This window comes from Triticum aestivum, chromosome 3B (genome assembly GCF_018294505.1).
Source record: "Triticum aestivum cultivar Chinese Spring chromosome 3B, IWGSC CS RefSeq v2.1, whole genome shotgun sequence".
In the NCBI taxonomy this organism is placed as follows: domain Eukaryota; kingdom Viridiplantae; phylum Streptophyta; class Magnoliopsida; order Poales; family Poaceae; genus Triticum; species Triticum aestivum.
In genome coordinates this window covers 758,925,822-758,997,910 of record NC_057801.1, presented here as the reverse complement: position 1 = coordinate 758,997,910, position 72,089 = coordinate 758,925,822, and the positions used below count along the sequence as shown (strand labels likewise).

Sequence of the window (72,089 nt, the reverse complement as noted above, 5' to 3'; positions counted from 1 at the left end):
TAAAGGGTTGGTCCTCGTTGCGGCCAAAGTTTAGTCCCACCTCGCCAACCGAAGGGGAATCAGACCGGTTTATAAGCCACTCCCTCTCTGCTTTATTGAGCTCCTATGAAAATGAAAATAGATGCCCTTATATAGGGAATTTAGGCTAAATTCATACGAATTTCTCTTGAAATTTGTTATGAATTTAATTTGAATTTTCTCTATAAGCGCATCTATGCTCATTTCTGAGTAGCTTTTTATATAGTTTTTTTTTCTTTTATGCTATATTTATTTTTTTTCTTTTTATTTCTGAGTTGTAATAAGTCATTAAAAATAAGCATATATGCTCATTTTTTAGTAAAGTTAATCATAACTATTTTTTCTTCTATTTATTTTTGAATTGTAATAAGTCATTAAAAATAAGCATCTATGCTCATATTTTAGTAAAGTTAATCATAACTATTTTTTCTTCTTTTTATTTTTGAGTTGTAATAAGTCATTAAAAATAAGCATCTATGCTCCTTTTTTAGTACAGTTAATCACAACTATTTTTCCTTCAATTCATTTCTGAATAGTTTTCTATATAGTTTTTTCTTCTTTTCTACTATATTTATTTTTTTATTTCTGAGTTGTAATAAGTCATTAAAAATAAGCATCTATGCTCATTATTTAGTACAGTTAATCACAACTATTTTTTACTTCAATTCATTTCTAAGTAGTTTTCTATATAGTTTTTTTCTTTTCTGGTATATTTATTTTTTTTCTTTTTATTTCTGAGTTGTAATAAGTCATTAAAAATAAGCATATCTGCTCATTTTTTAGTAAAGTTAATCATAACTATTTTTTCTTCTATTTATTTTTGAATTGTAATAAGTCATTAAAAATAAGCATCTATGCTAATATTTTTGTAAAGTTAATCACAACTATTTTTTCTTCTTTTTATTTCTGAGTTGTAATAAGTCATTAAAAATAAGCATCTATGCTCCTTTTTTAGTACAGTTAATCACAACTATTTTTTCCTTCAATTCATTTCTGAGTAGTTTTCTATATAGTTTTTTTTCTTTTCTGCTATATTAATTTTTTTCTTTTTATTTCTGAGTTGTAATAAATCATTAAAAATAAAAAAGAGGTGCAATACTTGTTAATTTGCTTCAAGCCTTTCGGAATAGTGTCAACTGCACTGCACACAGCTCTGTGCAGTCTACCGTATTCATCAAGGCTTGAAGCTAACCAACGTGCAGGAGCATTGAGCCTCTTCGTCATCGTCTCTGCACTCAGGGCTTATAAACAGCTGCGAGTCCCTCTCGCCTGAATACGACTAGAAACCCAACAATGGGCCATGATTCAGGCCCGCAATAGGCCCAATAGGCCCACAGGCACATATAGTGCGTTTAGGCCCGTAAGTCTGCATTTGAGAGGAGCTCAAGAGGGCAGCGGGACTGGGGCTTATAAACCACTCTCGAGCTCTCTCAGCTAGCGAGGTGGGACTAAATTTTCATGTCGTGACGCGGGCAGCACAAGGCCTTTAGTCCCGGTTAGTGGCACAAACCGGGACTAAAGTGGTGCATTGGTACCAGTTCGTGGCACCAACTGGTACCAATGCCCCCCCTTTAGTCCCGGTTGGAGCCACCAACCGGGACCAAAGGTCTTCGTTTCCCGCCCTTTGGACTGCTGAAAAGAGGCCTTTGGTCCCGGTTGGTGGCATCAACCGGAACTAAAGGGGGGCATTGGTCCCGATTTGTGCCACGAACCGGGATCAAAGGCTTTGCTATATATACAGCACTTAGCGCGACATCGATCTCTCCTGCTCCACTCCCGTCACCGTGCGTCTCCCTGCCGCCACCTCGCCGTCGCCTCCCCGCCCCGACGCCGTCGCTGCCACGCCCCGCCATACCCCGACGTCGTCGCCGCCCCGCCCAGCCCCGCCCCGCGTCGTCGCCGCCCGCGCGCCCCGATCGACGTCGCCACCCCGGCCCGCGCCGTCGCCGCCCCGCTCCGCACCTCGCCGTCGCCGTCGCCGGCTGTACGTGAGCACCTCACCGTCGCCTTCGTCAGCCGTACGCCGGCCACCGTCATTTTTTTGTTAGATTAATTAGATTTTTTTTGTTAGGTTTAGATGTGTAGGAATTTAGATATGTAGTTCATAGATTTTTTTTGTTAGATTAGATTTTTTTTGTTAGATTAGATGTGTAGTAATTAATTTGGTTATATTATGTTAGATTTTTTTGTTAGATTAATTAGATTTTTTTGTTAGGTTAGATGTGTAGTAATTTAGATATATGTAGTTCATAGATTTTTTTTGTTAGATTAGATTTTTTTTTTGTTAGATTAGATGTGTAGTAATTAATTTGTTTATATTATGTTAGATTTTTTTGTTAGATTAATTAGATTTTTTTTGTTAGGTTAGACGTGTAGTAATTTAGATATATGTAGTTCATAGATTTTTTTTGTTAGATTAGATTTTTTTGTTAGGTTAGATGTGTAGTAATTAATTTGTTTATATTATGTTAGATTTTTTTGTTAGATTAATTAGATTTTTTGTTAGGTTAGATGTGTAGTAATTTAGATATATGTAGTTCATAGATTTTTTTTGTTAGATTAGATTTTTTTGTTAGATTAGATGTGTAGTAATTAATTTGTTTATATTATGTTAGATTTTTTTGTTAGATTAATTAGATTTTTTTGTTAGGTTAGATGTGTAGTAATTTAGATACATGTAGTTCATAGATTTTTTTGTTAGATTAGATTTTTTTGTTAGATTAGATTTTTTGTTAGATTAGATGTGTAGTAATTAATTTTGTTCATAGAATTTTAATGATTTTTTTGTTCATAGTAGTTAGAAAAAGGAAAAAAATAAGAAGTAGTTTATATATAGTTGATCTAGCTAGTTGATTTAATAAACTAATTTATTTTACTATATATAGAAGTAGTTTATTTTTAGTAAGTACTACTTATTTATTTATAGTAAGTGCTTAGTAGTTGAACCAGATAGTTGATTTAATTAATAAAACTACTTTTATTTAACTATATATAGAAGTAGTTCCCGCATCGACGTTGGCGATGCCTATCCCGCATCCTCGTCGTCGTCGACTCGACGGTGGAGGCCTGCTTGATCGGGGCCATGTTCGGGACTGGGCTCCGCCGGGCTAGTATTGGGAGGTGCTATCTTTCGGGGGACGTAGGTTGGTGAGGAGGCAGCCCGTTGTTGACCCGATCCTTGTTTGGTGGCGGTCGCGTGGGCCAGTGACAGTGGTGAGGCATCCGGACACCGCGGAGGTGGTACGTCACCGTGTCAGCGAGGAGGACGAGCACGTCCATCGCTACATGGTTGCATTGGAGGGCAGGTTTGACAATACCTGGCAGGTTCTTCAGGGATCTCACTAGAGCTATGATCCTGTGATGGTTCCTTATCTTTGGGTGTCCACCGCCCGCGTCGATACCCGTCGGGCGCTACGGTTCTAGTTGTATTAGTGATAATATTCGACGATGTACGGACGCCAAGAGATGATGTACTTTTGCTTATAATTATTGAATGCATGTTAATTTGAATACTATACTTTATTTTATGATTTGGTTTTGCTTATTTTATGATTTGGTTTTGCTTATTGAATGCTCATATTGGATAAGTTCTCCTTCATTCCCGTGTGCTAGACAATTTGATATAATAATGCATTCGGGAATGAAAGGAGGAGCTACGTACATCGATCATCGATAGTCAACCCGTGATTAATAATAATGATCTAGCTTAATATTTGAATTATGAACGTAGGCCGGAAATGTCGTACTCATCGGACGACGAAAACCGCCCGGGGGAGTGCGACTGGTGCCACGACGACCGAGGTATCTGCGACAGGTTCATTGAGCTGGACGAAGATCGTCGGTTCAGCATTAAGCTCGAGGAGACCTTCTATGTTCATACGGTACGCAACCGACGATAATAGTTTTTTTTCGTAATTACTCATGACTTCAACTATTTTAATCATGACAATATTTTTCATCTTTTCCAATTCGACTAGCTTATCCCATGCTTTGCAAGACGCTATGTCTTGGAGAGGATGGGTTTTGAAGACCATGAAAGTTTCGAAACCAAAAAAATTATCCTAAGTACCCATCATGGTGTGAATTTTCAAGTAAAGCTATACAATGCTCAGAGTGTAACCCATTTTGGTTGCAAAAATTGGGAAGCACTTTGCAAGATGTATGGTTTTGATGAGGGTATGCTTGTTACCATGGATCTTGGTGATCCTACAATCGAGCAAGAGAGACCTACGATTTACGTTCTTGTGGATACACCTCCAATTCTTCCCCCATGTGAGCTTAACATAGTTATTAAGTAATTTATATTGTTTATTTCAAAATAGTTGACAACTTATTCTCCATTGACAGCTTATTTTCATTCTTCAAAGAATGTGCGGAAGATGGTAGACAGAACCTACTACACCAAAGGCTCCGAACTAACTTATCAGGAGAAAAATCATCTGGTCGCATTTTGTACTGATCTTGAGAATTACAATGTCTACAATCGAACTCCTCAACATTATGGTCAATACGTGCCACTAGTGCACGTGTTGAACTACGGTAACTACCATGGAGATACCCTGGTAAGATTTTTTACTATTATGACATTCGTGCATCTTTTTGCACACTTCTAAAACTAGTACTTAATATCATTGCTAACTACGAAGTTATTACTATGTTTTTCAATAGATAATCCCGAATGATTGTGTGCCTCATCTGATGTATACACACGGCAGCCTTCGTGTTTTGAACATACAACTAGGTCGTCCTACGAATCTCAACTGTCCATACCGGCTTTCTAAAAAAAGTGGAGACATGACAATCAAAGAATGGAAAAAATGTATAGACAGTCGTAAGGAGCTTTTTGGAAGCAACATTCAGCGAAGGGCAAAAATTGAAGACAGGATGATCGCCATTCTTCATAATGGAGAGTCAGGGTCTATATTGTTTTATGTTATTTTACCTTAAGGGTGTTTAGGTCCTACCTGATACTGATGATCATGTGTTAAGAACAATTATGTAGGGTTGGGTTCGATGACTATGAGGATGATGATCGTATGACTTATTATTAATAACGAGTAGAAGTTGTATGATGATGCATGATTAGTAGGACGAGTACTTATTATATATGCTGATGTATGCGAGCATGAGTTATTATATCAGCGGGTAAAATGAACATATATATATAGCAGCAGCGTTGGTAAACCAAGGACGAAGATATAAGAGAGGACACTTCTCTCTATTAGCTAGCTAATATAACAACCTAAAAATAACCCCCAAAACCCCTAAAGCAGCCACTTTCCAAAAAAAACATGGACTTTTGGTCCCGGTTGGTGCCACCAACCGGGACCAAAGGCCCCCTGACTGGGCTCGGCGCACAGAGCCACGTGGAGGCACATTAGTCCCGGTTCTTGTTTGAACCGGGACTAATGGGTGGAGGTATTAGTAACGGCCCATTAGTCCCGGTTCATGAACCGGGACTATTAGGTGTTTTTCTACTAGTGGTAGCCTCCTGCCTCCGGGGCGCGAAGCTTTGTTGTTTGTTCTTCAGCCTCCACTTCAATCATTGATTCTCTTGATTGGCTGTCAACTCCTGTTAAATTCTCAACATCACGTTCTTCTGCTGCTTTCAACATATGCTTGCAGGTCATCACTGCCCGGCCGGTTCGGCCAACATCTTTTTCTTTTGGCAAACACCAGCAGTGTACGTGGTTGAGTGTATGCGAGAAGGGCCAGCTCATATAGATGGCGGATGGGGCTTGGATGTGGCTGGAGGCGCATAAAAAGCATGATGATCAGGAGGATTAGTAACAGTAAGGTGCTTGCTGCTGGCCGATTCTACCGTTCAATTTTAAAATTTTATTAGCTCTTAATTTATTTGTTTTCCTTTGGATATCCCTGAGTTGATCAAATGGAATTTCGTCCAGTTTGTAAAGTAATTAGTGCAGTCTTTTGTTTATTGAATTGGTATGCTTGGAAAACTACCACTCTAAGGCTCCAAGTACAGATCCAATAAATCGAATAGCCATGGATTAATATATAAATGGCACAACATTAATCAGTGTCTTATACACGTTAATGTCATGGTTGTGTCTTCTCCCTCATGTCGTGCACACTGACACCAAAACAATGCAGAAAGTAGGGAACCAATGAAACATGCAAAGGCAAAGAGTAAATCCTTATCGACCAAGACCATGAATCCTCTAAACATGTTTGACAATTCCTGCAAGAAACAAAATCTTCATCGTAACCGAAGATGAACGCCCAGCAATTATAGCTGCTAGATGTTACTAGACTAAGCATCAATGGCTGTCTTCGGCAGCACGTGCAACATATATTATGTATGCATCCCTTTTCTGAGTTAAATTGTTAACCTTCTATTGTGTTACTTTTCCTGTATTTTGACTTCGCCGTAATGAAATCTCACATGTCCTTTTGATCTATTTATTCATATTCTCTTTGCAATATGCATGGTCTGCGGGACAACGTATCAACCCATGATTTACTTCGACTTTTGACAAATTCACCAGTGTCTATGAGTCAATGACCTTAAAGATACACAATTAGCAGTTGTGTGCATTACACTTCACAGAGGAGGGGCCGGATGTGTTAAGGTTGTTAATCCCATATGGCCATTAATTATAACCACAACCTCAATTAAGACTACACCAATATTTTGTAAACACGGGGGTAATTATAATCTTCCCTGGAAATAACTGTTGAGTTAAAAGGTGTATTTTATGGCTCTAACAACAACTCATTGATTGGTGGCTTCCTGAAGTTGTCTTACTAACTGAAACGCCCCTCCAACAAAAAAACTGGACTCAGGAACGCCATGGTCTATTGTGGCATGGCGATTGGTAGAGGCATGGAGCAAGGCTTCCTGTCTAAAGTTGTCTGTTAATGTACGAGCATATAATCTGGAATTAGTTAGACTTCTGTGGTGACTTGGCGAGTGTTTAGTTAGTTAACGTAGTTATAGCACCCTAATTCCCTCTTTCAATTGTCGCGCACTAAACCTTTATAGCTCCATAAACACGTATTGATGCTTTATACTTATTACAGTTTCAGGCATAGCCGCATAGGCAACGATTACAGGCAAGATCCAACCCCTCAGCTACGATTATTGCATGGCACCTCCAATTTCTAGAGTATGTTGGCTGGATTATTTTCTGGTGTCTATTTGCATGCCACCGATGAAGTGTTAAGAGGTCAAATTTGAGATAGATGGCTACATGGTTTACTATATACGGTAAATCCATATGTTGTTCTATGCTGATGGTGCTTAGTGTGTTATATTGAGTTTCAACCATCTAAAGTATCTCCCTCCATTCTAAAATTGTTGATTTGTCCTTTCCTGCAAATAACAACATCAAATATAGCTCCTTCGATCAAATAACTAATGGTATTATTCACGCAAATAAGAATTCATGACATAGTTATTTCAGACTAAACCCAATGACTTTTTATTCGAACGATGTTCCGTTAGAAGTTTCTTTCTTAATTTACTTTGATTTTCTTTGTAATAATATGAACTCTAGCACTCAATTATTTTTATTTGCAAGATAAAGATTGGACTGCTGCTGCATGTTGACCATGCTATTTTCAATGTTTTCATAGGGTAGGCTTTCTGCAGCTATACATGTATGATGCATGCTGATCAATGCCTAGGTCGTTTTGTTTTTGGATTGTATATAGTTACATTAAAATATAGCATTTGGGGTTTTCGAAAAAAAATTGTTCGTTTTCTTCATTGAGAACCCAACAACCTAAATTGCTCGACTGTTGAAGCCTTTGTTCTTGAGATAGCCATGAATAACAAAAATTATTCACTTTTTCAACATGAAATGAATTCTTTGTTTAAAAATGAAACATGATGTAAGATATGCAGAAAAATGGGATGCATATATCTATTTACAGGCCACCTCAAGTTTAGGCCATACGATGAACAGTTGGAGGCAAGAAAAGTACTAGAGATTAATTTATGCACTCAAACATTACATAGGTAAGAATTTTCTTAGTACATCATCATTGATGATTCTGTTAAAGCAAGTAGACTTCAAATCAATTTCAGAAATTACAATCGGTGATTGTTGAATAATTTTCTAGATTTTCTTCCAACAAGCATAGAATTTCATATAACTCATGCTTGAAGTGAAAATAAATGATTGGCTAGGACAAACATTAATGTCATGCAACATCTTTTTTTAGGGAAAGTCCGGCGATAATGTTATGCAACATCTTAAAGACTAGCCCGTGCGAATGCACGGGTCGACGACTAGTTGGATCTAACTAAGTATATGCCATATCCATATTATACTTGATCACCTAATTAGGTGATCAAGTATAATATATATGGATATGGCATATATATACTTTATCACTTAGATAGAATCCATCCAGCTGAAACCAATCTGCGGTTTCTTTCATTAAATGATATAATAACTCATCATCACCATCATATTAATATAAAAACTCTTGCATCATATCATCAACATGAGTATATATACTCTAGCTAGCTAGCTAAAAATCATCGTAGTCGTCATTATCACTATTTAATCATCATAGTCATTACCGCTATCTAATCACCACCAACACTAGTTTAAAGAAGAAACATTCACTTGTACCAGAAGCAAAAATATCATCGAGTTCAACATGATTGTCATGATATTATAAGCGTTCATATATAACACCACAAAAGCAAATCACTCTTTGATATTAAGTTCAGTACGAAGAACACGGACATGAAAGGACAAGTACTAAGAGCATGAACTAGCTAAATCACTCCTTCTGCTCTCTCTCAGGTAAAATAGCATAGAACATGTATAGCTCTCCTGATTCATCATACTGGAGCATGCAGATGAACCTGTCTCCTAATCGTGGGCTGTGCTTCTCATTACTGCCCCCTAGTACTTCTCTGCGATCGTTAACAATTTTCCTCCAATCTTTCACTATTAAGCATTCATCGCTTCTAGAAATCCTGAATGCACTCATGTGCAATGCAGGATATCTTGGCCGTAAGCTAACAATTGACATGCGACCTTTAGTCTCGATCCCCTAAGGCACAACTATCATCGGGAGTCCCTGTTGAAGAACATCGTATAGTACTTAATTAATATACTTAGCAATGAAAGTTTAGCAAAAAAATTATGTATGCAAAAGATGCACTAAGGACAACTAGTAAAAATCTTATCATCATTCCTAAATAGATGTGACCGTAGTTCAATACGATCACTATTGGTCGCACGTTTTGAGTACTAACATTTCTAAGTGCAGGAAGAAAATTTGTCTTGACAGTATGAAGATCCTCAAGCCATGCAATATAATGACTTATCTCCTCGCAGTTTAGTTTAGCTCCGGAACAGTAGTAGGTCATGTCTACCAAGCGTCGGACATGTTTGCTTGAATGGAAATAAGCTATCAATAGAAATTAGTTGACAATTATTTTTGAATAAGCAATATCAAAGACAAAAATAGAGTTGAGAAGAACTCACATAATGGTAGAACTGGAGGTGTCTGCACATCGACCCATATGTCTCTATTACCTTCAATATCATTTTCCGGACGAATATCAAAGGTGATAACCATATCAGGCTCAAATGCACAAGCCTTGCATAGTGCTTGCCAAGTTTTGCATTCAAAATAGGTGTACGTGTTTGCATTGTATACTTTGACGTTGAAAGTATAACCATGCTCAGTTTTTAGGTAAACTCTCTTTACCTCCATAGTTTCCATAACATTGAAACCTATCTTATCCAAGACAAAAAATCTTGCATGGCAGGGGATGCGCTAGTAGAATAATGAAAATTAAAAATTATAAGTCAGGCAAATGAAGCATATATAAGTCATGCTTAATTACGAAAACAGACTTATCTTTGTGACTTACTGTATCGAATTCGAAGGTCTCATCCAGCTTGATGTTGAATCGCCTATCATCAACAAGGAAATTTCTGTCGCACAGGCCGCGCTGGTCTTCACAGTATTCGCACATAATAAAAAAAATCCGTCGTCAAACGACATTTCCTATGTTCATATAGGTGAAACATTAAACACTTACTAATTCAATTAATTCAACTAATTGAACTAATCATTTACTAAAAATAAACTAGTTATATTAATTCAACTAGTTCAAATAATCTCATATACCTAAATTTTAATTAGTTCAAATAATCTCATATACCTAAATTTTCTTACTAAAAATAAATTAGTTCTATTAATTCAACTAGTTCAACTAAGCATTTACTAAAAATAAACTAGTTATATTAATTCAACTAGTTCAAATAATCTCATATACCTAAATTTTCTTACTAAAAATAAACTAGTTATATTAATTCAACTAGTTCAAATAATCTCATATACCTAAATTTTCTTATTAAAAATAAACTAGTTATATTAATTCAACTAGTTCAACTAATCTCATATACCTAAATTTTCTTACTAAAAATAAACTAGTTCTATTAATTCAACTAGTCCAAATAATCTCATATACCTAAATTTTCTTACTAAAAATAAATTAGTTCTATTAATTCAACTAGTTCAACTAAGCATTTATTAAAAATAAACTAGTAATATTAATTCAACTAGTTCAAATAATCTCATATACCTAAATTTTCTTATTAAAAATAAACTAGTTATATTAATTCAATTAGTTCAAATAATCTCATATACCTAAATTTTCTTACTAAAAATAAACTAGTTGTACTAATTCAACTTGTTCAAATAATCTCATATACCTAATTTTTTTACTGAAAATAAACTAGTTCTATTAATTCAACTAGTTCAAATAATCTCATATACCTAAATTTTCTTACTAAAAATACAAAAAATAAGTAAATATATATATGTGTGTGTACGTACATGTGTGTGTAGTGTGTGTGTGTATGTGTGTGTGTGTATGCGTGTGTGTATGTGTGTGTGTGTGTGTGTGGGTACGATCGAGCGGGCGTACGGGCGGCGGGGGCGCGACGACGGGCGGCGAGGGCGGCGGGGACGGCGATGACGGGCGGCGGGGGCGGCGACGACGACAGGCGGCGAGGTCGCGCGGCGACGACGGGCGGCAGGGGCGGCGAGGGCGGCGGGGACGGCGATCGAGGGCGGCGGGGGCGACGGCGCGGCGGCGCGTCGGCGTCGGCGATAGATCGATGTCGCGCGAGAAGTGGAGAAGTGGTCGACGATGGAACTATTTTTTCGTAAGTGCCATATATATGGGAGGGGCCTTTAGTACCGGTTGGAGCCTCCAACCGGTACTAAAGGCCAATTTTGGCCAGCCCAAGCGGCGAGAAACGAGGGCCTTTAGTACCGGTTGGTGGCTCCAATCGGTACTAAAGGGCAACACATTAGTACCGGTTGGAGCCACCAACCGGTACTAATGGTTGTGCGCTGCCATCCGTAGTGCGCTATTTTTAGTCCCACCTCGCCAAGCGATGGGCAGCCGCACTGGTTTATAAACCCAGCCGCGGCTGCCCTTTCGAACTCCTCTATATAGCAGGCTTCTGGGCCTAACTAGGGAGCGCTGCCCTGTGAGCCTGCTGGCCCTTCTGGGCCTGAATTTGCACCCCCTAGGTCTGGCAGGCCCACCGGGCAGCGCCCCAACAATTTTTTATATTTTTTTTCTTTTCTGCATTATTTATTTTCTTCAATTTATTTTTGAGTAATTTTTTATCTAGTTTTTTCTTTTCTGCTTTATATTTTTTCTTCTATTTATTTTTGAGTAGTTTTTTTTGCTGTATTTAGTTTCTTTGTGAATATTTTTGCTTTATATAATTTTTTCTTTTTTGCATTATTTATTTTCTTCTATTTATTTTTGGCTAATTTTTTGTATAGTTTTTTCTTTCTGCTTTATTTTTCTTCTTCTATTCATTTCTGAGTAGTTATTTTTGCTGTATTTAGTTTCTTTGTGAATATTTTTGCTTTATATACTTTTTTTCTTTTCTGCATTATTTATTTTCTTCTATTTATTTTTGAGTAAATTTTTTTTATAATTTTTTCTTTTCTGCTTTTTCAGAGTTCGTTTTGTTGTGATTTACTGTTTCACGGTTATTTAGCTCTCTAAACAAAAATGTTAAAAAAATGAAGTGCCCGTGTAACTGACGAGTTCTGGTCCGAAACCCTGATACTCCGAAAGTTTGAGAAGTAACATATTTAAATTGTGCATCTGAACGCAGGAAAAATACATTGATCAGTACCGCCTTTCAGCCAAAACGTGCTACTGCTACATAGGAGTACATAAAAAATACAATTTAGATTCTATACAAAAAGATCTAAATTGTCAATAGGAATCTACCACCGATTAAAGAACCGGCAAAGACTCCTATTGCAGCCACAGATCCTACACATAGAGTTCAATGAAGACCAAATGCTTGTGATAGTTTGAGAAGTAACATATTTAAGATGGTCAAAATCTTGCTAGGGGAGCAAGGTGGGAATAAAAATGGCCCTGCCACAACCTCTTTAGTACCAGTTCGTGCCACGAACCGGTACTAAAGATGCTGGTGCCCGGCCAGCACCTTCAGTACCGGTTCGTGGCACGAACCGGTACTAAAGATTCACATTGAACCGGTACTAAAGATCTCCTCCCGCCTAGTCATTTGAACCGGCACTAATGGACACATTAGTGCCGGCTCATATGCAAACCGGTACTAATGTTTCTCAGATTTGACCCTTTTTCTACTAGTGTACCCGCATAGCGGGAAAAGATGATTATGGTAAAACCCGCATGGCGGGAAAAGTCTGGGAAAATACCTGCGTAACGGGGTAAAGTTGACATAGTATTATGTCAAAAATCCTGTATGGCGGGAGAAATTTTGGCAAAGGACTTATCCTGTATGATCGGAGAAAGATACGATGACTCATGTGCTTTTAATGTGTCCCACTCTGGGAGAAAAGTATGGAGTAGCTATTACGCTTTCCTAGTATCGATCGTACACCTTGTGTGTAACAGTCATTAAGCACTCAATAAATCCAAAGAGAACAAAAGTTATAGACGAACCTAAAGATAAGAATGATATGCAAGTGTGACTTGCAAAAGTACTAATGATAAAGAAATCTGTTGAGTTTCTGAAATGGAATAAGAAAAAAGTACCCCCATACCAGTTAACAGATAACTTCATTACATATGAAGTAATCAGATAAACGAAGTGGACAATCGAAGTTTCCTCAATTCACAAGAGTTGTGAATGGTTTTTTGAAATTGTGGCAGAAAAGTTCTTGCCACATTTCGAGGGGGAGAAGAGATATCCATTAATGAAGAATGTGATCGTCTGCGGGAGTACGACGGTTATAATAATACCCCTAAAGAAAAAAATAGTTGTATTTCCTGGATCTTTCACAGTTTTGAAAGGAGACTAAGGAATACTAAGACGGTGCTTAAAAGTACCATGAAGAAGAAAGTTTTAGCAGAATAAACCCAAACAATAAAGTTTAAAGATGCGACATTTTTAGTGAAGATGGAGTAATCTGGGGGAGCATGGTATGAAAATACCTAAGACTCGAATAGATTGTATTTGGGTGAGTATGTTGTATGACCTATACAACACATGTTGTTAGCTCTATAAAGGAGGAATGAGTAAACATGGATCTTTTGATAAAGGTCCCTGTAAAACCTATTGCCTCTTGGAAATGAAAGACTATACAAATAATTTGCCTCTTGGCAATGATAGAGCAACAACAGCCCCATATGAAGGAAGTGCCAGTACATGAGACACAGATGGTCTCAAGGAATAGTAAAATCAGATACTTCTGATTACTATAAAGTCTATGTTAACGGAGGTTGATCCTACCTCAGTTAAAGCACTCAATCGAGCTTTGAGTAGTGTCTGTTTTGTCTAAATGATCAGAGACTATATGAAAGGAAATATGTAAAGGTGTAAATGAGAATGAATAGAATACACCGAGTGTTAGTGGCACATCATGATCGACATCATGATCTGAGTTACATCATATGAAAGTAAAGAACATCATGATCGACATCATGATCTGAGTTACATCATATGAAAGTAAAGAACACAAGGGATACTGCTTCAAGAAGTTATTTATGGACTAGAGCAAGTCTCTAGACAGTGGCATTTAAAGTTAAAAGAAGCAGATGTTATTTTGGGTTAAAGAAAATGAGAGGACAATTGTATTCATGCAAAGTTATAGAATGGGAAATTCATTTCCTAATCCTGTGCATGTGGATGACGTCCTACTTGCTAGTGTTCATGTCAATCTACTGCAGGAGAAGAAAAGAAGTTCTTGTTCTCAAAGTTCAAAAGAATGTTCTCGGTAGAGTGTCTCTCAGTATAATTATCGAGATTCACCAAGAAAAGAATAAAAGGGGTATTAGGAATGTTGCATGGACATGCTAAGAAAGGTCCATAAAGTATGCATGTGAGAAAACCTACGCCTGTTCTTATAGTCAAGGGTAATAGAACTGGAAACTATGGTGTTCCAAAAGTTGACGAGAAAAGACTGAAAAACGGCTTCAGTTGTTGGAAGCTCAGTATATTACCTTGACACAGTTTATGTGTCTGGGTTGTTTTGGCAATGTCCAGTCCATATATAGATCACTGGAATGGAGTCAAAGATATCGGCCTCATGCTGAAAGAAATAAGTGCTCTCAAAAGAATGTGAGTACATAGACATGACTTGTGAAATGTATAGCGAAATCCACAATTGTCGCTAACTTTCACACTTGGAGTTTTGGTGTAGAAAAGCTCCAAAGAATGAAATAATTACCATCAAATATGTTATAGCTTGATATGAGGCTGAGGGACAGGCAAAATGGTTAAGTATACCTGTACCCGGAGTTGATAATGGTTGACAACAGGGATAACCATTTTAAGTTTTTCGCTCCTATGACAACGAGTCAAGTGTTGACGCCAAACACACTGACATAGAGTTATGCATTGTAAAGGAGAAAGTCTGGAATTATGTAGAAATGCTTGAAGTATAAAAGCAACAGACAAGTGTTTGCAGATCTGCTTATTAAAGGCTTACAGCCCAATGTGTTCGAAGAACACACAGTCGACATGGGTTTTATGGTATAGTCTAAGATTTTCGGACAATAAAAGGGCCCAAGGTTAAAGAATCTGTTTCAAAACAGAGGAGTGTGTTGTAGGTGTTGATTCTGTCGAGAATGAACCGTGATGATGAGACATGCTCTACATCCAAATCTGTGATGGAACGAGTACTTTGAAAAGAGTTATTTCAAAGTATAAAGTTAAAAGTATAATGATGAGATCAAGGGGGAGAATGTTAGGTTGATCTCTCCACCAATGGGCCCAACGGCTCATTGAGCCCTTGACCCACGCCCTGATCGGGGGCGTCCAGCCCAAGCAAGGTTGGTGGGCCCTTGTCGCGAAGTGCTATAAAGAGGAGGTGGGGACCAGGGGCACGGGGTACGAGGTTCGTCACCGTCACTATTCCCCACTCCTAACCCTATCCGATCCAGAGGGAGGCACTAAAGCGATGGGAAGCTCCACCATTGCCACCATCGCCCTCTCCACGATGGCCTCCGGCTCGAGTTCATCAACCGCTGGAGAAGGTAGGTTTACCAGATCTAGTAGCCTACTCCGATCCAAGGTCTATCAGCTTCAGGTTGGACATCAAGCTCATCCTCTGGATCAAGTTGAACTACAACGAGCCCAAGGCGCCGCTCTTTGCTTACAAAGAGACAGAGACCTAGGCTGTCTGGTGTTTGGCACTTGCCAAAAGCGCCGCCATGAGCCAGGCGATATGTGCGCCGTCTATTTGTCGGAGGAGGGGACCGAAGAGGAGGAGGAGACCGTCATGCTACCGTACTCCCACTCTTTCCACAACCCATTCATATTGTCATGGTTCCACCTCACGTCAACATGCCCCGGCTGGCTGACGGCGTGATATTTTGTAGTGCTTCTAAGATTCGCGCGTTGCTAGTTCGATGTCACCTGTGGATCGTGTAGCCAGAGACGAGCAGAGCACGCCCCTATACCTCTTGTCGCCGCCATCCTCAGCCCTACGATCCAACACCCCCGCCCACCTCAACCGTGGCCGGCCATGGCCTCCACCACCGCAACCTCCTACAACCGCCGGCACGTCTCCACGCCACGGGCTCTGTTGCAAAAAAAAGGGTTTCTGCAACATGAGCTTTACCAATATGACCTCTGTTGCAACATGGAAGGGCAACACTCAGCCACTCGAGATGACGCCAGATGTGATGGCTTGCGACCAGACCGGTCATGACTATTGATGCTTAGAGCATCTCCAGCCGTTGACCCCTAGGAGGCGCTAAAAATCGTCCCTTGGGAGCGCACCGACGCAAACCGCGTGCTGGGGGCGTGATGCCCCCCCAGTCGCATATCCGTGAACATTTCTAAATTCACGAACTTTTTTCAAATGCATGAATGTTTTTCAAATCCACAGATTCTTTTCAATTTTTATGAACTTGCTTCAAATTTTTTAACAATTTTGAAAAGCAGAAACATTTTTTTTTAAATTTTGAACAAAATTTGGAAAAGTGAACCTTTTTATATCTTTGAACAATTTTTTTCCAAATTCATGTATTTTTTTATTCAAAATTGATGAACTTTTTTCAAATCCGCGAGCGCTTGGGCTTGCGCAACAGGTACCTGGCGGGAGCAATGTCGTCACCTAGTTGGAACATTTTCTTATGTCCCAACTATTTCTTGAATTTGTCACCAATTCTGGCGTTTAAAATTTTGTATGAGAATTTTATAAATTTGAAACTTCTTCCAAAATTTTCACAAATTCCCAACAATTAATAAAAATTTTGAACACATATTCCAAACCCTTTTTTTGAAACGCAAACATTCCTCATATTTGTGAACAAAAGGCTGAAAAACGATAACATTTTTTTCAAATTGTAAACAATATTTAAAAACAAGAACACTTTTGGGTATTCCAAAAAATATTTTAAACATTTCAACAGGTTTAAGAAAGACTAATAAAGTTCAAAAATATAACATTGAATTAACAAAAAAATAGAAGAAAAATAGAAAAATGCACTTAGGCTTTGACCAAACTAGGCGAATATAACGTTCTCATCAGGCGCCTATTGGTCCGGCGCGTGTAGCTAGTTGTTTCTTTGGCGCAGATTATTCCTGCTCCTTTTGTCTCCTTCAGGCTCTATAGTTGATCAGATCATCACCACCACACGACATTACATCTAATTACAAAATAAAAAATGTTCTTTTTTTCAAAATTTGTTCGCAAATTCAAAAAATGTTTAGGGTGTTTCAAATAATATTTGCGCTCTCAAAAATTGTTCAGAATTTTAAAAATATTCCAGTTTCAAAAAAGAAAACTACACAAATACCAAAAATGTTTGGGGACACTATTTTGTTTTCAAAATTTTGCTCGTATTTTCAGTTTTTTAACTCTAAATTTTCTTATTGTTTTTCATAAAAATGTTTGAGAATTTCAAAAAAATTGTTGGGTTCAAACTTCACTTCTCTCCTTTTAAAAAGTATTCGTTTTGGGGCATTCTAAATAATTTGGAATGCATGAACATATTTTTTGAAATTTATGTACAACCTGCCAGACGGTAACAGAAAAATGGGAAAAAAGAAGTAAACCAGGGACCTCGTTGGCCAAACGGAACCAGGAGAAAAGAAGAAAAAGAGTGAACCCTTGACCTCCTGATTCAGTGGGTCCCGAACAGAAGAAAGTAGAATGGAAGAAAAAAAGATGCAAGTATTCGTATCAGGTGAGTTGTCTGGCCGACTATGGCGGCGGACACTTAACGAGGAGGTCACGGGTTCAAATCAAGTCCTCCACACTTTTTTGCGGGTTAACATAAAATGATAAAATGGGCCGGCCCAGCGTGGAGGGGGATTCCGTACATCCACATTCCATCGGGCAAACTACTTTTGAAAAAGACGAACCTACCCTTTATTATGAAGCGGTATGGAGTGATCTTCTCCATTGATATGTTTACGGGGTTGCACATCATAGATTCAATATTTTTTTCACGGATTTGAGAAAAGTTCAGCAATTTTATAAAAAGTTTATAAATTTCACGTCTACATTCCGGTGGCGACGTACTTTTGAAAAAGACAATTCTACCATTTATTATGAAGGGGTTGGAACTTTTTCAAATTCTTTGCAATTTCTAAACCCTGTTTTGAATGTTTTCAGAGCATTTTAGCTCAAGTGTCGAACTCTGCGGTCGGTGTAAATTCCTTCAATCAATTTCCTACAACCTGGTATGAAAAAATATATAGAGCACGTCGCGTTTTGTTGAAACACATGGATATGAAATGGATCAATTCGAAAAGAAAATGTGCAATCTTTGGATGATCCCCTCCCATTTTCCTTATAGGTTGAGTGCAGCGGCATATGCATCGTGCCCTTGTTTAATGCGAGATCTCTTTTCATAGAAAGACAGATTAGTCGCCTACATATTTGAAGTTGTTCAATTGTGAGCTTTGTCCTCTATGTGAATTACAGTTGTTGGATTTACAAATGATGAATCGCTCCACTCAAAACTGAGTCATCTCAGGACGTGCTCTGCTCATTTTAGGGTTACATATATGTGGGTGCCAGCGGCACTAGACTACAGGGTACTGTTGAGCGTCAGCTAATTGACGTTAGAAGCCTATGTCTTCCTCTTCAGAATCTGTGGGTTGTTCACTATCTTGGGCTGCTTCATCTTGGGACTGTTCATCATCTGCTACTTCATCTAGGAACTGCCGAACCCCTCGTTGGAGACGTATGAAGTCGTCGGAACATAGCGATCTCTGAAAGCTGAAGCATTCCATAACGTCATGCCGGCAAGTGGGGCACGTCGTGGCCTTGTAGAACCACGGCATGATGCACCGGCTATGGAAGGCATGCGAGCAAACAGATGGCGCACACCTCGCGGGGCTCACGGCGGCGCTTTCGCTTCCGGCCACGTGCGGTGACTCCGGCAGCCTCCTTGTCGACCAAACTCACACATAACTGGGGTATCTCGATGTCTACGTCGTATCCCAAGTCTCTGATCCCGTTGCTAGAGCGTAGGTACTTGACGATCCCCATGGCTATGTTAAGGGCCGGCGTACGGAGTGAATCCTCCCAGGTGCCGCATTCGCCGGTCGCCAGCGTCTCAGTGAGCATCTCGTGGATGAGCCCGCTGCAGACCTCCATGGACTTGAAGGCGCTGGGGTCGAACCATTGCCGTTGGTCGAGCGCCCTGAAGACTTGATCGGTCACGCACACCACCCCGCCGCGTGGTCCGACTCCGATCGCGCGCGAGCCCTGGGTGAGGATCAGGTCGCCGTGGAGGCGCAAGAAGCACGGGCGGTGGCGTGGTTTGTGCCGGAAGTGGATGGTCCCTTGCCCTTGGAAACGGCTGCGGGTCTCCGTCGCCGCCGCCGCGTGCAGCCACGGCGGCAGTACTGCTGGCGCTGCCATGGCCGGCGCCGTGTCGGTGGAGTCCTCCATGGTCAGCGGACTGGCGGACGGGAAACAATCGAGGGCCGACCTGCGTGCCCGGCTACATTTATGAATGCGCGGGCATTGGGCGGAGTAGGATTCGAATACGAGGTCAGGTAGGAGTAGGGCTCTAGGAGGAGCATCCTTTCCTTCGGATATACTCCTGTCGGGTAGGAGTAGTAGTACAAAAAAAAATCTAGAGAAAAGTAGTAGGAAAAAAACAAATTTTGTACTAGTAATAAATGTCTAAATCAAGGACACTTATCTTCTATATCTAAATAGTTAGCCCCCACTAACATATTTCTGTCAACATGCAAGCATGCCACCTCATCATTCAACATGTATGAAAAATGTCCACCACAACATGCAACTATTCATAATAAAACCCACCTTAACATGCATGCATGAAAAATCCCATTATATTATGCTATTTACATTTAATTTTATATTCATTCAAAACCTATTATTTCAAATGTTCATGTTTCATATAACCAAAACCTCACTGAAATATTACGAAACATTTCCGCAACAACGTGCGGGCAGGGAGTAACATCTTATTTGTAAACATATCGACCAAAATTGAATCTTGTTTGATTACACAAGTGAAATGTTATCTGAATCCACGATCTCAAGGCAACCCGTCAGCATGCGAGCGCGGGGCCAATCCTAGCTTGACCGCGTGCACGTCGTCGTCTGCTCTCAAGGTGGCCCACTGTCGTCGCAGTCCAGAGAGGGCTCGCCGGTGTTGGGGGGGGAGGGGATGCCGACAAGGTGCTCGATGAAGCACTCGATCTGGCAAGATTGAACCACTCTTGTCGCCTTGTTCGGGTCTTTTTGTTTGAGACAACTTGTTTGGGTTGTTGCTGGGGAGGTGGAGATAGATCATTTACAGAGTTTTGGTCCCGATGGCGCACGGAAGAGGCTGCCCTAGACCCAATCCACAAGCAATACCCTAGGGAACTACTCACTTAAGACTGCCGTTGCCCACTGTTCTTCACTCCCAACAATGATCGTGTATTTCATCGACCACAAGTTCACAACCGATGGTGGAAGGGATGAGTTCCATGACAACAACTTCTTCTTCTCCTTCACAGTGGCCGCACGTTGGCGATGGGCAGCCATATCCCCGCCTGCGCCCAGACCGACATCAGGATTGATGGCAGGAGAGTTGCCACCCGTGTTTCATTCACCTCAACGGCGACGTGTTTATTGCTTCATGCAGGCACTTTTTATCATCCATCTTGTTATTTAAATCTCTATATGGTCGTCATAGATGCTATTAGATGGATGTATCACTATTTTTCATGTGTTGTTGTAAATAGAACTCACTCTGTACCGATACATATGTCTTCTTTTTATTTTAATGGTCTGTTTTCAGACTAGTCGGGCTTTCTAGATCGGAAGAAATTTATTTTAGATTGGCCTTTGGGTTTTAGAAAATTCAGAATAAGTTTCATTCTTAAGAACACCTCTGAAGTTTCATTACACATGAGATGAGTCACTATGTTTACCATTATTACTCGAGTATTTAATGTTTTGCAGTTTGCCATTGTTATTTTAATTTAGTACTCCCTCCGTAAAATAATATAGTCATTACTAAGGACTAGCTTATATCTCGGTTGTAAGTGCTTAATATTACAGCAAAGCGTTGAATTGTACAATCCAAGTGTTAAATTTGTTTGTATTTTAACATCCTGCTTCAGGTGCATTCAAGTGTCATTTCGCTGGAACTCATCCTTGCATTTTGTTTACCCAGTCGAATCATAGGCATAGCACTTGGGATGCTACGGTCACCATACTCAGATACTCTAATGGCAAAAAATATAGTTGGAAAAGTAAAGGAGGCTTAAATAGGTCGATCCTATGAAACATTACATGATTTGGCTACGATGTAAAAGAGAATAAGATCGCATGTGCCTTTTCACTGATGGGGTGTGTGTCGAGAAAAGAAAGTCATTGCATTTTCCCTTTAAATCTGGGACAAATTGAAAGTTTTGCTTACAGTTTCTTGGCTGAAACCGTGAAAACAGTTACTTGGAAGTTTTTAGCTCCTCTTTTTTTTTCTTGGGAGATGGTGAAACAAACATAGTAGAAGCATTGTTTCCCAATCTCCAGAGTTGCATTTCAATGGTGCGATGACATATGGTGGTGTTCTTCACAACATGAAAGGAACACTTGAAGTAATGTGAGATGTCCTTTTTGTGAGGTAACTGAAATGAAAGTTAATTAATCTCAATATGAATTCACAACACAATACCCACGTGAATTTCATAGGCTGTCTTGATTGAGACGTGCCTTGCACGTGCATGGAGTATATACAAGTGTGTTCAATCTATCTCTTTCTCACCTTTTCTATACTAGTAAGTGCCTTTTAGTAGCTGGCTGGTGCTTTGCTTTTATAGTAATTCCTACTCCCATTTAGCATAGTTGTGTTCTCTACGCCAACATTTGCATATGCGACTCATGCCCCACGCGACCCGCGTCGCCCCTGCGCGGGCGACTCGGGTGGGAACGAAACCCTAGCCATCGGGGGCTCTCCTTCCTTCCCCCCTCCCTCCGCCGCCACCGAAGGATGCCGCCGTCCTATAGCCCAGGGGCCGATGGTGATGGCGGGGCCTCCCTCTCTCCTGCACCATGGGGATGGTGCGGAGCCCTGCGGCGTGAGGAGGCGCAGTCGATCTGGCCTTGGCGGCAAGGCGCCTGCCTTGAGCGACGACAATGCGTCGGCCGGCTCTGCCTCGGGTGGCGATGGTTGCGGGCGCGGCGGCCTGCCTTGCGAAGTTGGCTGCGTTCGGCAGCGGCGACCAGATCTGCGGCGACGAGCCATCTAACCTCGGATCAGCGGCGACGACATGGAGGACCTGATGGACGGGTCGGCGCCATGAGTGGTCTGGCCTTCGGACAGATCTAATCTGGCCGGTGCGTCCTGCTCGCTGCGTGGCAGCTCGGATCAGTGGCGACCCGTGCACATGAAGCTTGATGGAGGTTCTTCGAGTGGATTCGGGTGAACACGTCGTTCTTGGCTTGTTGCCAAGACCAGCGATTGCGGCACTCTTCCGTGTCATTACCTTCTTGAAGGTATCACCATGGAGAAGCTTCAGACCTCTATCCGCTATCTCCGGGGGAAACCCTAGATTGGATGACGGCGGCGCTCTAGTGTTATTTCCCCCTTGGGGGCGTCATTCTTAGAGTTGTACACAGGCTCGAGGGACCAGTGGACAACTTAGTTGGTGGAGCAGTGCTTCATCTTACACATTGATGGCAGCGGATCTCGGCGGCGTGGCGTAGTGGATACTCGGCATCTGATGCCTGGCAAGGTCGTGGCGTAGGAGGAGGACGTTGTCGGGCGTCATGGTGGTGTCAATGGCAGAGGCCTGGCAAGGTCGGTGCGTTAGTTTTTGCTCTGAAGATGGATTGGTGGAAGACAGCGGCAACGACACATGAGAGTGCGTTGGACTGGTTTGTACCCCAGACCCAGTATGTGACTTGATTGGGGCCTCCGGCTTTAGATGTTAAGTTTTGGTACGATGTCTGTTTGGTATTAGGCTCGGACTGTCGGCAACCCTTTATCAGGTGGATATGAGTAGCGAAAGTTGTTGCTAAGATGGTGGTTTCAGAATGCCTGATGTATTACTTTGTAAGACCTTTGTGAATAATTAATAAACTGATGGTGGTTTCAGACCACCTGATGTACTACTAGATGCAGAAGCTGGGGTAATCTTCCTTTTCTAGAAAAACTCCCATTTAGGACAGTAAAACTCAGCCTACACCGGGTTTTCTTAGCGATTAGCATTTTCGGCCGCCCATTTCCACTACCTGGGTGTTTCTGACCGTTGGATCTCCTTTCAGAAGCAACCTGTCCCGCACTGTGTGAAACCTGTCCCGCCCCTGAAACTTCAGCTACAGTAGTAATCACTACAGTCAATGGTGGATAGGACATCACGTCTCAGGCCCAACCCTAGGGCCTGGATCTTGTCTCCGCCCCTGGAACTTCCCTACACCCGGAAAGTTTCAGGGGCGTCTTTTATCTCGGCGCATAATGCAGGCGGACATGTTTTCCCCCAACGCAACTACAAAGAGTGTATACATGCTACCATGGGTACTTGGAACTACTTTTAAAAAATTGCAATTTGTAAACCCACTTTTGAATTTTTTTTCACACATCGCAACCATTTTAGCTCAAGTGCCAAAGTCTGCGGTCCAAGCTCGCTAGGGATATTGCTAGCTAGTGTAAATTCTTCGATTGATGTCCTACAACTTGGTAACAAAAAAAATATGCAGCACATCGGTGTAAATTCTTCGATTGATGCCCTACATCCTGGAATGAAAAAGAATAGAGATCATACTGCGTTTTGTTGAAACGCATGGATATGAAATGCATGAATTCCAACAGAAAAGGTGCAATCTTTGGATGATCTCCTTACACTTCATATAGCCATATAGACTTCAAGTTTTCTCAACCTCCTGGTTGAGTGCCACATGTATGAGTTAAAATGGAAGTTCTCTGGCGACGACATAAAATTCATCTCACGATGTATCGACCAAAAACGAATCTTCATTGATTACCCTAGTGAAATGTTTACCTGAATCCACAATCTCAAAGCAACATGTGGGCATAAATGAAGGGCCATCGTACATCCAAGTTGACACAGAAATAGCTAAGATTTTACATATGGACGTAACTAGTTAAAGCAAACCATTCATTGAGTTAAAAATGTGAAGAAATGTCTGGCCTCTAAAAAGCGCGGGAAAAATTAAACAGCTATATGTTGTCTGTAATTTCAATAAATATGAAGTAGGTATCTAATGTACACGAGGCTTCTTAGGGCATCTCCAATGGTCGTATGGTCATCGTTGGTAAATCTGTGATGTAGACTGTTTTGGTGAGGTATTCGCAAAAAAAAAGACTGTTTTGGTGAGGTGGCGTAAAATAAAAAAAGAGATAGAATGAGATCGTATGATCCTGAACCAACGTTCTAGCCACAAGCTCCGAGGTAATTACAGTCATTTCTGTGGGCCATGACTGACCTGATGAGAGCGGCGGCAGCTGCCTCCCAAATTTCCTTCTCTTGGGTGTAAGTCATCAGGTTTGTTTATTGATTTAATGTGTGTGGTTCCCATCAGACTAACTTATGATTCATTGGAGAACTTGTATGAAATGCTGATGACTGCTGACGTGATCCTTATACAAATGAATCTATCATATAGACTATTGCAGATGCTCTTATAAGCGCATGAATATTTTGACGGATATACTGTAAACACAACATCAATAAATGCAAAGCGACTTCAAGTGTCACATGGAGTAATGTCAGTAGGCCTCTAAAAAGCGTGGGGAAAATTAAACATATGTATGTTGTACCTATTCAATAAATATGAAGTAGGCATCCAATGGATACTAGGCCTCTTATATGTGTGTGAAAATTTAAACAAATATTTTTTGCGAATAAAATTTAAGCAGATATACTGTAAACACAACATCAATAAATGCAAAGTGACTTCAAGTGTCAGATGAAGTACTGTCAGTAGGCCTCTAACGTATAGGAGGTCTCTAGAAAGCGCATGAAAATTTAGACGGATATGCTGTAAACACAATTTCAGTAAATGCAAAGTGACTTCAAATGTTACATGGAGTAATGTGAGTAGGTCTCTAGTGATAGTAGGCCTCTAAAAAAAGCGCGGGACAAAGTGCATGTATAAGTTGTATTTCAATAAATATGAAGTAGGCATCTGATAGGTACAAGGTTTCTTATAAGCGCGTGAAAAATTTGACAGATATATTGTAAACACGATATCAATAAATGCAAAGTGACTACAAGTGTCACATGGAGTAATGTTAGCAGGCCTCTAACCGATAGGACCCTAAAAAGTACGGGAAAGTTATATATTGTATGTAATTACAATAAATATGAGGTAGGCCTCCAACAGATACAAGACCTTTCGTTAGAATGAAGAAATTCAAATAGGTATGTTGTAAACACAACATCAATAAATGCCAAAGTGACTTATGTTTCCTCTGAAATAAGTCTGCAATCAAGCAACCTGCCTTCCGTTGCAGCACATGCAGACTAGAGGGGATGCGGGTAACTAACCAACACACAGATGTTGGTTTTTTGCTTGCATTTCCTCAACCAGGCCCAACTGGGACAAATATGCAAAGTGCCTAAAAAGATGCAGGTAACCAAACACGCTACAAGTGAAGGGTCGCGTCCACTCGATGGAGAGTGAGGAAGCCGTCGTGACTCCTGCCAGATTGGCAAGGCAAGAGTGCAGTAACACAGAGATGATTATCTTCTTAATTACAACATTAATTAAATCCTAACAGGCACGTTGCACTTGATTAAATTGCATGTATAGAGATGATTTTTATTCATTGGGGAACTTGTATGAAACGCCAATAACTGCTGACGTGATCCTTATACCAACGAATCTATCATATAGACTATTGCAGATGCTCTTATAAGCGCGTCAATATTTAGACGGATATAATGTAAACACAATATCAATAATTGCAAAGTGACTTCAAGTGTCACATGGAGTAATGTCAGTAGGCCTCTAACGGATAGGAGGCCTCGAAAAAGCGCGGGGGAAAATTAAACATATGTATGTTGTACGTTCATTAAATATGAAGTAGGCATCCAATGGATACTAGGCCTCTTATAAGCGCGTGAAAATTTAAACAGATTTTCTTTTGTGGGAAATTTTATTAGCAGATATACTGTAAACACAACATCAATAAATGCAAAGTGACTCCAAGTGTCAGATGAAGTACTGTGAGTAGGCCTCCAGAAAGCCCATGAAAATTTGAACGGATATACTGTAAACACAATTTCAGTAAATGCAAAGTGAGTTTAAATGTTACATGGAGTAATGTGAGTAGGCCTCTAAAAAAGCGCGGGAGAAAGTAAACATGTATGTGTTGTATTTCAATAAATATGAACTAGGAATCTGATAGGTACAAGGCTTCTTATAAGCGCGTGAAAATTTTGACAGATATATTGTAAACATGATATCAATAAATGCAAAGTGACTACCACTAGTAGAAAAAGGACCTAATATAAGACACATTAGTGCCGGTTTGATTTTGAGCCGGCACTAATGTGTCTAATAGTGCCGGTTCCAACAGCTAGCCGGCTGTTCCCATTAGTACCGGTTCATGGCGAACCTTTAGTACTGGTTCGTGCCACGAACCGGTACTAAAGAGAGTGGTGGCAGGGTGTTGTCAGTCTGGGGCCCCTCCAGCACCTTTAGTACTGGTTCGTGGCACGAACGGGTACTAAAGTTCGTCGTACATAAACCCTTCGTCCACCCGAGCCACTCTGTTCTTCCCCTTTCCCCTCACATCCTCTGTTCTTCCCCTCTCCTCCTCGAGCTCCTCACAAATTTTGCCCAAAATTTGTCAAGATTTGAAGGCCCCCATCCATTCAAATGATCACAAAGGTTAGCAACTTTGTCCTTTCAACTCTCATTGCTAGATTAGCTCTTGCAATGCTTTGTATAGTGATTAATTTGGAGGAATTATATTTGCTAGTATTTGATTTATATGCAATTTGAGGTCAAAAATAACACTTAGTTTGCATATGTAGGTGTGGTTTACTTAGTGCCTTCTAAATCTCCGTCGTAACCACCGTCGATCGCCCGCACCGTCCCGTCGCCGGCACCACCTTGTGGTGAGGCTCTTGTTCATGAATGTTTTACATTACCAAATTGATGTTTGTGTGATTTGGATATATAGTTACTCGTATAATTATCTTACCCATACGTTGTTTGTTATACATAGTGCCATGGTTTTGATATCCGTCCCCGTCGGCCCTCGTCCTTGTTATGATTCGGATGTGGTATATTCTCATTTAAAACTAGTTGTTGCATTTCGTGTTTATGACAAATTATGCCCATCAAGTTGACATAGATATTTTTATCTAGGAGGTATGTGAACCGGAAATTCCAACCGACCCTATTGTCGAGAGGTTAAATTTAGTTGAAAGAGAAAACGAGTATTTGAAAGAAAAATTGAAAAGAATTGAGGGGGAGAAGATGGAATTGGAGTTGCATGTTGCCGATGTCGTCGATGATCACAAGATCAAGATGGAGAAAATGAGGTTGAAGATTAGAAAGATTAGAAAATATGCCATTGATAGTGTGGCTTGGTATCATTATGCTGTTGGATCAATTGTTACCTTAGTTGCGATCTTCATCGCATTTGTTGTTGCATTTAAATTCTTTAGCTAGAGAGTTATTTGTATGTTGCATTTAATTAAGTGTTGTATATGAACTTTATGTATGAACTTGTATTAATTTGGTCTATTCGGTGTTGTGTAATGAAGATGAGCCGACAATGGATGTATGATGACAGATGCTCTCCCGAGTTCATTAATGGCGTGCATACTTTTCTGCTTGCCGCTGAGGCAAACAAGCGGGCGGATGGTTTTATGCCTTGTCCATGTGCTGGCTGTAAGAATGGTCACAGTTACTCTACGTCAAGAACCATTCACGTCCACCTATTTGAGTCCGGTTTCATGCCCCACTATAATGTTTGGACCAAGCACGGAGAAATAGGGGTTATGATGGAAGACAATGAAGAAGAAGAGGACGACGACGGCTATCCTGGCCATGGGTTCCCTGAATACGATGATACAACAATGGGGGAAGAAGCTGAGCCGGCAATGCAGAAAGAAGCTGAAGAAGAGGCATCAGATGAGCCCGCTGATGATCTAGGTCGGGCCATTGCCGATGCAAAGAGAAACTGCGCAAGTGATCTGGAGAGGACGAAGTTGCAGCGCATGTTAGAGGATCACAAGAAATTGTTGTACCCGAATTGCGAAGCTGACAAAAAAAAGTTGGGCACCACACTTGAATTGCTGCAATGGAAGGCAGAGAATGGTGTATCTGACAAGGGATTTGGAAAGTTGCTGGTAATGATAAAGAATATGCTTCCAAAGGACAACGAATTGCCCGAGAGTACGTATGAAGCAAAGAAGGTTGTCTGCCCTCTAGGGTTAGAGGTGCAAAAGATACATGCATGCCCTAATGACTGCATCCTCTACCGCGGTGAGTACGAGGATTTGAATGCTTGCCCGGTATGCGGTGCATTGCGTTATAAGATCAGTCGCGATGACCCTGGTGATGTCGAGGGTGAGCGCCCCAGGAAGAAGATTCCTGCCAAGGTGATGTGGTATGCTCCTATAATACCACGGTTGAAACGTTTGTTCCAAAACAAAGAGCATGCGAAGGCGATGCGGTGGCACGCAGAAGACCGTAAGAAAGACGGAAAGTTGAGAGTACCCGCTGACGGTTCGCAGTGGAGAAAAATCGAGAGAAAGTACTGGGAGGAGTTTGCAGGTGACCCAAGGAACGTATGGTTTGGTCTAAGCGCAGATGGCATTAATCCTTTTGGGGAGCAGAGCAGCAACCATAGCACGTGGCCTGTGACTCTATGTTTGTATAACCTTCCTCCTTGGTTGTGCATGAAGCGGAAGTTCATTATGATGCCAGTGCTCATCCAAGGCCCTAAGCAACCCGGCAACGACATTGATGTGTACCTAAGGCCATTAGTTGAAGAACTCTTACAACTGTGGAATGGAACAGGTGTACGTGCGTGGGATGAGCACATGGGGAAGAATTTGACCTAAAGGCGTTGCTGTTCGTGACCATCAATGATTGGCCTGCTCTCAGTAACCTTTCAGGACAGACAAACAAGGGATACCGCGGATGCACGCACTGTTTGGATGATACCGACAGTATATATTTGAATAGTTGTAAGAAGAATGTGTACCTGGGACATCGTCGATTTCTTCCGAGCAGGCATCCCGTAAGAAAGAAAGGCAAGCATTTCAAAGGTGAGGCGGATCACCGGACGAAGCCTCGCCACCGTACTGGTGCTGATGTACATGATATGGTCAAGGATTTGAAGGTAATCTTTGGAAAGGGTCCTGGCGGACAACCTGTTCCGAAGGACGCTGACGGACGCGCACCCATGTGGAAGAAGAAATCTATATTTTGGGACCTGCCATATTGGAAAGACCTAGAGGTCCGCTCCGCAATCGACGTGATGCACGTGACGAAGAATCTTTGCGTGACCCTGCTTGGCTTTTTGGGCGTGTATGGGAAGACAAAAGATACACCAGAGGCACGGGAGGACCAGCAACGTATGCACGGAAAAGACGACATACATCAGGGTCAGGCCAGCTACGCTCTTACCAAAGAAGAGAAGGAAATCTTCTTCGAATGCCTGCTCAGCATGAAGGTACCGTCTGGCTTCTCGTCGAATATAAAGGGAATAATAAATATGGCAGAGAAAAAGTTCCAGAACCTAAAGTCTCATGACTGCCACGTGATTATGACGCAACTCCTTCCGGTTGCATTGAGGGGGCTTCTACCGGAAAACGTTCGATTAGCCATTGTGAAGCTATGTGCATTCCTCAATGCAATCTCTCAGAAGGTAATCGATCCAGAAATCATACCAAGGTTACAGAATGATTTGGTGCAATGTCTTGTCAGTTTCGAGTTGGTGTTCCCACCATCCTTCTTCAACATCATGACGCACGTCCTAGTTCACCTTTGCGAAGAGATTAACATTTTGGGTCCTGTATTTCTACACAATATGTTCCCCTTTGAAAGGTTCATGGGAGTCTTGAAGAAATATGTTCATAACCGTGCTAGGCCAGAAGGAAGCATCTCGAAGGGCCATGAAAATGAGGAGGTCATTGAGTTTTGTATTGACTTTATTCCTGACCTTAAGCCGATTGGTGTTCCTGAATCGCGGCATAAGGGCAGACTGGAAGGAAAAGGCACGCTAGGAGGGCATCAAATAATATGTATGGACGGGCATTCTCTCACTGAAGCACACTACACAGTTCTACAGAATTCCGCCTTGGTGGCTCCGTATATGGAGGAACACAAGAATTTTCTACAGTCCAAACACCCGGAGAAGTCTGACGACTGGATTACACGCGAACAAACGAGGACTTTCGCCGGTTGGTTGCAGAAACGTGCCCTGAATGATGGCGATATTCAAAATGACCTGTACTCGCTGTCCCAGTTACCATCTTCGAATATAATGACTTTCAAAGGGTACCAGATAAATGGGAATACATTTTACACGATCGCCCAAGATAAGAAGAGCACCAACCAAAACAGTGGTGTCCGCTTTGATGCAACAACCAACACGGGAAAGGAAACATATTATGGTTACATAGAGGACATATGGGAACTTAACTATGGATCAGGTGATTTGAAGGTCCCTTTGTTTCGGTGCAAATGGGTCAATATGACACGAGGCGGGGTAACGGAAGACCCGCAGTACGGAATGACAACAGTGGATCTCAACAATCTTGCGTATGCAGACGAACCATTCGTCCTAGCCAATGATGTGGCGCAGGTTTTTTATGTGAAAGACATGTCTACCAGGCCGAGAAAAAGAAAAGATAAGGAAGCGAATGGATCATACGACGAGCCAAAGCGCCACATAGTTCTTTCAGGAAAAAGAAACATCGTGGGAGTGGATGACAAGACAGACATGTCAGAAGATTATGAAAAGTTTGATGAAATTGCTCCATTCACAGTGAATATTGACCCGAGCATCCAGTTAAATGATGAAGATTTTCCATGGCTACGGCGCAAAGGGACACACGAGAAGAAAAAGTTTCACACCCAAAGATCTGGGATGTGATCGGCTTCACTATCATCACTTTCTTCTGTGTTTCACACCCAGGAGGGAATGTCTGTAATAGTTAGGGTAGTTAATTATGTGTTTTGGCATTTGAAACGCGAAGAAATTTTATGTGCAAACAAATTCTTTTCATGCATTTACTGATTTTTTTCCAGCTAAATGACCCTGAAATTGAAAAGCATTTGAAATGAACTCAGAAAAGGTTGAAAGTTGGCATGGTATCATAATTTCATACAAATAGCATGTGCAAAAAAGTAGAAAGGGTTACGGAAAAAACTGGATACACTTCGTGTACAAAATGGACAATCTTTTTCGAAGTATCAGGGTTTCCGACGAAAACTGAAATGTTACAAAGGCATTTCATTTTTTAAATAACCTAAGCATTACCAAATTGAATATAATGATAAAACACACTAATATTAAACATAAGAAAAAAAGAATCACTGAAAAAACTTTTTTCAAAGTTAAGTTAGTCATAAACTAGTGATTCACACAAATTTCAAATAATTCAAAATTTGAACTATTCAAAATTGAAAACTACCGGCACTAAGAGAAAGTTTGTAATTTTTTGTACCTAAAGCAAAAATATTCACAAAGAAACTCTAAATACAACAAAAAACAACTCAAAAATAAATAAAACAAAAATAAATAAAGCGAAAAAAATTAAGAAAATAAAAAAGCCCGCCTACTGGGCCAAAGCGGCCTGTGTACGACTAGGAACACAACCTTTAGTTGGGCCAGGATGCAGGCCCGCAAAGGCACAGTAGGCCCACAGGGCAGAAGAGGACAGGTAGGCCCAGTAGGCCTGCTTAGGAGAGGAGCTCGAGAGAGCTACCGCACTGGGCTTATAAACCAGTGCGGTAGCCCCTCGGGTAGCGAGGTGGGACTAAACATGCGCACCACCTGGAGCTAGCACAACCCCTTTAGTACCGGGTCATGGCTCCAACCGGTACTAAAGACCCCCCCCCCCTTTAGTACCGGTTGAAGCCACCACCCGGTACTAAAGGGGGCGTGCTTCCCGCTGCTTGGCCTGGCCAACACAGACCTTTAGTACCGGTTGGTGGCTACAACCGGTACTAAAGGTCCATCCTATATATACAACACTTAAAAAAATTCAGTTTCCCTCTGTTTCCTCCCTCCGTCGCGCCGCCCTGCCCCGATCGACGCCGTTCCCGTTGACGTCGCCGCCCCCGCCCCTCGTCGCCGACCCCGGCCGTCCCCGCCCCTCGTCGCCGCCCCGTCGACGTCGCCGCCCCGGCCGTCCCCGTCCCCGTCGTTCCCGTCGCCGCGCCGCGCCCCGCCCCGTCGTCGCCGCCCCGTCCCGTCGCCCCGGCCGCCCCGCCCCGTCGTTGTCGCCACCCCGTCCCGTCGCCCTGTCATCGCCGCCCCGTCCCGTCGCCCCGTCGTCGCCGCCCCGTCGTCGCCTCGCCGGTGAGCTCGCCCCGGCCGCCATGTCCACACACACACACACACTATACACACACACACACACACTACACACACACACACACACATTATTAGTTTGTTTTGTTAAAAAAATTCTGTTTTTTAGTTATAGAAATGTTAGGAAATTATTTTGTTTTTTAGTTATATAAATATTAGAAATGTTAGTTATATAGAAATATTATAAATGTTTTCTGTTTTTTAGTTATAGAAATATTTATAGAAATGTTAGCAATTTTTCTGTTTTTTTAGTTATATAAAAATTAGAATTGTTATAGAAATGTTAGTTATATAATCAGGAAATTTTAGAATTAGTTTTAGTTAGATGAATTAGATTAATGTCAATTTGTTAGAATTTGCATATATATAGAATTTTAGTTATCACAATCCAATCATTTAAAAATATTACTTTTTGCGGGCATATAGTATTTGTTCTCGACGATATGCCCGGCCCGCATCCTCGCCGTCGACCCGTTCTCGACGATATGCCTGGGACTGGGCTCCGCCGGGCTGGCACTGGGAGGTGCTACCTGGAGGGGTGCGCCGCTTGGTGAGGAACCCGACCTCGGGTCCCGTCGTCGACCCTGATCTTCTTTGGTGGTATTCGCGTGGGCCACATTCGATGCAGAGGCAGCCGGCCCCGCCGCAGGTGGTGCATCGCCGTGTCAGGAAGGAAGATGAGAACTTCCATCGGTACATGGCTGCTATGGGCGACGTCAGGTTCTCCACTACTTGGCGGGTTCTTTGGGCAGATGACCGGAGATATGATCCTGTGATGGTTCCTTCTCTTTGGGTGTGCACCGCCCGCGCCCCAGGAACCGCGAGTGGCGCCCTAGATTCTTCTGTAGTACTCGATCTTTATTAGGTACCTAGCCAGTGATGTATTCGATATATAATATTCGAGACGATGTATTCGAGATTATATATATTAAGACGATGATGTATCCGAGATTATATATTCGAGACGATGTATTCGAGATTCAGTTTTTCCTTATTGATTAATTGCATCCATGCATTGTAATTAATTTGAATACTAAATTGTTTTATATTTCTTTTGTATTAATTAGTAAAGTAAAAGCTATGGCGGACAATACCGGCAGAGAGAGAGAAGAGGAATTGTTCGACATCATACGCAGCCCTCATAGGCTAGATGATCTGAATGATGACGGCTCCCAATATCTGAACAATACCGGAGAGGGTGATGAAAAGATATTCGATCTCGACGACCGAGCTGATGAAGTCATGAACTATGATTATGATGACACAGACAATGTTAGTGATGACACAGACAATGCTGATCTTCAAATAACAAAGACTTCCGGCGAGGTATATATTTATATAAGCATGCATCCTGGTGATCATCACATGTTTTTTTATTGAAGATATATTAACGAATCGATCTTTCTTCTTTCAGCCCTCCGGATCGAGCAAATCTGCTTCTACAGACAGCAAGACAAAGCGAGGCCCGGGCAGATTGTTGAAGGATGGTGTAAAGTACCACATCGAATCCACCAAACTTAGTGGCGAACCCCTCACGCCTAAGAACGTTGCGGACAAGTGGACTCGTCAGTGCGGAGTTCTTGTGAAGGACAAACTCCCGATCTCCATTCAAGAATGGAAAGAGCCAAAGACTAAACGTCCAGGTGTTACTTGGGTCGATGGCAGAGCCAAAGAAGACCTGGTGAAATCTCTGATGGAACATTTCACCCTACCAGATCATTTCACTAAATCAGATCTGGATAAAGTCAAGGCCGCTGCTCTTAAGAAGATGGCAATTGCATTCAACACCCACAAGAAAACTGTATGGGCCAACTACCTCGCTAATGAAAGGAAGACTCCAGATTTCAAGGGAACACTGGAGAAGCAAAGAGAACAGTGGGACGATTTCGTGACCTTCAAGGATTCAGAATTATCTAAGGAACGGTCGATGAAAAACAAGGCAAATGCCGCAAGAAAGACGCAGTTCCATAGGCTGGGTCCAGGTGGCTACGCGGTGGGATTGACTAAGTGGGATAAGTCTGAGAAAGAGATGGAGGGTGCAGGGGTCACTCCGATTACTAGGAGCTGGCCCCCCAGGTGCAGAACTTGGTTCTATGCGCATGGGGGGCGTTGGACCTGAAGACAGGCCTGATTTCGAAGAAGGCAAGTCTAAAAGGAGCCGAACAAAAGATACTTGATGCAATAGAAGAAGCTTGAGCGGGGGTGTTCACGCCCAACAGAGAGAACGACGAGCTTACGCGCGCCCTGGGAAATCCTAAACACCCGGGAAGAACACGAGGCATGGGTGTTATTCCCTGGTATGAGGGCTTTTCGGACTGGAATGACGACTACAGGTCCCGTGCAAGAAAGAAGATGGAGGAGAAGGAGAAGAAGAGGAAGCTGGAGGAGGAGCAGAGGAAGCAGGACGCAGAACGTCTTCAAGGCCTAGAAGCAAGGCACGCAGACCTGGCACTCAAATTTCAGCAGCAGCAGCAGCAGATCGACTCACTTAGCCAGGAAAGGGGTCTCAGCAGCGACAGCAGCAAGCGGATGATCGTCCAGCATTGGATAGCACCGTCCCATCCATGCCGAGAAGCAGCGTTGGTTCTGCCCCGGGCGACACACTGCTGGATACATACCCTGTGGATGACATCATAGAGAACACTAACTGTGAGCTACACTCCAAAATGAAGAACATATCCATGAAGGTGGCGGACGGCGTTGCTTTTCCAGTGACCCCCGAAGCAACCTACCATTGCATCCCGATTACAGATGGCTATGCTCGTGTCATGGTTGATGAAGTGGTGGACCCATATTCGGGGCTAACGCTTGACATTCCTGGAGGTGAAGACGAGCGCACACTGGGAGAGGCCATACATCCTATCATCATATGGAGAAAGGATTGCATCATCTTTCGAAGTCCACCGACACTGCGTCGTCTGCCGACTCCTCGAAGTCCACCACCGAGTCAGCAGACTCCCGCTCCTCCAAGTCCACGAACGCGTGAGACGACTCCTCCTCGAAGTCCGCCACCTCCTCCGCCGGTTTCAAGTCCGGCACCGTGTCAGGCCACACCTCCTGCTTCAAGTCCGGCACATCGTCAGGCCACTTCTCCTGGTCCAACTCCACGTCAGCCATCTCTGCCGTCTCAGCAATCACAGAAGAGACATGCCGCAGCTTTGGTGCGTAGCGGTACAAGTCGAGGTAGTTCAGGAAGTACAGGCGGAGACAAGCGATATAAATATGGTCCAAGCCTCGCTCCTCTTCCTCAGAGGCCTTACGACATGACCGAGGAGCAAAACACAGCCATAGTGCAGGCCCAAGTGGACACCCATTTTGGACCGAAACCGGCACCGCCGCCAAAGGAGAAAGTGCCTGAGAAAGTAATTGGCCACTTCATTCGTATGGCTAGAGAACCAGCTCCCAAGCCTGTTGATTCGGACTATGAGCGCTAAATCAGGAAACTGCATCGAGAGCGGCTAAAGAAGGAAGCGAGCTCGAGCTCGAGCCAACGAGCAGCTGGCAAAAAATGCGGGAAAACTGTTCCCCAGTTGGGAGAACAGGCGGCGCAAGCGATCCCCCCGCTTGTTGTGCCAACAACACATGAGAGGAGTAGTACGCGCGCCAAATATTATTGTGGGCAAACCGTTAGCGTTCCCCAGCAGGGCGATGTGGTAATAACGGAGGATCATATAATGCAGGCTCAAATGCTCAATATCTCTGTTGGACAACTCCTCGAAATCGAGCCCATGCCTACGCTTAAAGAATCGGAAATAGCATGGCAATATGTCCGGGGCAAACCTTTGGTCCATCCAGACAAGGTCAAGGACCTCCCAACGAGAATGTATCAATTGCATCAATGGTACATGAACATTACCAAGATTTTCAATCGAGAGTCCCTCATGGTGAATGTCAACCATGAGCATTATTACCATGAGAAAGCTCTGAGCATTGAGTATCCAGAAGTATTTCAGTTATACAATCAAGACGCACTCGACAAGTCTATCGTCAGTTGCTATTGTCTGTAAGTGATTTCTTTCTGTAATTTAAGTCTCAAGCTAGTTAGGTAGTGATAATTTTGATCAATCATTACATGTAATTATCCTTACTATATTCTTTTTCTGTGGTATTACATGCAGGATGAAGATGTATGAAATGAAAAAAGCTGGACGCTATGGCGTTGGGTTCATTGACCCAAATACCATTAATCAGGACATATGACAGATTGAACATTGTCAAGATGCTATAGAGGAAAGCATGCTAGAGTTCTTGAAGCGCCTCAATAGCAATGAAGATATACTACTTCCTTACAACTTTCCGTGAGTCACACTGTCTTGTACTACAAATTCTGTTTTTGCTTACTAGCTAGCTAAGTGTATACGGTTTACGGTAGTTGATTAATTTTATGCACATGTCCGCTTAATTAAGACATGCAAACGTGTGCGTATGCAGTTGGCACTGGGTCTTGTTAGACATTAAAGTTGAGGAAGGAAAAGTTGAATTACTGGACTCACTAAGTAAAGAAGATAAAGACTACACCATCGTGAAGTGGATAGTCAACAGGTAATTTCAATCATTATTAACTATATCTCGGCCTATTAGTTATTAATTCGTCATTTCCTGATATGAACTATTTAATAACCCCTTTATTAATTTTCTTTGCCGGCGGGCAGGGCATGGGCAAAGTTCATCAAGGTGACTCCAGGCACGTGGCCAAAAAAGTTGTTTTGGCATCGACCCAAGGTAAGTAATTAAGTAGTGCTAGCTAGCTACCATCTCTTTAATTCTTGTTTCAATATCATTAATTAATTATTATGCTTGATTAATCATTATCTGATTCAATTTCATTCTCGTAAAGGCCCTGAGGCAGGCGCCGGGGAATAATCTGTATGCATACTACGTTTGCGAGAACATTCGCATGATGACGTGCGAAAGGAGCAGATCTAATAGAAAGGACTGGGTACGTTTGTCAGAACACTATTCACACCATTATTGATATCTAGTCACACAACTAACACACATGCATATTGATCTCCTTCTTAACAGTTCAGATCGGTGCGGGATAAGCTCCTACCATCGGACCGCATACTAGCACTTCGAGAGGAAATAGCCGGATTTTTGCTTGACCAGGTCATAGATCCCACAGGAGAATACTATTACCCGCTACCGTCCCCATGAACCACTTCTCATCGTGCTCCGGAGGCACCAAAGGCAACATATATATGTAGGAGAAATTGTATATGTATATACATGTGTATGTGTGAATAATTAATGGTGTTGGTTTGTGAGACATTCGATGATATATATATATATATATATATATATATATATATATATATATATATATATATATATATATAGGAAAATGGGTTGGTACTCTTAGGAGTACGTACTCCTAGCTCCATCCACCGTCGTGGCCATCCTGCATGGAGTTTCTATTCGGTTGCACCATACAAATCCGTTAGCTATTAATTAATTAATACAATACTAATAAACTAACTGATTCCTGAAAGATAGCTCTCGGTTAGCTTATCCATGTTATTAGTGATAAGTTTATATTTTATCGGGTATGAATCAACGATCGGGTGTGCTAGACCTCCCAGAGGAAAAGCGTGACTCGACAGCATCTACACTGACCGTGCGGCCGGCGGTGGCTGGATGGATGAGCTCCTCGCCAAGCACTCAGGCCGTGGCACGACGACAAAGACGACATGCGGTCAGCTGTGGCTCCATGACGTACTCATCTTGTAAGGTAGGCACTCAACAAAATTCATTGGTGTTCTGTTAATTCATATCTCAGGATTTTGCACACTACGCGTTGCTTGCTTGTCCCCATCAACATATATGACGGCGGTGATATCCTTCTGTCCCCATCGGATAGAAACAACAGGGGGTGCCTATCAATTTTCGTGCATGAGACATGTATGTTTGTGTAGATCGTATGGTGTGGGCGGGGGTGCATGCATCGTGGATACGTAGTATTCTGCATCAATCTACTACTTGGTGTCTTTCCAGCGCATGTACGACGATCTTTTCATCTAAGCACTAATCTAATAAGTATATGGACGTACCTGGTTCATTCCATTAGTAAACTGCTTCTTTGTCCATTCAATTAACATTTAACAGAATGTCTCCATGTGCAGATATCACATACAAGAAATCACAGCTGATGCATTAGACCACGGCGACCGGCTGCTGTCGTTTCTTCTTCTTTGTGGCGTGTGCAAGGTCTTTGGGACAGGAGATGGTCAACCGTGTGATTTTCTGTATTTTGAAGAACTAATTTAACACAAATAGACACATTTGTGTCTTGTAGCTTCTTGCTTCTATGCAATATACTCCAGAACTTTATGCTCGGCAATGACAGAATATTTGTAACTTATTACTCTGAAACATGTCGTCCGGTCCAACACTCCTTTTTTCTGTAATCTTGTTATTGAAGTTATTAACTACCTTAGTCTGCTTTATATTTTAGTGCATACTGCCTTTTCATTTTATATTTTCTACTGAATAAAATACTCTTCATCATTGACTATACTTCATTCTGATTTATGCTTTCACTTGCCGAATTATAATCCCCTTCATAGAACAATTTTTGGTATGTACTCACTCACAAATGTAGCTGTATGCGCAGTCATAAAAATTGTAGTATGCAGGCACTCCCAACAAAGTAGTATATACCATCTCGATAAAATATATAAATGTACTCACGTATAAAGTAGTAGTATATATCATCTTAGTAAAATATAGTATATACTCACTAACCAAAAAGTAGTATATACTCACTGGCTAACAAAATAGTATATCACATCTCATCAAAATGTGGTACATACTCACCTTAAAAAGTAGTATATACCCACTCCACAAAAAAGTAGTTTATACTCACGTATAGCACTCAGTTGCAAGCAGTATATATTCTCCAAATTTTTGCACACTAGGTAAATACTCCAAAGTGGTATCACGTGGAGCACTTTCACTGATAATATACTGCATGGATGAAAAATATAATTACTTAAATGTTTGAGTGGTGCATGGGCAGTTCCTAATTTCTAGGGTGTGGATAACGCATGCATTGGAATTAATTGTATTGTGTAACAAATTTGACGGATGGGTCAGCTCCTTCAACCTTATCCGTTAAGGTGGGAGTACATACTCTTGGGAGTATAAAAGAGGAGTATATATATATATATATATATATATATATATATATATATATATATATATATATATATATATATATATATATATATATATATATATATATGCGGTTCTACGTACGAGAAAATATATTTATATATATGCATAACGTGTACAATTTGTAGTATCGTGAAATAACAGCAAACAAAAAAAATGAATGAAAAATAAATCAACCCCCCCCCAAAATATTTAGTACCGGTTGGTGTTACCAACCGGTACTAATGCCCTACGCGCACCCCGGGCCTGGCTCGTGCCACGTGGTGGCACTTTAGCGCCGGTTCGTGATGAACCGGTACTAGGGGGGGGGGGGGGCTTTAGTCCCCACTCTTTAGTGCCGGTTGGCTTCACGAACCGGCCTAGTGTACAAATGTCACATGAAGTAATGTTAGTAGGCCTCTAACCGATACGACTCTAGAAAGTACGGGAAAGTTATATATTGTATGTAATTAAATGAAATATGAGGTAGGCCTCCAACAGATACAAGGCCTTTCGTTAGCACGAAAAAATTCAAATGGGTATGTTGTAAACACAACATCAATAAATGCCAAAGTGACTTGTGTTTCCTCGGAAATAAGTCTGCAATTAAACAACCTGCCTTCCGTTGCGGCACATGCAGACTAGAGGGGATGTGGGTAACTAACCAACACACAGATGTTGGTTTTTTGCATGCATTTTCTGAACCAGGCCCAACTGGGACAAATATGCAAAGTGCCTAAAAAGATGCAGGTAACCAAACACGCTACAAGTGAAGGGTCGCGTCCACGCGATGGAGAGCGAGGAAACCGTCGTGACTCCTGTCTGATTGGCAAGGCAAGTGCAGTAACACAGAGAGGATTATCTTCTTAATTACAACATTAATTAAATCCTAACAGGCACGTTGCACTTGATTAAATTGCATGTATAGAGATGATTTTTATTCTTTGCAAATCATGTATACAGACGATTACTACTATTACTACTAGTAAGAGCATCTCGAACAACTTCGGTAAAAAACTTCCGGTAAAACCATTTTTATGGGGGTGTTCATACATTCTTTGGGAAAGTTGTCAGATGAGATCTTTTCTCAGTTCCATAAACATCTTCCGGAAAAAATAAGTAAGGCATCACCGGGAAAACATAGAGAGAGGCTAATGAGCCACTTCCACTTCACATAGAAAAAGTGCAATCTTTGGATGATCCCCTTCCACTTCTTATAGGCTTCAAGTTTTCTCAACCTCCTAAGCTTATAAAATTCATCCGCTAAAATTCATCTCATGAATAGTGTAAACATGTTGCGTTCTCTTAAAAAATGAATTCCAAAAGGAAATGTGTTACATGTATGAGACAAAATGGAAGTCCTCCGGCAGCGGAATAAAATTCATCCGCTCAAATTCAACTCATGATGTGCTCTGCTCATATTAGGCTTACATATATCTGGGTTCCTGCGCCTTCAGAACCTGTGGATTGTTCATCACTATCTTGGGCTACTTCATCTTGGAAATTGGAACTGTTCATCATCGATCGGCTACTTCATCTAGAAACTGCCCATCGTCATCTGCTTTGAGATTTATGAGTCGTCGGAACATACCGATCTCTCCAAGCTGAAGCATTCCATAATGTCATGCCGGCAAGTGGGGCACGTCGTGGCCTCGCAGAACCACGGCACAATGCACCGGCTATGGAAGGCATGGGAGCATGGCAGCCTGCTGGCGGTCTCCCCGTCTTCAAGCTTCCAGCCCAACAACCCGTCTTGGACCTCCAAGTCCAGCAAACAGACGCCGCACACCTCGCGGGGCTCATGGCGGCGCTTTCGCTTCCGGCCACGTGCGGTGACTCCGGCAGCCTCGGTCACCGCGGCGGCCTCCTTGTGCACCAAACTCACATGTAACTGAGTCATCTCGATGTCTATGTCGTATCCCAAGTCGCCTAAGGTCTTGTCTTTCTCACGTGCGTACCTGACGATCCCCATGGCCATGTTAAGGGCCGGCGTACGGAGCGAATCCTCCCAGTTGCCGTACTCGCTGGTCGCCAGCGCCTCGGCGAGCATAACGTGGATGAATCTGCTGCAGACCCCCATGAACTTGAACATGCTGGGGTCGAAGAACCTGGCCCGCTGGTCGAGCGCCCTGACGACCTGATCGCTGTCGCACTCGCACACCCCGCCCCGTGGTCCGTTCCCGCGCGACCGCTGGGTCAGGATCAGGTTGCCGTGGAGGCGCAAGAAGCACGGGCGGTCGCGTGGCTTGCTCCGGAAGTGGATGGTCCCTTGCCCTTGGAAACGGCTGCGGGTCTCCGTCGCCGCCGCGGCGTGCGGCCACGGCGGCAGTACTGCTGGCGCTGCCATGTCCGGCACCGTGGCGGTAGAGTCCTCCATGTTCGGCTGGTGAAAGAAAGAACCGGCGGACGGGAAGCAATTGACAGCGGACCTGCGTGCGCGGCTACGTTTATGAATGCGCGGGCATTGGGCGGAGTAGTAATCGAATTCCAGATCAGGTAGGAAACGCTTCTCCTCAGGGCCTCCAGCTAAAGTGGGCCTATTCTTTCCTTTTTTTTGAACACGCCTATCCTTTCCTTCACCGCGTATAGAACTATAGATACACTACTATCACTTCCGATAGTATAGTAGGAAATAAACGTCCCAATAAAAAGTACTCCCTTCGTTTCTAAATATATGCCTTTTTAGAGATTTAAATGCAGACTACATACAGAGCAAAATGAGTGAATCTATACTCTAAATACGTCTATATACACCCGTATGTAATCCATATTGAAATCTTTAATAAGACTTATATTTAGAAATGGAGGAAGTAGTACAGAAAAAAAACACATGGTAATGTATTTATATGTAAACACAATCGACCGTAGGAATGAAGGTGTTTGGTTCATGACTGAAAATGCAAGCATAAATGCAGTCAAATAGCATAGTATATGTAAACGTATGGACCAAAAAGAAATCTTGATTGATTTTTTATTTTGAACAACAGAAGGCGCTTAAGGCGTCAAATTCATTCAGCTCAGTAACAATGTACAACGTGAATTACAAATTCCTGATCCTGCAAGTTCGAAAGAAGAGATACAACAAGACAGGAAGTATGCCTATGAGCTGAAGCAAAACAACAAACTTCAGGTTGAACACGTGAATGCAAAACCTGTTGAGCTACATTGTGTGCTATGCCATTTATTTCTCTAGAAATATGAAAAACTTGAAGCCGCAAATTGGTAGCATGTTTGAAGAAAGTAGCTAAAGGCTTGCGGATGCACCAAGGAGTGGAAGATTCTACGATCCTTCCAATAGCAGCCACCGATGATAATGAAAGAAAATCCATGAGAAAGGTTGGCCGAAGAATATTGAGCTTACTAGCCACTTGAGCAGCAAAAGAGAGAGCCAGGGCTTCAGCATGTAGAGGAGAAGTTGTAGGAGGAGCGGAAGCTTGAATCTGCATATTGACTTCAAACTGATCTCGAGGCCAAGAAATATAAATTCCCACTCCAGTTGCAACTGCTCCTATGGTAAACCAAGAAATTTCTGACTTCTGAAACCTACATCAGAGTAAATTTTGGACCCGTAACAAGCAAATCCGCCTGAGAGTTTGTCCTTGCATAGGAAGCTGATTAGGGGGAAGTTGTACTTGTGGCATCACCTACATCTGAGACAAATGAGGTAAATCATTATAAGCATCAAAGGACAAGGCTTTAGCAACAAGGTGTACATGATGAGGAGGAGCCTTGTTCCTGTCGAAGAGATGATCATTTCTAGCCTTCCAAAGACACCACAAGAAATTGATAATGTTTGAAATAGAACCGTAAGGATCTCCCATGCGAAGAAAGGCAATGAGAATAGTGGAATGACTTTTGGACTAAAACATCAGACTTAAAGAACCAAGGAGAAGCAAACCAAGTTGCTCGAGCAAAAGGACAAAGGAAGAATAAATGGAACTCATCCTCCTGAATGCCGCACCTACAACAGTTTGGAGAGACATGAGTAGAGAAACGGCCTGCCCGCAAACCTGTAGGTAAAGCCCTCCTAAGAAGCCTCCAGGCAAATTTTGCACCCTAGGTAGGAGCTGCTTTTGTTTCCAGCCCAACTTAAGAAGGTCATTGAGCTCTGAAGATAATACAAAGGATGCATCTCTAGGATTTGCATGAATTTCCTGCAAACAAAGCTTATAAGCAGATTGGGAGAGCAAATTCCATTAGGTGTCAGATTCCAACAGAGAAAATCTGGACCATCATCATCAATGACATGAGTTTGAACAATGACTGAAGCCATAGGTTGCTGAAAAAATGAACTAACCCATTATTCCAAACTTTTTCCCCAGGGAGCCCAAGATCCATAACTAAAGAAGGATAAATAAAACGAGCTGTTGAATATTAAGATGGTCATGAATGGTAGCCCAAATAGTGCACCAAGGAGTACTCCAAATTGATATATTACCTTGAGTCAATTGGTAAAAAGAATGAGTTTTTAACTTAGGCATCATTTTTAAAACAGAGGTCCAAAAAGCAGATTTAGGAGAGGAAGGAGTGGTTGTCCAAATAGAAGAGTCATGGAAATATTTAGCCTGAAGGACCAAATATAGTTGAGAGGAAGGGGATTTAGCAATTCTCCAAACAGCTGCAAGAACAAGACTTTCATTGATCGTTTTCAAATTCCTTATACCTAGGCCACCTTCTTCTTTAGAATTGCAGATATCTTTCCATGCTCGAAGACAAAGACTCCTGCTTGAATCATTTTCCCTGACAGTAGTCCACCAAAAGATACTAATGACAACAGTGAGCTTAGCAAGGAACTTATTAGTGAACAAAATGTTAGCCATATAATAAACAGAAATAGCAGAGAAAATAAAACGAATCAATTTCAACCTAGCAGCATGAGAAAGCATATTGGCTTTATAAGTAGGCAATTTATTCTTAAAATTGTCAAGCAAAAAGTTATAAGCAGCAGCTCTATTCTTAGCAGGAAGAATAAGCGGATGACCAAGATGGGTGAAATTACTATCCAAAGTAGGAACAGGAAGAACTTGCGTAATCTCTTGAATAGTAGCTTGACTAACATGAGAACTAAAAAAGAATGGAAGATTTATTCCAGTTTGGAGTTTGACCAGAGATAGAACAAAAGTGATTGATTATCCAAGTGAAAAGTTTACATGGATCCACAATCTCAAGGCAACTTGCGGGCATGCGGGCACCTGGCTGACGAACTTAACCTCGAAGAGGTCCGAGGTGACCTCCCGGGCAAGGCCATGCATGCCTGATCGTATGCATCCAGGGTGGCCCGTGCCACCGCTGTCCATCGAGGTCTTACCGGCGTTTGGGAGGGGGGGCACTGATGAGGTGATCGATGAATCACTCAATGTGGAAGGATTGAACCACTCTTGTTGCCTTGTCCAGTCTTTTTGTTTCGGTTGTTTCTGGGGAGGTGTGGAGATACAGGCATAGCCATGGAAGTTGTGGAAAGAGGCTAGCATTATCAGGTTTTCTTCGAGAACGGGTAGAAGAGATGCGTGCCTATATATTAAGACAAGGAGCAAATAAATTTACAGTTGCGTGCCTATATATTAAGACAAGGAGCAAATAAATTTACAGAGTGATGGTCTGGATGGCGCACGGAGGCTGCCCCTAGACCCAATCCACAAGCAACACCCTCGGGGAACTACTCACTTAAGACTATCGTTGCCCACTGTTCTTCACTCACGGCAATGATCGTGTATTTCATCAACCACAATCGATGGCGGAAGGGACGAGTTCCATGACATCAATTTTCTTCTCCTTCATAGCGGTCTTAGCGACGACGGACACCCACATCCATGACTGTGCCCAGACCAACACAAGGATGGATGCCAGGACGATTGGGCACCCGTGCTTCATTCACCTCAACGGTAGCGTGTTCATGTCCCACGAGTACCTACACACATCATGATCCGGGTCGATAGTGGCGGCATGATGGATCCTGCTCCTCTCTTCCTCCGAGGGTGTTTGGCACATGCCAAAAGCGCCGCATGAGCTAGGCGATATGTGCGCCGTCTATTTGCCGGAGGAGGGGACTGAAGAGGAGGAGGAGACCGTCAGGCTACCATACTCCCATTCTTTCCACCACCCAGTCATCTTGTAGTGGTTCCACCTCACGTCAACGTGCCCAGCCTGCTGTCAGCGTGATATTTTGTAGTGCTTCTCAGATTCGCGCGTTGCTAGCCCAATGTCACCCGTGGATCGTGTTGCCGGAGACAAGCAGAGCACGCCCCTACGCCTCTCCGCCGTCCTCAGCCCGGCGATCAATACCCCCGCCCGCCTCGACCATGGCCGGCTATGGCTGCCACCACCGCAACCTCTACAGCCACCGGCACGTCTCCTTCATGCCACGGGCTCTGTTGCAAAATAAAAAAAAAGTTTTCTGCAACATGAGCAACGGTCAGGCACTCGATGACGGCAAATCTGACGGCTCGCGACCCGGCCGGTCTTCATACCACGCCCCTTAGAACTTTGGTCATGACTATTGATGCTTAGGCTTTATGGATCGACAAAGAATTCAAACGTCATGTCAGAAAGCGTTTACACTACAAACCAAGACATGCAGGCAGTGGGTAAACAGACTTGAGCAAGACAACGAGAACCAGGGATCATTACGTTTGGCATCAGCTTCTCCGTCACAACAAACTTCAGCAAACCCATGAATAAAAATAGAGTACCTGTCCCATGATCCCATCGCTACCAAGTATATGTAGCCAACATAATGTAATTCCGCAGGCTACCAAAGTTGACTGTCGACTTGATGTCGTCAGTAGAAAATTGAGTGTTTGACAAGCTAGAAATCCAACATATATGTATGCCCACGTCTGGTAGACAACACACCAGCCATTATTTCAGCCGTGTTGTGACTTGTGAGCTCGCTGCAGAAACGAGAGGAGCAAAGATGAGCGAGCCGGTGCCGGTGAGGCTGCTGGGCTCCTTCGGGAGCCCGTTCACGCACCGCGCCGAGGCGGCGCTCCGGCTGAAGGGGGTGCCCTACGAGTTCATCCAGGAGGACCTCGGCAGCAAGAGCGAGCTGCTGCTCCGGCACAACCCCGTCCACAAGAAGGTCCCGTTGCTCCTCCACGGCGCAAACGACGACGTCCGCGCCATCGCCGAGTCGCTCGTCATCGTCGAGTACGTCGACGAGGCCTTTGAGGGCCCACCGCTCCTGCCGGCCGACCCGCTCGCCCGCGCCGCCGCACGCTTCTGGGCGCAGTTCGCCGCCGACAGGTGCTCGAGGACGCTGTTCAAGGCGCTGTGGACGACTGAGGGCGAGGCGCGGAGGGGGGTCGTGGAGGAGGCCAAGGAGAACCTGGCGCTCATGGAGGCGCAGATGGAGGGCAGGCGGTTCTTCGGAGGCGACTCCATAGGGCTGCTCGACATCGCCGCCAGCGGGCTCGCCTGGCTCCCGGTGCTGGAGGAGGTCGCCGGCGTGGAAACTAGCATGATCCGCGAGGAGGATTACCCTGCCCTGTGCCGGTGGCGCGGGGAGTATGCCGCCGACGAGGCCGTGAAGATGTGCTTGCCGAGCAGGGACGAGATGGTCGCCTACTATGCGGCAATGAAGGACCGGTTCTTGCTCCTTGCCAAGTCAATGCACCAGAAATAACACCAAAATTGTACACCGAACATTAGTAAATTTGATTGACGGGATTCTTCTTAATAGTGTTCCGCCCTGCACCATATAATAACCTTATTAATTAATTAATATATGGAGGTTTTACAAAAATAAATTGTGCCAAACATTGTTGCGTGTGTAGTGTGAGTTCTGACCCAAACGCTTTGCACGTAAATAAATTAGTATATGTTTTCAATAAAGGTCAATCAAAGTCTCTCACAACGTAAAAAATTATATATTTGGCCGTTGCAATAACTTTGACCAACGGTTTCCATAATTTTTTTGGCCAACGATTACTATAACAATTTTACTAAGGGAAACGTTCCAATATGTATGGCGGACCGGTTGAAAAATACGACGGTCAAACGCGAGCCACGCGATGGAGGAAAATCACACGGCCACGCACGTGACTCTTATCTTTTCCCCAACCACTGCCACGCACTCGTCATGTTGTCTTCCCCCAATCCCCTGTCTCCTCTCTCTCTCTCCCGCCCCATGGATGAGCCCCTCCTGCCTCGTCTCTCTCTCAACCGCGCGTGCACCAGCAAGGGCCGATGCCGGCAAATAGGAGACGCCATGGATGAGCTCCCGAGGAGTCGAACCTGCTGCTGCCACCAAGAGACGCGCCGCGCGCAGGGGCTTGTGACAGCGGAGCTGCGACCACGGTGACCACATGCTTGAACCATGCACACCGGAGCTGCAGCCCGCGGTGACCGCGTGCTACAACCATGCATACATGAGCTGCAGCCGGCCGACGGCAGAGGTGCGACCGCGGTGACCGCGTACTGGAACCGTGCACACCAGGAGCTGCATGCACTGACGACATCGTCGGTGAATGTTACAATCATGTATAGCATGAGATACGACCAGCTCTCGCTATGCTACAACCGTGCACAGAAGAGCTGCAATCGGCAATGCCGTCATCGGCGAATGCTACCACCATGTACTGCCGAAGCTACAACCACGTGCCCTAGAGCTGCAACCGTTTTTGGCGACGCTACAATTGTCTCTCCTCCCTCTCTCCCTAGAAAGCTGCTGCACGGGGTCTTGCGCACCACCACCGACCATTTATGTTGCGACGGCTTAGCTGTGACCGAGAGGCACAGTGCTGCGACATTGGTGTCATCGCTGGAAGGCTTTGCTCGACGACGACGCCCACCGGCAGCCATCAACGTAACGACAACCACAGATGCTGGGATGCTACAAACGGCATCCCGCGGTGCTGGAGACGATGAAAGGAAAGCTGCAACCAGCGGTGCTACAACCGTTGTAGCAGCTTCGTCTCGTCCCTCTGCTGGTCACTGGTCGCAACTTTTCCAACGTGGGGTTGTAGCTTTTCGCATCGCCGTTTCCAGCAACAAAATGTTGTAGCACCTTCGTCTCGCCATCCCCTATCACCCATGGCAACTTTTTTGTCCGCAGGTTGTAACTTTTCTTGTTGCCGGTCGCAGCTGCCATGCCGGTAGTAGCATTTGCGATCACCGGCGTGCTTTCGTCCAGTCGCCATTGCAGCATTTCCATCACCGGTGGAAGCTTCTGCCATTAACGGTTGCAGCAACCCATGATGCCGGTTCCAGCAAACGTGCAGCTCGTGGTCACCGCATCATTTTTGAGGCCACGCCGTACCCATTGCCGGTGCTCGTCGTTGCCAGTGTTGACATATATGACGGTTGCAGCATGCAGCTTCCCTGCCGCGACCAGCAGCAGCGACGGCGTGATTCAGTGGCTTGTACCAACGACTCGGATGGCGCAGCGACGGCGTGTGGTGCAGGCCCGGCCAAATCTCATTCTCCCGAAGCGACGTTGATGCTACAACCAGCGCCCGTGGTGTTACAACCGTTGCCGGCAATGTTGGCACCGACGGCGCGATGAGCAGCGAGCAATGGAGCCAGGGGCCGCGGTGCTACAATTGTTCTCAGGGTTGCTGGAACCGACGAAGCGACCAAGCTACGAGCGGCGGACGCCGGCCGAGGAGGCAAGACGACGGCCGACGGTTGTGGTAGCCAGTGGAGCTTGCAGAGATATGCGTGTCATAGGGGATTTTTCCTCTCGGCGTCGATTGCCGGGAGCAAGGATAGTACAAGATAACTGCCAGATCTGATTGATATGGAGGTCCTGGGCGGGCCGATCGAAAGGATGCGCGGCGACCAGCCCAATTCGGTCGGTCGACCAGCGCTTATCAACGCCCTTTTATTAAAGCACATCTACATGTGCTCTAAATATATTTGATCTTTCTCATTGATTTTACGTTAAGATTCGTGCAAATATTTTCTTTTGTCTTTTATTTTCTTTTTCTTTCTACTTTGATTAAGTCAATTAGATGTATAATAATTAAGCACATCTAGAGATGCCCTAGATAAACCTTTACTATAACTATACGCGGATTGTCTGATATAAAACTGGTAAACATGAAGAATATTGGTACGTGTCATCAATTTTGTATCCTGTACATTATGTATTGCTGAACAAATTCTTGTTAAAAGAAACGGATTTGCGAATTCTTATCTAGAAGAGAAATAAAAAGAGTTAATGCACCATTGGTGCTTGAAATTGGCATGGATGATCATTTTTGTGTCTACAGTTGTGGCATGTAATAAAATGCATTCGTCATCCATAGACATTAACTGCGCTGCAGCAGCATTGTATTTCTGTTCACATGTGTGCGAACGTGCCAACAAGGCGCCAGGTACACTTGCAGGGGCTTGCACAATATGTGTCTTTACCACCATTGGGTCCCACCTATCAGTGGATGGTACAGAGAGAATATCGAAATGAAGAATGATGTCATGTTTTTTGGGATTCGAATGAGCAACCTCAAGCCCACCTGCCGCATGATTAACAACTCTAGTCCACATCCTTTGATATCTACTAGTGGTTAGGGCCCGCTATTACGGACCACTTGAAAGGAAACTCTGCGCCTGTTTCTCCATCTTAAAGAACAAAAATAATCTGACCATATAAAAAAAATTCCCTATCATGTGAACATCACGTCCATCTGAAAAAGAAAACAAAAAGCTCAGGAAAAAAGTTCTCAAAAGGAAAAGGGTAAAAAAAATTCACTACCATCTTCCAAAAAAAATATTCATAAAAAATAAAAAACTTTCTCATTGCAGCCAACCACATGCACCACGTGGGATAGCTGGTTAGCTGCTCTTCTTGTACGCCTTAACGTGTCTAGTAGTTAGTCCATGAGCCAAGCACTCGCATAATAGGGCGGAAATGGGCTGCCCTCATTATGACCCATTTTTTCCATTTTATTTTTTGGTAAATATGTAAAAATATATGTAAACTGTAATCACAGTGATAAAAGTAAAACAAAAATATTGGCGTGCCATAAATAATACACACACAAATAAATAAATGAATTAAAAAAACCTTGTTCATGTAATTTTAGAAAATATTCATGTATTATTTTAGAAATATTCATATAATTAAATAATATTTTAAAATTATAAAACTGTATATATATTATTGAAAAGTGGAGGATATTTAATAAATGTTCGTGGTATTTTATAAATATTAATATACTTTTAAGTTTTTTATATACTTAAATTAATATTCATATTTTATATTAAATATTCATTTACTATATAAAAGTTTTCTTGCGTTACAAAAATGTTGATGTACTTGTAGGAAACAAAATGTTTATGATTTATGAAAAATCATGTGCAACACCTATGAGTAATTTTATTTTGTCTAAATAATATAAAAGCAGGCGGGTTTGTTAAGCGCGATCGGGTTTGTAAGGTGATTATAACATTATTACTCACCTTAATAATTTTGTACACTCGTCCGTGTCCGGTTGGGACTAGGACACTTTTTTTTTTGAGGGGAAGACTGGGACATTATTTTTTGTGTGTTTTAAACTCCGATTCGTCTGCCCAGCGCCCGTGCTTTCATAAACGTGGCCGTGCTTAACCTGACAACCCATCCACAAGTTCATCGATCAGCCGGCGCTGTGCACCTCGTATAGATAGTTAGATAAGGCGGCTGCCATGGCAGCAGTACTGTCACCGTGGCCGCACCCCGCGGCGGCGACGCAGACCTGCGTCCGGATCGGCGGGGACGAGCCCATGAGACTCATGTTAAAATGGAGCCCAAAACACCCGTGCTCCGTCTCCGTGCACCTGCACAGCGACCAGATCCTTTCCCACGGGTTGCGCAGCATCGACGGCTGGTACGTCGTCATGGCCACCGACCCTGTCGTCAGGGCACTCGACCACGACCACCGGGCTGTCGTCGCCGACCCCGCCGTCCTCCGGAGCGCCGAGACCTGGAGCGAGCCCATCCACAAGATGCTCGCCGTGGCGCCGGTGACCGCCGAGTATGACCTCGCCGCCCACAACTGGCTGGATTCAATCTCTTCCCCAGAATTTACGCCCCACGGCATAGCCATGGCGATAATTAGTAACTTTGGCGAGCAGATCGATGAGGTCGTCCGCCGTCCCGGGGGCGTTGTCCCGGGCATCGACATCGACATCCACCTGCCTGGACTCTGGGCGACCTTGCTCTAAGCGAGCCCAAGGCGCTGCTCCTGGTGTGCAAAGAGGCCGTCGCGACGAAGACCAAGGCCGCCGGGGCTCCGGTGACAGGCCGAAAGCGCTGCCGTGAGTCCAGCAAGCAGTGCGCCATCTGCTTGTCAGACGTGGATAGCAGGGACGAGGAGGCCGTCACGCTGCCGTGCTCCCATGCCTTCCACACTGGATGCATCGGGACGTGGTTCCACCGTGCATCCACGTGCCCGACCTGCCGACGTGACATTATGGAGTGCTTCAGCTTTGTCAGATCAGAGTCGACCGAGCAGTCAGTACGCAGATGAGGTAGCCGAAGATGAGCCATGGCTATATCTACATCACAGTTAGAGCATCTCCAACAGACGCACCAAAAGACGCGCCCGTACGGTAAAATTGCTTTTTAGCACGCGCCGCCCGGTTTCACGCGCTCCAGCGGTGGTGAGAAAACAAGCGCGCGCGGGAAACGATTGCGCACGCACGGGAAAAGGCGGCAGCTCGCGCGCTAGATTTGGAGCGCCGCTTCGCGCGCGCCTATAAAATTGCAGCGCCATCTCTCGCTCTCTCCACTGCTTTCTCTCCTCGCCACCGACACGCCACCACCGCGCCACCATGCCACCTCGCCGCCGGGGAGGTTCGGGCTACCGCGGCGTCCACGTGCGCCTGTCCGGCACCTATTCCGCCTCGATTCAGTCGGGCGGCGGCGTGCGCCTCAGCCTCGGAACCTTCGACACCGCCCAGGATGGCGCCCGCGCGTACGACGCTGCAGCGTGGCGCCTCCGGCGGTGCCGTTGAGACATGAACTTCACCGAAATGTCGACGCGGGGGCGGGCACAGAAGTTGGCGCTTTCCCGCGGCTTAACACGGACGAGGGTCGTCGCAAACACCGGAGGCGGGAGCGCCGTCTTAGCCTGGCCGAGATGGACGAGAAAGCCATGGCGCTGTGGAGGCAACGCTTCCCGCAAGACATCATCAACAAAGAACAGTTCTTCGCCGAGAGGAGGGCGGAGAGGGAGGAGAGAAGGAAGGAGCGAGCCGCCTATCGCTAGGACAAGCGAACGCGGAAGGCGGTCGCTAAATACAACATGGCGCTAGGAGATGCGTCGTCCTGGGACTCCCGCGACGAGCAGTTCCTTGACGCCTATGCTCAGACATCGGAGAAGGACATCACCGAGGCAGAGTCTGAGTCGGAGAACGAGTAGTAGTAGTTTTTAGTTTTATTTTGTATCGTAGAAGCAGACTATGTGGACATAGTAGAACTATATATCGTTGGAGAAGTCTAGATGTACGCATTTTATATCGTAGAAGCAGGCTATGTGCCGAACTATCTTCATATTTGTATGCTACATATGCAATCGTCTCAAGAAAAAAAATATATATAGCGCGCCTGCTGAAGCGGCTCAGGCGCGCTTTATTTTACGGCGGCCGCTGGACCCAGCGCAGCGCCGCGCGCAAAACCTGGCTAACGCGACGCGGTATTCCTATTTTTAGCGTGCCGCGTGTTATGTTGGAGATGCTCTTACGCGCTGGTCTTCCGAGATGACGTAGTCATGGCTATTCCGAGTGGAGAGATGAACTCAGTGATACCATAGGTTTCTCAGATCCCCAATTACTCGAAGGTGAGAAGTTCACAGATCCTGAAGCCGAAAATAGGCAGCTCATGTAGATTGTTGCGCAAGATTTCTGGATACTATAGCCTTAGATCTGCTGATCACGTCATGACATGGACTAGACAATGAACATTTCAGTACATTGCAGCGAGGAATTCATTTTTTATTAATTCATTCAAACCACAAGGCATGAGATACGGATGAGTGCCGACTTTGCCCCATACTTCAGTCGGCGAATTCTTGTATCAATCAATTGACATGTATTTTTCCAGGAAACACAAGAATTTTTTTTAGAAAATTGTTGACTGGATGCATGTATATATGAGACAGCAAATAGTATAAATTGTTTGGAATTACAAAATTAGGTTCAGGTTTTCCAATTTTTTTTACATTTTTTGAAATTAGTTGACATTGTACAAAAAACATTCAAAATTAAGAAAGAAGATTGCAAGAACAAATTTCAATTTCTTATGACATTTGAACAATTTTTGAAAAAAATGATTGTTTTTAAATTATGAAAATATTGAAAAATAGATGAACAAATTTTGGGAATCTTGAACAAAATTTTGGAATTCTGTTTTTGTTTGGAATTACAAATTTTGGTTCTGGTTTTCCAACATTTTTGAAATTTGTTGACTGTGTAGAAAAACATTCAAATTATGAAAAAAAAAACATTGTAAGAACAAATTTCAAAATGTCGATTTTTTATGAGAATTGAACATTTTTTTGAAAAACATGCTTGTTTTTAATTTATGTTTTTTAAAATCTGATTTTCTTTCGAAAAAGTGAATAAATCTTAAGTTTTGAAATTCTTATTATTTTATGAAGTTCTTTAAGTTATGAAAAATCAAACTGGAAATAAAAATAAAAATAAAATGGAAAAATCAAAAATAAATCAGAAGAAAAATGAAGCGTGAGAAAAAACTGAGAATGCAAACCAAAAAACCCACACAGAAAAACATACGGAAAGGAATAATTAACGCACTCATGATAGAGTCCTCCGCGTTGGCGCCATATGCGCCACTTTTGCCTGGTGGCGCTCAAGTGGCGCTCGATCGATGCACTCCTTCGATCGCTTTGTTCCATCGCTCGACAAAAAAAAAAAACTCACTTGATAGATTCAGTTGACTGCGTTGATCAGTTTAATTAACCGCATTGACCATCTCTTCAGAAAATATTCATCTTTTTTAAAAAAGTTCACTGATTTGATAAAATTTCAACCGATTTGGAAAACGTTCATCTATTCTGAATTTTTTTTCCTGATTTTAAAAAAAATCATCAATTTTGAAAAAAATATATCATCAAATGTGATAAAAAAATCATGATTTTTTTAAAATCATCTGATTTGAAAAAAGTTTGCTGATTTTTTAAAGGAATCATTGATTTGGAAAAAAAATTCATTGATTTTGAAAAAAATTCATCGAATCTGAAGAAATTTTCATCAATTTGTAAAAAGTTCATTGAATTTGAGAAAGGTTCATCAATTGGAGAAAAAATCATTAAATTTGAGAAAATTTCACCTGTTTGGAAAAAAAGTACATCTAATTTGAAAAAGGTCATCAAATTTGAGAAAAAAGTACATCAAATCTGAAAACTTTTTATCAAATTTGAAAAAATTCATTGATTTTGACAAAAAAGTTCATTCAATTTGGGAAAAGTTCGTTCAATTTGAAAAAAGTTCGTTGATTTTAAAGAAAAAATTCATCAATTTGAAACAAAAGCTTCATTCAATTAGGTTTAAGAAAAAAAGGGAAAAAGAATAAAAACCAAAAAAAGGTTCCGAATAAAAAAGAAAAACGAAAAAATAAATAGGAAAAGGGAAAAGACGTCAGAATAAAAGAGAGAAGAAGTTTCTATTGTGCACATAAGTTGAACTCTGAACTCAGTATGGTGGTTAGAGCAGCGAGTATCGACTAGGAGGTCCCTGGTTCGAATACCAGCCCGTTCCATCTTTTTTGCTTTACAAACAAAAAAAGGAATAGAATGGGCCGGCCCAGTTATAATACCAAGTGTACATAGGGTGTGTGCGAAATCATTAATTGAGGAGTACTCATTACAAACATCACTCCCACCTTTCCAGGTTGCCACAAGTGGCGCGCTGCATGTGCACCACTTGTCGCAACCTGTGAGTTTTCCCTTTTTTGTAGATTCATTTATTAAAAAAAATCTCTTAAACCGTGTGTCAAAATCTTGAAGCATTTTCACCGTTGGATTCCTCGCGTCGAGATCTTAAAAACTAGATTCCGTGTTGATAGGTTTTAATGAACTTTTTATTCACAAAAAAACCAGACGGAAAAACTGAACCGGAAGCACGGGTTTTTTCCCTTTCTGAAAAAGGCACGCCCATGGCTCTTGCGAAATCACAACCGTGCCTCTCGCGGAAGGAAAAAAACAGAAAAGAAGTTTTTTTAGTTTCCGAGTGGCACGGCCGTGCTGTTAGGGAACGTAGCATGCAATTTCAAAAAAAATCGTACTCTCATGCAAGATCTATCTAGGAGATGCATAGCAACGAGAGGAGGAGAGTATGTCTATGTACCCTCGTAGACCGAAGGAGAAAGCGTTTGACAACGCGGTTGATGTAGTCGAATTTCTTCTAGCTCCGACCGATCAAGTACTGAACGTGCGGCACCTCCGAGTTTTGCACACGTTCAGTTCGATGACGTCCCTCGTCCTCTTGATCCAGCAAAGGTGTCGAGGAAGTAGATGAGTTCCGTCAGCACGACGACGTGGTGATGGTGATGTGATCTGCGCAGGGCTTTGCCTAAGCACTACGAAGATATGACTGGGGGTGTAAACTGGGGGTGTAAACTGTGCACACGGCTAATGATTGTTGGTGTGTGTTCTAGGCATCCCCTCCCCATGTATATATAGGTGGGAGGGGGAGGAGAGCAGCCTTGGGGCTCCCCAAGTAGGAGGGATCCTACTTGGGCTCCTGCCCTAGGCCGACGCCACCCCTTTCCTTGTTTTGGCGATGAGGGGAAGGAAGGAGGAGGTGGCGCCCCCCTTTCCTTTCTCCTACCAAGGGGGAAAGGCAGGAAGAGGTGGCACCCCCTCCTTTCCTTCCTCTAGGGCCTGCGGCTAGGGAAAGGGGCGTACCAGCCCCTTGTGGGTTGGTTTGTCCGTCCCTCAGCCCATTAAGCCCATATCTTTGCCGGGGTTGCCCGAAACTCCTTTCTGGTGACCCAGTATGTACCCGGTACCCTCTGGAACACCTCCAGTGTCCGAATAATATCGTCCTATATATCAATCTTACTTCTCGATCATTTCGAGACTCCTTGTCATGTCTGTGATCTCATCCGGGACTCCGAACAACATTCGGTCACCAAATCACATAACTCATATAATACAATATCGTCATCGAACGTTAAGCGTGCGAACCTTACGGGTTCGAGAACTATGTAGACATGACCGAGACACCTCTCCGGTCAATAACTAGTAGCGGAACCTGGATGCTCATATTGGCTCCCACATATTCTACGAAGATCTTTATCGGTCGAACCGTTATGATAACATATGTTATTCCCTTTGTCATCGGTATGTTATTTGCCCGAGATTCGATCGTCGGTATCTTCATACCTAGTTCAATCTCATTACCAGCAAGTCTCTTTACTCGTTCTGTTATGCATCATCCTGCAACTAACTCACTAGTCATTTGGCTTGCAAGACTTCTTATGATGTGCATTACTGAGAGGGCCCAGAGATACCTCTCCGATACTCGGAGTGACAAATCCTAATATCGATCTATGCCAACCCAATAAACACCTTCGGAGATACCTGTAGAGCATCTTTATAATCACCCAGTTATGTTGTACGTTTGATAGCACACAAGGCATTCTTCCGGTATCCGGGAGTTGCATAATCTCATAATCGAAGGAATATGTATTTGACATGAAGAAAGCAATAGCAATAAAACTGAACGATCATAATGCTGAGCTAACGTATGGGTCTTGTCCATCACATCATTTTCCTAATGATGTGATCCCGTTTATCAAATGACAACACATGTATATGGTTAGAAAACTCAACCATCTTTGATCAACGAGCTAGCCTAGTAGAGGCTTATTATGGACACGGTATTTTGTCTATGTATCCACACATGTATCAAGTTTCCAATTAATACAATTCTAGCATGAATAGTAAGAATTTAACATGAAATAAGGAAATATAACATAACAATTTTATTATTGCCTTTAGGGCATATTTCCTTCACGTGCCTCTCGCGAAAGCACAACCGACCTCTCGTGGAAGCAAAACCGTGGCTCTCACGAAAGAAAAAAAAACAAAAAATGTGTTTTTTTGTTTTCGAGAGGCACGCCCGTGACTCCCGCGAAAGCACAACCGTGCCTCTCGCGGAAGCAAAACCGTGCCTCTCGCGGAAGCAAAAAAATAAAAAACACATTTTTTCGTTTTCGAGAGGCACGGTCATCTCGCGAAAGCACAACGCCACAACCATTCCTCTCGCGGAAGCAAAACCATGCCTCTCGCGGAAGGAAGGAAAAACAGAAAACGCGTTTTTTTCGTTCCCGAGAGGCACGACCGTGAGTGGCGAAAGCAAAACCGTGACTCTCGTGAAAGAAAAAAAAAGAAAACATGTTTTTTCGTGCTTTTTTTTGAGTTTTTGGATCCAAAAGCTAAGGAAGACCGGTAGAAAACCGAAACGTCGAAAACCCCCGGAAAGAAAAGCGTTTAAAATGCCGAAAACACGTGCGGAAAAAAAAGATCCGAAGGAAGCTTCCAGAGTGCGACACGTGGTGGGCGGCTGAGAGTGCGCCAAGTGGCGCTGATCATTGTGAGGCTCCTGAAGAAGCGGTCATCAACTAGTTGCTCCCGGGTGTGTGTGCCCTATAACAAATGGCCTATATTCGGCGCCTTCGGCGCTTAAGGCGCCGAATATGTTTCGGCCTCATGATATGGGCTGGGCCATCATTTGAGTCTCGTGCCTATTGGTCGTAAGAGCATCTCCAGTCGTTGAGCCCCCGAGGAGGCATATTTTTCGCCGCTTGGGGGGCTGCCGGCGATAATTTTGGCCGTGGGGGCAAAAAATTTCCACTGGTTGCCGCTCCCACGAGCTCCCACAGAGGCAGCGGCATTTCATCGAGCATCTTGACCGCGGCCGCGCCTGCTGCTCGCCGCCTCGACGCGCCCCGTCAGCGGGCTGCACGGGGACGGGGCGGGCGCCCAGGACGCGGTGGCCGGCGGGCGTAGTAGACGCGTCCCGCCCGCGCCGCGCCGTCCAGGCCACGGCCGCGCCCTACCTCACCACGGCGTCCTCCACTGTCTCCTGCTCCTTCCCGATGACGGTGTCGCCGAGGCACCGCGCGAGGACGACGGCGTGAGCAACAAGGGGGAGGAGGAGGTTGCTGGTCGCTTGCCTTGTAGACGGGCCCGAAGCCGCCGCGACCGAGCAGGTTGCCGTTGGAGAAGCCGGTGGTGGCGGCCTCCAGCACCGTCAGGTCGATGAAGAGCGTCCACTGGTCGTCCTCCTCCTTGTTGCTCTCCCGACGACGAGGGCGAGGACGACCGAGCTCACAGCCGCGCCCGTCCGCCCAGGCAGCGCCGCGCCCGCCCGCCCACATGCCATGACCACATGCAGCGAGCTCCGGCCCGGCCACGCCACGGCCACGCCACAGCCACACGCCGGCGGACGAGCTGCCGCGGCTCCGGACGCGCGCGCAAGTAGGCACGTAGGGCGGCCCCAGCAGCGAGCACGGCGGCAAGAGACGGCGAGCGGCGCGGTTGGTGGAAGAAAAGACGAGGAGAGAGAGAGCTCGTGGGTGTGTCAGGTGAAAAGTGAGAGGAGACAGGCTGCATGTGGGCCTTTGCATGCATAAATACATTGCCGGCGCTCCCATACGCTTCCCGGGGGGCTGGGTTTGGGGTGAGACTGCCGGCGCTAAACTTTGACGAATCCGGCGAAAAATGTGATCCTGGGGACGTGAGTGGAGACTTTTTTTTGCTGCCGGCGATGAAAAAGTGGTCGTGGGGGGCTTCCTGGGGTCCGGCTGGAGTTGCTCTAAGACAAATGGGCCACCCACTGTTGTTGTTTAGGCGTGGAAAAGGACAAATGGGCCACTTTAGTTGGAAAGGCCCATGACCGTGTCCGATTCATACACTAAGCTGTGCCCGTGCGTTTATAAATTTAGACGCGCAAGTGCCTCGATTTTACACCCGTCCCTGTGTTCTTTCATCAGCCGCCGCATACAGATTCGTCTGTTGCCATGGCAGCAGTAGTGCAACCGTGGCCGCACGCCGCGGCGGCGATGGAGACCCTCGTCTGTTTCCACGGCGGAGCAACCATGAGCGTCCACGAAAAGCCGCACGACCACCCGTGCTCCGTGCGCCTCCACGGCGACCTGATCCTGTCCCACGGGGCGGGCAAGGTCGACGCCAAGGGGCTCGACCACAGGCTCGAGATCGCCGACCCCGCCGTCCTCGAGAGCGAAGAGGCCTGCCAAGATCTCATCCACGAGATGCTCGCCGACGCGCCGGCGACGGCCGGGTACGACCTCGCCGCAGACAACTGGACGTATTTTCCCCCTGCCCTCACACCCTTCGACATAGCCATGGCGATCGTTAGGCGCTTTCGCGAGGAGATCGAGAAGAAGGGCGCCGCCACGGGTTTCGAGTTCGACATCGAGCTGCACGAACCCTGGGTAACCTTGGTCTACAGCGAGCCCAAGGCGCTGCTCCTCGCGTGCAAAGAAGCCGCCGCAAAGACCGAGGCTGTCCGGACTCCGCTGACCGGCCGAAAGCGCCGCCGTGAGTCCAACGAGCCGTGCGCCATCTGCTTGGCGGAAGTGGATGCTCGCGACGAGGAGACCGTCACGCTGCCGTGCTCCCATGCCTTCCACTGTGGGTGCATCCTCACGTGGTTCCACCGGGCGTTTACGTGCCCAACCTGCCGCCTTGACATTATGGAGTGCTTCAGTTTTGTCAGATCGCTGTCGGCCGAGCAGTTCACGCATGACGTAGACGAAGCTTCCAATACTGAGGGGAGAGATGAATTCGTCGACCCGATACAAGAATTCACGGCTGACGGAGACGAAGATGAGCCAGAGATCGATGAACCATTGTACTACCCAGATGATGTAGACGAAGCTTCCTATTCCGAGGGGAGAGATGAATTCGTAGATCCGATTGTTTTCTCAGATCCCGAATTGCTTGAAGGTGAGGACTTTTTCGCAGATTGTGAAGCCGAAAGTGAGCCGCTCCTGTAGACTGCCGCCCAAGATAAGCAATTTGTAGATACTAGCTATAGCCCTAGATCAGTTGAGCACATCATGACATGGACTAGACGTGAACATTTCACGAAATTTCGGTGGAGCAATTCATTATTTGTATATTCAACAACTGGGTGTGGTAGCCCAAGGATAAGCAACGCATATGCCATATCAGATACGGAAGATAGCCACATTTAACGCCAAATTTTAGTGGGTGGATTCTTGTATCGAACAACTGCATTTGTCTTTTGTGCAGATAATATCAGAATTTATTTTAGAAAATTCAGTGGAGGCATGTATATTACCGACCACCCCTTCATGCTGATATTTGGTTGTATTAATCTAGATATGATGCCCCGTCCGTTGTTGTAGGAATTGGCTGCAATTATTGGAAGGATATTTGGCTGTATGAAACATTAGTATTTGGATTAACAATATGATAATTAAAACTAAAAATAGATCTACGAAAAAATCTAAAAAAATATACTCCATTATATTTTATCATTGTATAATTGTAGAATCTTTATTAAATACTAGATGATACCCCACGTGTTGCTGCGGGAAATCAAGGTAAACAAATCAGCAGGAAAATAATACAAATTTATAGGATAACGGGGATAGCTTGTTACGTGAAAACACACACCTACATAAGGCCTCTCGCCAACACATTACTTGAATGGTGTGTTAGATTGCTCTTTGGTTGTTCCCTACCATGTCTTTTTTGTTTGTATGACATTCTGCAGTTATTACCATGAGATAGATACATATGTGTATTCTTCTTCGCATCACCTCTCGATGTTGTAAGACCAGCCAACAATAGGAAAAATATATCAGAAACTACTATGATAACACAGGAAATGAGTAAGATGGCATTGATGATAAAGGGAGCGCAGGTAAAATGCAGCTATAATATAAAACATAGAAAATACTAATAGTGAAGACCAAAAGAGACTAACCTGACATAATTACAAAAAGCTTTGCTTTGAACACTTCATATTCTAGTAAATTTATATGTATAGAAAACAATTTCACAATGAGAAAGAGGGGCATCTGTAACATTTTATGAATAGTAACAGGAATGGTTACAGAAATCGCCCTGCCAATTTTTATAGATTTCCTATTTGATCGGCAATAATTTTTACATCACAGATTCAAAAGTAATTGACCAAAAAAATAGCATATGTAGAAGCATGATAGGAACGGGATTAGCCTTGACTACATTATATATAATTATTACATTGGTTCGCCTCACCTGCATCATGTTTGAGATTTGAACGAATACCATGTCGACATGACAAAACAAAGATACGTAGAACATTAGGCGAAGCAATTATTAGACTAAAGCAGCCATAAGATGTCGGTATTGCTGGTCAAATCAAAACAAATAGTAATTATAAGAAGGTAAAAGAAGAATCAGTGTCTAAAATCAATCTAAATGAACTACAGAATCATGAGCCATCCAAACAAACCTATGTGCAATTATAAGAGATATACAACGCATACGACAACTAAATCTTGTGCAAGGAACGACGACCTGCTCACTTGCGAGCAAAATGGAGCAGAGAATGGTTACAGAGGTCGTATGGAAATGAAAGGGGAAGGCAAGTAGTAGAGTGAATCTTGACTGTCCATAGCTTCAACCAATGTTTGACAGTGAGAGAAGAAGTTTGATTTGTATTACAGTGTCAATGCAAGTAGCCAATGTAATTGCTTGGATTTCAGCCTGTTATGGTGAATCTACAAAACACCAAATTGCACGATGATCTCTTTGCAATGCCTTAATTAATACTCTGATGCATGTCTTTGACTTTCGACCTGCAATGACATGAGAGTCCTAGGAAGCTTTCTAGGATGCATCAGACAAAAATTTAGACCCTTGTCAACTATATTCCACTCAAGATGTAGAGTGCTTTGCCTATCAGTTCTTGTTAATAGTCAATTATACTATTTGCTTACTGAACAACACAATCGTAAGTAGGAGGAAGGAAGGAGGATGTTGGATCCATGGGCCATTCTATTGTCTCAAGCACCTGCCGTTAACAAAAATAGAGCTGTCAGAACAGATCATGCATGCATATTGGTGAGTATTGTAAGATCTTGTCACGAGAATCTTCGGTTGATTCATCAAGTGCCAACAACCAAACATGGTAGATTTAAAACAAATAAGGAAGGGAAGGAACGTACATGTGCTCATCAAGTGTAAATAATTAAATTCAGAGATGAGTGCTTAACTGCTTGTGTACCAATGCTAGCAGGAAGAGACGTACCTAGCAATAAATCTAATCCGAATCCGAACAGCAACCGACCTATGAAGGGAAATATCTACCTTTGGATCCTGAGCGCAATCTTAGAATTCTATGGTGCGAAAACAGCCAAGAGCTATAGCTAATAAGCAGGAACACCTAGAATATCTGCAAAATAGTATCTTGAAACAATTGGTAATATCAGCCAATAAAAGAAACAACTGGCAATCTATAAGTCATGTACCATAAAACTTGAAATCGGACCACACGAGATGCGACGCTACCTCGCCAGATTGCCCCATCGCTCCGGCAACGATCTGCGCCATTCACGTCCGCTGGTCCTTGCCGTTCTTTGGTTCTTGGATATTCAGAAGATCGCTATAAGCACTGCATGACTGAGAGACCGCCCCGGGCGACTCCCCGGGCGACTCCCCGGGCGACAGCCGGGGACTCCGCCGCGCTGTGTCCTCCTGCTGTGGCTGCTAGGGCGGGCATCGGCGGTCGCTTCTGGGCCCTCCTGGCTTCGGACGAGGAGGAGGCCGACGGAGATAGCGACAACTCAGAGTACTCGCCGCCGTCACCTACGCCTTCGGATCTGATTTGCGATCTATTTCATGCAGGGTATGACGAAGATGAGGTGGCCATTACAGTGGACACGGTTGTGCCGGTGGAGGATCCGGCGAGGGTTGGGCTTCGTCCGGACGAGAGGAAGGAATTGGTACGCCGTGTCGTTCACCGGAGAAATGCGGCTTCGGCGGTCAGGCCGTGGAAGGGACCGTTGCCTAAGGTACGCCTACCAAACCTTACCTTGTTCGATTTAATACATCTGGATTCATGGACGGTGGTCAAGAAGAGGAGGGCTGCCCATCGGTTCAGAACCAGATCGCTGCCGGTGGCGGCGGCTGTGTTGCCGACGAGGCTGCCGAGCGGGATCCGGGCGAAACGCAGCGAGCGATTGAACAATCTGCTGGGCCGCTTTGGGCCGGACTCTCCGTGCGTTCCTGCTTTGCTAAGTGGGCCGGATATGGCTGGGTATGAGGCCCAGGCCATACCGGACGCCACATGCACAACTAGCGCCGCATGCACGGACGTAGTTTCCGCATCCGCGTGCGTATCGTCGTCTTCCTCTAGGGTTCGCCGGCGTGGGACGCCCTTTCTTCCTCCGTGCGGTCCTGGTCGGGCTTGCCGGATCCCGCCACTGCTTGTGATGGCCGGTCGAGGAATGGGTGGACCGCCGGCAGTGCAGCCCCGCGTGGCTGCGAGTAAGGCCGGGGCGATCGGGCCGCCGCCGCCGCCTGGGAAGGCTGGTCGAGGGGCCCCTGGCGCGGGGAGCAGCGCAGTCGACGCCGGGCGAGTTGTCGCCGGGGCCGGGCGTGGCGCTCCCGCCCCCTCCGGACGGGTTGGTGGCAACCAAGGGGCACGACCGCCCGTGCCTGCGGCGGCTCGGCCGCCGGTGATGCCTACGGGCAGTGGAGGTCCCCGACCTTTGGGGCCTTCATCTGCCAGGCTGCCGGACTTTCCTGCGGGAAGAGGAGTCCCTGTAGGGTCGCGACCTTCGGGGCCTTCGCCTGCCAGACCGCCGGACTTTCCTGCGGGAAGAGGAGCCCCTGCAGGACCGCGACCTCCGGGGCCGTCGCCTCCGGTGGCCACAGTCATGGGCCGTGGCAGCGGGCCTGGTGATGTGGTGCCGGCCCCGGGTGGTGCTCCGCCTCGGGCTGCTCCGCCGCCGCATTATGCAGCGAGGCCGGCTCAGTATCGGTCAGGATCTTCGCAGCCTAGGAAGGAGTGGACAGTTCGAGAGTCTGTTGAGGCGCCCCGTGATCAGTGGGGTGATGATGGTGTTGATGCTTATGGAGACGGACAGCACCGCGGTTCCTCGTCTACCGGTGGAGGCCGAGGCTATGCATGGCAGAGTGACAGGTCTGCTGAGAGACCTTTCCTCGGGCCTCCTGGTGGCTTTGTCGAGGGGGCTTCCGGCCCGGACCCCCGCCAGAGAGGTGGATTCCATGGACGTCGGGGTGGTCGGGGCGGAGGCCGTGGTAGGTTTCGTCGGCAATCTCCGCCTCCGGTTGCTGTTGACCAGAAGGTTACCGCGGTTGAGACGGATTCTGCTCAGTCTACGGATGTTACTAATCGGGCTATGGAGGTGGTAACGGCACTGGCCAAGGTTGATGTTCCGGTGCCTGGGGCTGCAGGTGAAACATCAGACAGGTCTGACTCCGAGAGGGCGACCAAATGGGCGCGCAAGAAGGAGAGGATGCTGTGTTACCGGTGTGGTGAGAAGGGCCATTTTATTGCAGAGTGCGTCACAGAGCTGTGTGACTCGTGTGGCAAGCTTGCACATGATTCGGGAGATTGCCCGTTAGTGCGTGACCAGGCTCCATCTCTGACTATGTATGGGTTGTACTGTGCGGAGCTATTGTTCTTCGAGTCCCCGGCGGCGAGGGAGATTCCCGAGGATACACAGTGCATGACTACCGGGATTGTGAAGGCAACTCAGGGCGAGGTGACTGAGGCTCAGATTATCCACAGACTTCAGGAGTTGGCGCCGGGGGACTATCAGTGGGAGCTGGTCGGACTCGAAGCGAATGTCTTTAAGGTGGATTTCCCTTCTGTGGAGGATTTACAGAGATTACTGAGTTTTGGCTTGTGTAGAGTTCCAGGTACTACGTGTATTTTGGAGTTTCACGAGTGGACGAAGGTGGAGCCTAAAGGCAAGCCGCTCACGCAGATCTGGCTGCGGTTTTCTGGGGCCCCATCTAAGCCTCTGCAGGACGTTCGAGTTGTAGCCAGTATGGGTATCATGGTCGGAAAGACGGAGAGAGTAGATATGGCTTTCACTCGGGCTCATGGAGTGGCTCGGATATTGGTGAGTGTTCTGAATGTTGACTTCGTGCCTGATGTCGTTCACTGGACATATAGGGGAGAGGTATTCCCGCTCGACATAGAGTTTGAGGACATTGAGATGTTCGCTGACGAGGTTGCTGGGGATGATGTTGATAGGCACGAGAGTGATGGTGGTGCAGGAGCCACGGGGGCGCCAGACGAGTCTGCTCGAGAGGGTTCGACCAGATCTCGTCCTGATGCTCAGTTGCCTGGGGAGGGGTCCGGAGCTGGTTCCACTCCGCCTTCGGTACCCACGACGACCCTGCGGTTTGGGTCCTTTGAGCCTGCTTCTGCGCCTCCCAAGCTATGGAGTGATAGGGTAGAGGCTGATGATGAGTTTGAGCACACACTTCCTTCTTTGGACTCTGCTGAGACTGCACTTCGGGATGTAGAGCCGGAGGTCGCTCCTATTTCCCTTGCTATACCGGTTGAGGTGGTTCCGACATTGTCATCTATGACCGAGGTGGGCCTTATGGGACGGGGGTCCAGGCAGGTGGCCTTGTCCTCTTCCCTACCTATACAGACGTTGGTGTCACCGGCCATGTCGGGGGACGCCAGCGATAGGAGTGCGAGCCCGAGGCAGGTGGCTTCGGCTCCCCCTCCTCAGGCCCTGGCTATGGCGCCATCATCCCCCGGGACGCCCGGGGAGGAGGGGTTGGGGCAGGTGGCCCTAGACTCCCCTTCATCGTCTGCGGTCAGGAGGACCGCCCCTACGACGCTTCGCTCTGTGCCGGTGGGCGGTGCAGGAGGAGGGAGTGGGCAGGTGGCCCCAGCTATCCCGCCTCTTGCCATACCCGCCGGGCACTTGTCTGAGGGCATCTGGAGCCCGCAGCTTTCCCATTCTAGAGAGGAGGTTGTTGCCTTCGGCGGTATCCCAGACCCGGTCTCGACGGGGAGACGGACCAGTGCCCGCGTTCTGGACCTTCCGGAGGTGGACGATATGCAGCAGCGGTGCGCTATGAGGGCGGCCAAGCTTCACGATGCTGCGATATATACTGGTATGTCCGTTAACATATCTAATTCTTTATTGCATTTTGCTCCTGAGGAGATTGTTAATAATGCAAACCAATTAGGAGTTTCTCTTGGCGCTAATGATATTGAAATATCCAACTCGGTGAATGATATGTTAGATTTAGAGGCGGAGCGGGCCTTAGAGACTATTAGTCATCTTGCTGCGGTCAAGCCCATGAATGATGAGGAAATTGAGGAGTTAGGGATAAAAGTGCTAAATAATCTATGTGCGGACCTAGCACCTTCTAATCAGGAGTCGGAGGGCGAGGATGTGCCCTTAGATGATGCAGATAGCAATTCTGTTCAGCCCGGTTATGAGGACCGGGTGAAGGAGCACCCCAAGCTAAGGTGTAAGTGGAAACGAAAAATTTATCCCGACTCTGCTGTTCGTAGGAGTGCTAGGATTCGGACTGCTAAAAAATTCCATGATGAACTATGAAAGGAATCTTTTGGAATAGCAGAGGTCTGAAAGACTTGACTAAAAGGAGGTTTCTTGCTGAAGCTTCTCTGGAACATCGGTTAGATTTCGTTGCTCTGTCGGAAACCGGTCGAGATAATTTTGCGCTGCAGTTTCTTTCCTCTCTTGTGGGTGGTCTTGAGTTTGATTGGCATTGCCTCCCGCCACGAGGTCGATCGGGGGGCATCTTACTGGGTGTGAGATGTGATGCCCTTGAAGTCTGGAGTGTAGTAATGGGTGATTTCGCGGTAAAGTTTCGAGTTAGGTCTAAAGTTGATGGGTTCAACTGGGCGTTGGTAGCGGTCTATGGTGCCGCCCAACCCGAGCTTAAACCGGAGTTTCTGGCGGATCTGGTTCGGATATGTGGGTCCGAACAGCTTCCGATTTTGGTCGGGGGTGATTTCAATATCATTAGAAGGAGAGAGGAGAAAAACAATGATAACTTCGACGGCAGGTGGTCGTTTATGTTCAATACTATTATTGAAAGCTTAGATCTAAGGGAGATAGAGCTCACTGGTAGACAATTTACCTGGGCTAATGCTCTGCCAAACCCGACATATGAGAAGCTTGATCGGGTTCTCGCCAGCGTGGAGTGGGAACAAAAGTTCCCTCTTGTTACGGTGCAAGCTCTCACGCGGGGAATCTCTGATCACACACCTTTGTTCGTGGACTCAGGGGAGCCGAACCATATAGGAAACAAAAACACATTCTCTTTTGAGATGGCCTGGTTCGAACGCGAGGGATTCTTAGACATCATAGCCAGGGAGTGGGCTAAGGGTGTTGGAGGAAGGACGGCGGTCGAGCGCTGGCAGAATAAAATTAGGCATTTGAGAAGCTTCTTACGGGGTTGGGCTAAGCATCTAAGTGGGGTGTATAAGGTTGAGAAGGATAGACTCCTCTCTCTTATACAGGCATTGGACGTAAAAGCTGAATCTGCGCTGTTATTGCCTACCGAGCTCCAAGTTAAAAATGAGGCGGAGAAGAGGCTGAAAGAACTTCTCCGCGAAGAAGAATTGAAGTGGGCTTTGCGTGCCAAGGTCCGCAAGGTAGTCCAAGGGGACGCGAATACTCAATTCTTCCACCTCATTGCTAATGGTAAACACAGAAAGAAGCGGATCTTTCAGCTAGAGTAGGATGAGGGTACTATTCTGGGGCAGGATAATCTCAAAATCTATATTACCGAATACTATAGACAGCTATTTGGACCGCCGGAGGCCAATTGTGTGTCCCTCGATGAGTCCAGGGTTGAGGACGTGCCTCAATTGACTGCTGCTGATAATGATATCCTGGCTGCCCCGTTCTCAGAAAAGGAGGTGTTTGAGGCTATTGCACAAATGAAAAACAATAAGGCTCCCGGTCCGGATGGGTTCCCGGCTGAGTTTTATAAAAAGTGTTGGCACATTATTAAGGGGGATTTACTACCTATGTTTCATGATCTATTCTCTGGACAGCTTCAATTATTTCACTTGAATTTTGGAACTATCACCTTGCTTCCGAAGAAAACGGATGCTGCGAGGATTGAGCAGTTCAGGCCGATCTGCCTCCTCAATGTTAGTTTCAAAATCTTCACCAAGGTCGGAACTAATAGGCTCACACAGATTGCGCAATCTGTGGTGCAGCAATCCCAAACTGCTTTCATGCCGGACAGGAACATCCTTGAAGGGGTGGTTGTCCTTCATGAAACGCTCCATGAAATCCATTCCAAAAAATTAGATGGAGTAATTTTTAAGGTGGATTTCGAAAAAGCGTACGATAAAGTTAAGTGGCCATTCCTCCAACAGGCATTGCGTATGAAAGGTTTTGATGAAGCCTGGCGCCGACAGGTCGAATCATTTACGCAAAAAGGGAGTGTGGGAATTAAAGTGAATGACGACATAGGTCATTATTTCCAGACACATAAAGGCCTAAGACAAGGAGATCCGATGTCCCCTATCATGTTTAACATTGTGGTGGATATGTTAGCAATTTTGATAGGCCGGGCTAAGGAAAATGGTCAAGTGGGTGGGTTGGTTCCTCATCTTGTGGAGGGAGGTGTTTCCATCCTTCAGTACGCCGATGATACAATCATCTTTATGGAGCATGATTTGGCCAAGGCGAGAAATATGAAGCTTGTGTTATGCCTATTTGAACAATTAACCGGGTTAAAGATTAACTTCCATAAGAGCGAATTGTTCTGCTTTGGTAGAGCCAAAGACGACCAGGAGTCTTATAGGCAGTTGTTTGGGTGCGAGTTGGGGAGTTTACCCTTCTCTTACCTTGGTATCCCGATTCACCATCGTAGGCTAACAAACAGAGAATGGAAGTGCATCGAGGATCGTTTTGAGAAAAAACTGAGCTGTTGGAAGGGTAAGCTCATGTCATACGGAGGCCGGTTGATTTTGATTAATTCGGTGCTCACGAGTATGCCTATGATTCTCTTATCTTTCTTTGAGGTCCCAGTTGGTGTTAGGAAAAGACTGGACTTCTATCGGTCGCGCTTCTTTTGGCAGGGTGATGAACTTAAAAGAAAGTACCGGCTTGCTAAATGGGACATCATCTGTAGACCAAAAGACCAAGGGGGTCTCGGTATTGAAAATCTTGAAGTCAAGAACAGATGTCTTCTTAGTAAGTGGTTGTGGAAGTTGTCCGCCGGGACTGAGGCCATGTGGGCGCAGATCCTTCGTAACAAGTACCTCCAAACTAAAACATTGTCCCAGGTCGCAGTCAGGCCGACTGATTCGCCTTTCTGGAAAGGACTAATGAAAGTCAAACAATCTATATTCAATAGGACGAGATTTGTTATTGGAAACGGTACAAGTACCCGTTTCTGGGAGGATACTTGGCTTGGTGAATCACCTTTAGCCATTCAATATCCGTCTTTATATCGGATTGCTCAACGACGTGAGGTGTTCGTGGCAACGATATTCCAATCTATCCCCCTTAATATTCAGTTTCGACGGTCGCTAGCGGGCAATCGTTGGGAAGAATGGCTTCATCTAGTAAGGAGACTAATGGAGGTTCAACTTTCTCACCGACCCGATGTATTGCGTTGGAAGTTGACTAGATCTGGAGTATTTACAGTTAAATCAATGTATATTGATGTTATTAATTCGACTGATATTCCAACTTCTAAGTTTGTTTGGGCTGTCAAGGTGCCTTTAAAAATAAAAGTGTTTATGTGGTTTGTCCATAAACAAGTTATTTTAACAAAGGACAACTTGATTAAACGCAATTGGACAGGTCCTACTAGGTGTAGTTTCTGTGATCGGGATGAGACGATTAAGCATTTATTCTTTGATTGCCCGTTGGCTAGAGTTCTTTGGCGGACGATTCATATTGCTTTTAATCTTCCTCCACCGACTTCTGTCTTTGCTTTATTTGGGACATGGCTTCATGGGGTTGGGCCTGTTCTCACAAGACATATTCGGGTTGGAGTTTGCGCTTTGTTATGGACTATCTGGAATTGCAGAAATGATTTGGTTTTTAACAGAACATCACGGATTCATTTTTTGCAGGTTATTTTCCGAGCTACGGCACTGATCCGTTCATGGTCGCTACTCACTCCGATGGAGGCCAGGGAGCATTTGGTTACTGGATCTATCCATTGGGAGATGGTCGCTCGAGATATCTTCAACCGGTTTGGATGGCGGTCATGTAATAGGATAGGCAATTAGTTTCCCTATCTATTGTTAGCCAGCCGGTTGTGGCATCTGTTTTGGGCTAGTCTGTATATCTAGCCGCTTGGAGCTCTGTGTGAGCTGCATTTCTCTTTTTTCCTTTTGGTTTAGCTGGAGACTGTGGAACCTTGTTGGCACTTTTGCCTTTTTTTAATAAGATGGCCGTATGCATCGGTTTGATGCAGAGGCCGGGGAGCCCCCCTTTTCGAAAAAGAAAAAAATAATAAAACTTGAAATCCTAGACTGTCACATTAGCATACGACCCGTGAAGCAGCCAATTAGAGCAGCAAAAGATCTAATATGCTGAGCACCTTTTCATCCATAGCATGACCTGAAATTCAAAAGTATGTTGAGGGTAGAAAAATTCAGAGACACCTGATGTGCAGCAATAAAAACGGCAGCACGAAGATGAGCGAATAAGATGGAGTTAACGAATCTGGCAAGCGGCGGAAGGTCTAGCGGCGGTAGCTGGAAGGGGAAAAGTCGGGCATGGCGATGTTGGGGTTACCTATGGCGGCTGGCCATGGGCAACGTCAGGTCGTGGCGCTCTGCTGGGAGAGCGTCGGGCATCAACGGCTAAAACAATCCGGGTGATGTGGCTAGATGAGAAGGCAGGAAAATGACATAGTGGGGTGCCCCTATTTAGATATAGAAGATGAGTAGAATGCATGATGCATGTTAAGGTGTCTCTTTCCCATGCATGATGGCATGGTGAGTTTGTCATTGTTGAATGTGGAGAGAAGGGCATGTTAAGGTGGGTTTTTTCCACGAACGATGACATGGTAAGTTGGCATAGTTGCATTTGTTAAAAATAGAGTTAGCTCAGATCAATTACTCCTATTTAGGTATATAGCATTACGTATATATACATACGGGTCATGGAAATCTTCTAAAACACCTGTACCGAGAGAGAGAGTGAGAGAGAGGGAGGGAGAGAGAGAGAGAGAGAGAGAGAGAGAGAGAGAGAGAGAGAGAGAGAGAGAGAGAGAGAGAGAGAGAGAGAGAGAGAGAGAGAGAGAGAGAGAGAGAGAGAGAAGACATCTTGATGAAGTCAATCATGGGGTCCCCTCAAACCTCGACCCTCGGCACGAGCGGCATAAATCCATCATCGATAATGATCCTTGCACTCACAGCTTCCCTGAAAGCTCCTTCAACAACTAGAGAAATTCGAACCTTTCGTTGTTGACCGCTCACATGTTCTCTCTAGTTAGCC

The 72,089-nt window shown here is 44.7% G+C and overlaps 1 protein-coding gene and 1 long non-coding RNA gene across 2 annotated transcripts; both read left to right on the top strand.

The window, feature by feature from the left end:
- The first annotated feature begins 38,090 nt into the window (after positions 1-38,090).
- LOC123066382 (uncharacterized) lies at positions 38,091-38,872 on the top strand. The gene is made up of 2 exons (XR_006431329.1): positions 38,091-38,231; positions 38,623-38,872. It is a non-coding gene; the product is annotated as an uncharacterized lncRNA (long non-coding RNA).
- Positions 38,873-46,565: 7,693 nt separating this feature from the next.
- On the top strand, positions 46,566-47,273 carry LOC123066381 (glutathione transferase GST 23-like). Its single transcript, XM_044489470.1, has one exon. The coding sequence runs from the start codon at positions 46,566-46,568 to the stop codon at positions 47,271-47,273; it is 708 nt and encodes a 235-aa protein (XP_044345405.1).
- The last annotated feature ends 24,816 nt before the right edge of the window (positions 47,274-72,089 follow it).

Coding starts and splice junctions, on each gene's coding strand:
- LOC123066381 (XM_044489470.1), top strand. CDS start 46,566: ATGAGCGAGCCGGTGCCGGTGAGGCTGCTGGGCTCCTTCGGGAGCCCG.